The sequence below is a fragment of the Mus caroli genome, unplaced genomic scaffold (genome assembly GCF_978045245.1).
Source record: "Mus caroli unplaced genomic scaffold, Mus_caroli_1 scaffold_4, whole genome shotgun sequence".
In the NCBI taxonomy this organism is placed as follows: Eukaryota; Metazoa; Chordata; class Mammalia; order Rodentia; family Muridae; genus Mus; species Mus caroli.
In genome coordinates this window covers 90,874,445-90,946,533 of record NW_028227259.1, presented here as the reverse complement: position 1 = coordinate 90,946,533, position 72,089 = coordinate 90,874,445, and the positions used below count along the sequence as shown (strand labels likewise).

The 72,089-nt window shown below is 37.7% G+C and overlaps 1 protein-coding gene and 3 pseudogenes across 1 annotated transcript; 2 read left to right on the top strand and 2 right to left on the bottom strand.

The window, feature by feature from the left end:
• Positions 1-1,995: 1,995 nt before the first annotated feature.
• On the bottom strand, positions 1,996-7,967 carry LOC147005179 (heat shock cognate 71 kDa protein pseudogene; annotated as a pseudogene).
• A 430-nt stretch (positions 7,968-8,397) lies between these two features.
• LOC147005178 (heat shock cognate 71 kDa protein pseudogene) lies at positions 8,398-9,323 on the top strand (annotated as a pseudogene).
• Positions 9,324-27,017: 17,694 nt separating this feature from the next.
• LOC147005177 (protein ABHD13-like) lies at positions 27,018-29,933 on the bottom strand. Its single transcript, XM_085836365.1, has 2 exons — positions 29,790-29,933; positions 27,018-28,090 (listed from the first exon to the last, which is right to left on the bottom strand). The coding sequence occupies exons 1-2, from the start codon at positions 29,931-29,933 to the stop codon at positions 27,137-27,139; spliced, it is 1,098 nt and encodes a 365-aa protein (XP_085692491.1). The 3' UTR covers positions 27,018-27,136.
• A 1,532-nt stretch (positions 29,934-31,465) lies between these two features.
• Positions 31,466-33,384, top strand: LOC147005176 (heat shock cognate 71 kDa protein pseudogene; annotated as a pseudogene).
• Positions 33,385-72,089: the final 38,705 nt, after the last annotated feature.

Genomic DNA, 72,089 nt, shown 5'->3' with positions numbered 1-72,089 from the left:
TCTCTCTGTGTCTCTTTCTCTGTCTCTCTCTCAGGGTACCATGGTAATAAAATTTATAGTTTCTGAAATAATGGACTCTTATTCTTAGATTATGTTGGTTTTAGCTTTAAGTCTTGAACTGTAACAATGAGGAAGTATTGTAGGCTTGAACTTATAAGTTCCTACACATCTGATCTCTTGCATTCTTTTCACATATCACAAAGTTGACTTAGCAAATTCATTTTTGTTTAATTCTGAGAGTAAACCCAGAAAATTGTATTTCCAGTTGACTGAATGTTTTAGTTTGGTAGTGATCTATTTTTTTTTAATTTGGAAGAGTTTGCCTTTAATTGTGCAGGGTCAAACTCAATAATCTAGGTCAGTGATTCTCAGTTTTTCTAATTCTGTTACCCTTTCCTATTCTTCCTCATGTTTTGATGACCCCAAACACAAGTTTTTGTGTTTTTGTTTTTGTTTTTTTGTATTTTTGTTTTTATTACTTCCAAACTGTTTGAACTCATGATGTAATTATCTAATATATGGGATATCTGATATGTCACCCCAAGTGATCATGACCCACAGGTTGCCAACCACTACTCTAGGTGGTCTTGAAATTAACAATGTCTTCTGAGTAGCCATTACTTCAGCTTTGAGTTATCAAATCAATCCTCACATATTATTTTAAAGAATCCAAAGACACAGAAATACACATACACAAAAATACACATACAAACTTCTTGCGCGCATCTGACTCGACCAGCAAGAATGATGCTGCAACAGGATCCTTCTGCACACGTTTATTGGGAGAGCTTGATTGTAGAGGCGAAAAGACCCTCAGCCCAGCCCTGGTGCTGCTTTATATAGGCCTAGGAGAGGTGTGTCTCACACCTGGATTGTGTTGTGTTTGGTTGATGCTTACTACCTCATTTGCATTCCTACATCTGATTGGTTACTTTCTCTCTCTTCTGATTGGTCAATTTCTCTCTCTTCTGATTGTTCAATTTCTCTCTCTTCTGATTGGTCAATTTTTCTCTCTTCTGATTGGTCAATTTTGGTCAATTCTCAAAACCTCATCTTGGCAAAAAACTTTCCTTCCTATGTATGCGTGGTGGCCAACAGAAGCCTGTGCCAATCTGCAACGGCACATGTGGCTTCCCACACAAACTCATACAAACACACAAACAAACAACCATGTATTTGGTTTGAGATTTTCCCTTAAATGTTGCAAAAATGAACATGCAAAGAAATCATCTACAAAATCACAACCAAAACTAAACAACCCAAACCAAATCAAACAAAACTGAGCCAAAAAACTTAAAAATGCCATTGAGTTAGATTTATGTTGTCAAGATCCTGAAGATGGAGCCTACCCTGAAGTGTGTCTCATACACATAGTGAGACTCTTTTGGAGAAAATACCAATCATGTATTAATTGCAAATAGCTTCCTTGTAGTAATGGAATCCAATGTGCTCTCGGTGTCTCAGTGCAAGGAGTCCACTGAGCTTGACCCTTTGTAGGCATTGCACTTGTTGCCTTGAGTTCATGTGTGTCAGTCTTGATGTATACAGAAGATGCTGTTTTCTTGGAATCACCTATATCCTCTGTTTTTTCTATCTTTTTTCATGTGTATGATGAGAGTGCTTTGATGAAGATATCCCTCTTAGGACTAAGTGCTCCAAAGTCTTTCATTCTTTTTACATTTTCCTGTTTTAGGTCTACGTTTGAGTTCAAATCTATGGTAAGAGGAAGCCTTTTTAATGAGGACTGAGTGAGGTACTTGTATATTGGTATAGCAGTATGTCATTTTATGAGGTTTTTTATAGCTATACACACATAGTACTCCTACTTAGTTATATTTTTCTGCAAACTATCTTTAACTTTACCTAGTTTTATTATACATTCCTTATTAAAACCATCATGTTATGTTATCTATGGAATAATGCTACACTCTGTATTTGGTTGACTTAAAACACTTCTTCATTGGTGGTGCACTTATGAGGCACAAGATGAAGTGCTCATTCTAAAGAGAGGCCACCAGGCATCCCTCCAGGTACATCTCCTGCAAAACTTGGTAATGATAGGATTGAGGACTTTCCCTAGTTTTCTGCTGATGCTCAAATTCTTCCTTCTCTGCAGTCTGGTTCTTATCCAGCCACCTGATGATTTCATTACACTTGCCAAGAATCTTCTGTGTGTCCTCATCATTCACATTTCCTTGAAGTTTCTCATCCTCAGCAGTTGTTTTCAAGTTGAAGGCATAAGACTCTAGTGAATTCTTGGAGGAAACCTTAGCTCTCTGCGTCTTATCCTCAGCTATGTATTTCTCAGCTTCTTGGTCCATGCACTCAATATTCTCCTTGCTCAAGAGGCACTTGTCATTGGTGATTGAGAGCTTGTTTTCCTTCCTTTTACTTTTATCTGCAACAGAAACATTGAGGATGCCATTAGCATCAATGTCAAAAGTAACTTCAAACTGAGGAACCACTCACTTCAAACTGAGGAACCACTCACAGTGCTGGAGGTATCTTGTATACTCCACCTATCCAAGCATGTTATTGTCCTTGGTAATGAAGGTCCTTTCATCTTCATACACCTGAATGAGTACATCTGGCTGGTTGTCAGAGTAGGTGGCCAAGTCTGTGTCTGCTTGGTTCAAATGGTGATATTGTGCTTGATTATTACAGTCATGACTCCACTAGAAGTTTCAATATCTTGGGAAAGACTTGTGACATCTAAGAGCAGTAAATCCTTAACATTCTCATACTTGTCTCGAGATAGAATTGCTGCCTGGACTGCTGCACCATAATCAACAGCTTCATTGGTGTGAATGCTCTTGTTAATTTTTTTCCATTGAGGAAGTCTTGCAGGCGTTTCTGAATCTTGAGGATTCTTGTAGAACCACTCACCATGCCAATATCATGGATATGTGCTTGTCAGTTTGACATCTCAAAGAGCCTTTTCTACAGGGTACAGTTCACCACAGATCAGGACAACATTCAATTGCCCAGTTCGAGCCTGGGTAATGGAGGTATAGAAGTCAATTCCTCATAGAGAGAATCAATCCTAATACTGGCCTGGTGCTAGAAGAAAGGGTGCACTTGGCTTGCTCACAGCCAGTGCAGTGTAGCCAGAAAGCTCACTTGCTCTCACTTATGTCCATCTTGTTCTTTTACTTAAACTTAGCAAGGAATGGTTGGCTCTTAGGTGGTCAAAGTCTTTTCCAAACAGTGGGTGTCTCTAGCTGATGATTTTACTTCAAAATTCTATCCTCAATTGTGATAATTGACAGGTCATAAGGGATACCTCCCAAGTCACAAATCAGCAAATTCCTATGAGGTCTGACCTTTTTATCCAAATCATAAGCAATAGCAGCAGAAGTTGGTTCATTGATAATTCAAAGTCTGTTGAGGCCAGCAGTAGTTCCATCATCTTTTGTTGCCTTCCTTTGAGAGTCACTCAAGTAAGCAGGCAGTGGGACCATAGAATTGATAACAGTTTTTCCAAGGTAAGCATCTGTAATTTCCTTCATATTTTTCAGAATCATTGAGTCTACTTCTGTGGGTAGAATCTTTTTCTTCCCTTTGCATTTGAATTCAATCTTGGACCTGCCTGTATCATTAATCACCATTAACTTCATGGCCAGTTCTTCATATCAGACAGAACAATTGCATCATCAAACCTAAGTCTGATCAGACATTTGACTTCAAAAATTGTGTCGGTGGAGTTCATTGCCACATGATTCTTAGCAGCATCCCCAGTTGATTCTGTGACATCTAAAGCAACATAGCTGAGTGTGGTGTGTTTACCCTTGTCATTGGCAATTATTTATTCATTTTCATAGTGGAAAACACAGGAGTAGGTGGTGCCAAGATCAGTGCCAACAGGTCCCTTGGACACAGTTGCTTTTATATAGGCCCAGTTCTGCTGACAACAAGACCACACAAATCCCCTAATTCTGTCTCTGTGTTCAATGAACACACCTACTGAGTTTATTTAGCTTTTTTCATATATAGTTCTGTCCAGATCTGAACACATGGGATTAGATAGCCTGTGTGAGAGCTTGTCCCTGAACTAGAATGTTTCTCCTCCTCTCAGCAGTCATTAATCACATGTAGCTCCTCATCTGGTGGTGGAAGTATGAAGTAGTTCTTCGGACCCCATGGGTTGTAACCAGCAGCTGTCACTATACTGGCCAGCTCTACATCTTTTTATGTTAATGTAGCTCTGTATTATAAGATAAAAAGATTTTCCTTTCCTTTAAAACCAATGTGGTCTATTATAGATACACAACTGTCCAAAATATGGGGAATAAGTACATGGAGTGACCAACATGAACCGATGCAATTGTCATGGAAAGGCTCATGGAGATGAGAAAGAAAATGCAGTACTTGAGAGCAGAATTCAATAAAGGGATAGAGACATTGAACATGAAGCTGAAAAATCACAATAATCCGATGGAAGAACTCAAAGGACAGCCTTACAAATAGAATTTGAGAAACAGAATAAAAACTGTATCAGGAAGCAAATATAGAATAGATGAAATCCTCCAAATAAAAAATATTTACACAAACACACACATACACACACACACGGAACATAGAGGATATGTTGTATATCATGAAAATACACAAGGCTATGCACAGGCTTAGGAGGTAGTTTACCATTGCTTATATACACCATCCTATCAAATGCACACCGATTATTATAATACCTTTAAATATAATGATCCGCAGAACAAAGAGTACAAAGTTTTACTTAAGTGATGTGTGAAAATATGAAATTAGATGAAGAAATACTGTTTGAAATAGTCATAAGTATTTATGTATATCTGTAAGAAGTTATCATTTTTTTCTATGATTTTAAGAACATATATCTTTTTACATTATGATATCTTTGAGGGCAAATAAAACTTTTTACTTCTTCATTGTAGCAATTAACATCATATTTTTATACACAACTCACCCACTGCATGTGAAGAGTCTGCTTTCATGAGTTCTTAGGTGGTCAGTATTACAAGTTTTCTGGGTATGTTAGGGATTTACATGTAGACTTTCTTCTTGTCATTGTCATCTGCATAACATCATAGCTATTCTCATAGTACTTATTTTGTTTTAGATTTTTAAAATGATGTGACCCAAGAGCTTCCTCCCTGGTGACTAGCTAACATAATTCCACAGAGTAGCATGCAAGATACCAAGGGAGGAGGGCAGCCAACATGCTAACTCAGCTATGATGCCTATGAACCACAACAGTGATTAATTACCATGACATTGTAACTCTATAGGTGCAATAGTGCTACATGTACCTTGGTATCCAAGAGCTTAATTGGGTTTTATTCCCACTCAACAAGAGAGCAATCATGTCTGGGACTGGATCTGTGTCAATAATCAAGGAGGTATATTTAGAGGTCTACAACATAGAAGAACTATGATATAAAGATAATGAAAATCAAAGAGAGAAAGAGGAGGTTGTTGATGTAATCCTGGACCAAAGTGTAGAGATGGTAGTTGAAACAAATACTAGACCAGAGGGAGGAAGACAAAGAGGAGGAGGAGGAACATGAAGAAGAGGAAGTTTTGAAGGAACTAGTGTTCATCTAGGATCATGTTGTCCGATTGGACCACTTTGACACTCACCAGATAGTGGGAGAAAGAAAATAAACAACTCTAAATTAGATATTTTCACAGACATTTGTTAGCATATACACTCAGCAAGGTATAATTTTAGATGTCTTCTTAAAGATCTACTTTCCCAAGAAAAGTAGTTTTTCTCCTTATTTTTTTTTAATATTCTGTCACACTGGAAGCAGAAGAATTTAGAAATTTCATGTTGCAGAAAAAGTCTTTTGATTTATACTAAAGGTTGTTTTTACTGAAGAGAAGCATGTAACAATTAGGCTCAATGAGATCAGATTGACCTCTTGCTTATTAGCTGCAAGGACCTGGGTTGATTCCCCTGGCCTCCTTCTAATGTCTTGGTCTTTAACCATATTTACCCTGACTTTAATACACTCATTGCTATTACAGTGTCGGAAGTGAGGGGAAATACATGGTATTTGTCTTCTGATATGGGTTACAGTGCTTACTACATTTTCTAGTTCCACCTGTCTTTCTGAAATTATCATGCTATTTTTCTTTTAAAATTAAAGTAAACTTGAAGGGAATGTGGTGCAGATTCCCTAGAAATAAAAAAAGAAATACTCTGAGTAAACATAGTCCAGTGTGGGCAATGGGATCAGAGATCTCGGCTAGTGATGACTTTTGTTAGATCAAGGAAATCCATCCATTTGGAATATGAAAATTCCACATAGAAGCTTGTTACTTCATGTTCATTACATAATTATAAACAAAATTGAGGCCATTCCGCATTTTAAAACAGGATGGAATGTTATGAAGTGTGAAAGTTTGGCCTTGGGTTGAGGATGGAAATGCCTTCCAGGTTCCTCTTCTGCCTTTTGAGTCACTTGAGAAATGGATATGTCTATGCCAAGTATAGACTATGCTCTGAAAAACAGGCTCCCTAGATTCCTATTTTGTGGTTATTTATTTTGGAGCATCAGATACCTGTTACATGTTTTTAAGTAAAATTACTCAAAGCCACTCAGAGAAAAAATTTCCCCTTTTGCTCTGAGCATACAGGTTCCCATTGAAAGCTTGGATGACATTGAATGGAATGAAATTATTATGAACAAATTCTTAAGCTGGCTCTTAGTTTATGTGCTCACTAAAATGCATCCCAGATAATTCATGCCATATATACTGGGAAATATCTTTGTCAATCAAGTCCATAAAATTGCGGTCATTTTTAATGCCAATAATTTTCAGAATATTGTCCAGAGTCTGTACTTTAAGAAATAAGTTTAGCCTCGCATCAGGGAGGCCAGATGTGTTTTATGTTCCTATATAGACTGAGTAGTTTAAACTATAAGATCTTTCAATATAGACCAAAGAGAGTCAGAATGGTTGTCCCTGTGTTAATGCTGTGGTGGAATCATGTAAAACCTGCAGGACTAAAGAAAACTCTGGTTTTATTTTTTGTCCTTAGGGAAATAACAGTGGTACAGGTTTCTACTTCCTGGAATCATAAGATTAGTTGTGAGATATTCAGACTCACACCTGATTCCTTCTTATAAACTCAATTCCTGTGAGTTATTTAATATTGTGTAGATTACTAGACAGTGCTTGTGTAGGTACAGCACTTGGTGAGTGCTCAGTGCCTCACTTGCCAAGCTATCCCCCAGTTAGATATTTTTCCTAAGGATCAACATTAAAAATATACACAGCAGAAAAGTATTGAGCAATGCACTCAGAAGTTGGACTGCTTTGGTTAGATTAAAGGTGAAGAATTTCTTTAGTTGCAGGGAAGTCTTTGAAATGAAGTGTAAAACTATAGAACACAAAGGGCTATGTCAACCAGAGGAACAGTGTGTGCTCTTGTTCCTGTGCTGCGGATCCTAAGTCAAGTTGGTCTGGAGCTGATGTTTTTGAGACAATACCCATTCATCCACTCATCTGTTGAGTTATTTTCCTAATTTGTCATCTGCCACATTGCCTTTAGCAGTTCTGGCTAGTGGGGAAGATACCATCTCTCTAGTCTGTCTTTGGATCAACAGGTAGGACTCTCAGTTCCTTCTCTTGCACGTTGTGTTCCTGGATGCTGCCATGTTTCCTATTATGACGATAATGGACTGAAGCTCTGAAATGGAAAATCTGCCCCAATCAAATGTTACTCCTTATAAGATTTGCCTTGATCATGGTGTCTGTTAACAGCAATAAACCCTAATTAAGATATTTATCTTAAAAATCTTGCCCTCCATGATATTTATACTGCTGGCTTTTAGTCTCACTTCTTTCTTTCCTTGCAACTCCATATGAAATGTCAGTCCTATTTGCCAAATTCTCTCCTCTCCTCCCCTCACAGTTCTGTTCTTCTCTTGCCCCACCTCACAGCATACCTCTTTTATTGATGTGTTAATGAAATATAACATTTCTAGACACATCTATGGGATTAGTTTTCTCTTCATTCTTATAACTTCATTGAATCATTGCATACAGTAGCTAACAGGAGTTCCATTTCAGAGGCTGATCACCCTGGGTGCACATTCAGGATTTCAATTTTAGTTGCCATGGAATAAATTCTCAGTGTGGGGAAGGTTCTTCACAATATTTTTATTGTTGCTGCAAATAAGGATTTAGATGAACATTTCAATTTCCTAAGGAGATTCTGATATTAATCTTAATCATATGTATTGATAATCTTTTTTGATATGTGTATCATTTTCTTGTTTAGTGTTTGAATACTTTTATTTCCTCATAGTAAAACTTGAGATTGTAGTTTCTTTAGTAAGTCAAAACCACTCTCTACTTAGAAAAATCTACAATCAATATTCTGTTTTTCAAATTTTTTTAGATACCTGAATCCTCAAGATTCAGAAGCTTCTGCAAGACTTCCTCAATGGAAAAAAATTAACAATAGCATTCACACCTATGAAGCTGTTGATTATGGTGCAGCTGTCCAGGCAGCAATTCTATCTCGAGACAAGTATGAGAATGTTAAGGATTTACTGCTCTTAGATGTCACAAATCTTTCCCAAGAAATTGAAACTTCTAGTGGAGTCATGACTGTAATAATCAAGCACAATATCACCATTTGAACCAAGCAGACACAGACTTGGCCACCTACTCTGACAACCATCCAGATGTACTCATTCAGGTGTATGAAGATGAAAGGACCTTCATTACCAAGGACAATAACATGCTTGGATAGGTGGAGTATACAAGCATACCTCCAGCACTGTGAGTGGTTCCTCAGTTTGAAGTTACTTTTGACATTGATGCTAATGGCATCCTCAATGTTTCTGTTGCAGATAAAAGCAAAAGGAAGGAGAACAAGCTCTCAATCACCAATGACAAGCACCTCTTGAGCAAGGAGAATATTGAGTGCATGGACCAAGAAGCTGAGAAATACATAGCTGAGGATAAGACGCAGAGAGCTAAGGTTTCCTCCAAGAATTCACTAGAGTCTTATGCCTTCAACTTGAAAACAACTGCTGAGGATGAGAAACTTCAAGGAAATGTGAATGATGAGGACACACAGAAGATTCTTGGCAAGTGTAATGAAATCATCAGGTGGCTGGATAAGATCCAGACTGCATAGAAGGAAGAATTTGAGCATCAGCAGAAAACTAGGGAAAGTCTACAATCCTATCATTACCAAGTTTTGTCAGATTGCTGGAGGTGTACCCAGAGGGATGCCTGGTGGCCTCTCTGTAGAAGGAGCACTTCATCTTGTGCCTCATAAGTGCCCCACTGCCGCAGACCCTCTGGGTCCTGTGCCTGTGTAAGAAAGAGTCTCTGGAGCAGATAGGCAAAGAGTCAGATGTGACATACAGAAACTAACAAGCAAGAGAGGTGTTGACTCTGGATGTAATTTTCTGGTAAAGCATGAGGCTATTATACAAGGAATTACCAGGAGGTACAAATCACAAGTAAGACAAGGTACACTGAAAATTACCAGATACAACAGAAAAGAATTTGCAGGAACTAGTTAAATGTTTACATTAAGGATAACAAGCCCTGCCTGGGAAAAGCCTAATTCCAGGCAGGAATTTCACACTTTAGAGTTTATAGCACCATGGGGTTTAACTCTTGACAGGCTTTAAGAGTAATGTAGTGTCAATGACCCCTTATTAAATTTTATCTAGTCTGGAGACTTTCTTACTTATCAGTATATTAACTCACTCCTGACATGTAATCTAACCTGTGTAACCTGTAGTAAAGATTTCTATCTCAGTGAGACTTTTAGTCTCCTTTTATGCAGACAGCTGGATTAATTGTTTTATAGCAGTGCTTAATTAGTTACTGAATAGGTTAAGCTCCTTGCTGCCATCTGGGAATCTCAGAACACTGGGAAATGGCTTTAGGAATACAATCTTAAAAGGCATTTACTATAAGGTAATGCTTAGTAGAGTGCACGTGAATCTATACATTAGACTAACACAGTGGAAATTTGATTTGTTGGGTAAGACACCAAAGCTCCGGGAGGGAATTTTGTGGAACTCTTCTCCTCATGAACAGCTTCCAGGCTTTCACCTGCCAAACTGATCCATACTGGAGAGTTGACCTCCAGTTGCTCGAAATTCATTTCTCACGAGCAACTTTTGGGCATTTCTGCCTCAAAAGCCTACTCCACCAGAATCCTCTGGAACCCCAACAATGAAGAAGTTTTTTAAGTCAACCAAATACAGAGTGTAGCATTATTCCATAGGGTAACATAACATGATGGTTTTAATAAGGAATGTATAATAAAATTAGTTAAAGTTAAAGATAGTTTGCAGAAAAATATCACTAAGTAGGAGTATGTGTGTGTATAACTATAAACAAACTCATAAAATGACATACTGTTATACCAATACATAAGTACCTCTCTCAGTCCTCATTACAAAGGCTTGCTCTTACCATAGATTTGAACTAAAACGTAGACCTAAAACAGGAAAATGTAAAAAGAATGAAATACTTTGGAGCACTTAGTCCTAAGGGGGATATCTTCATCAAAGCACTCCCATCATACACATGAAAAAAGATTGAAAAAAAAAACAGAGGCTATTGGTGATTTCAAGAAAACAGCATCTTCTGTATACATCAAGACTGACACACATGAACTAAAGGCAACAAGTTCAATGCCTACAAAGGGTCAAGCTCAGTGGACTCCTTGCACTGAGACACGGAGAGCACATGGGCTTCCATTACTACAAGGAAGCTATTTGCAATTAATACATGATAGGTATTTTCTCCAAAAGAGTCTCACTATGTGAATGAGCCACACTTCAGGGTAGGCTCCATCTTCAGGATCTTGACAACATAAATCTAACTCAATGGCATTTTGAAAGTTCTTTGGCTCAGTTTGGTTTGGTTTGGGTTGGGTTGTTTAGTTTTGGTTGTGATTTTGTAGGTGATTTCTTTTGCATGTTCATTTTTGCAATATTTAAGGAAAAATCTCAAACCAAACACATGATTGTTTGTTTGTGTGTTTGTATGTGTATTTTTGTGTATGTGTATTTCTGTGTCTTTGGATTCTTTAAAATAATATGTGAGGATTGGTTTGATAACTCAAAGCTGAAGTAATGGCTACTCAGAAGACATTGTTAATTTCAAGACCACCTAGAGTAGTGGTTGTCAACCTGTGGGTCATGATCACTTGGGGTGACATATCAGATATCCCATATATTAGATAATTACATTATGAATTCAAACATTTTGGAAGTAATAAAAAACAAAATAAAAAATACAAAAAATAAAACAACATCAACAAAAAAAACTTGTGTTTTTGGTTACCAAATCCTGAGGAAGAATAGGAAAGAGTAACAGCATTAGGAAAATTGAGAATCACTGACCTAGATTATTGAGTTTTACCCTGCACAATTAAAGGCAAACTGCTCCAAATTAAAAGAAAAAATAGATCACTACCACACTAAAATATTCAGTCAACTGGAAATACAATACTCTGGGTTTACTCTCAGAACTAAACAAAAATGACTTTGGTAAGTCAACTTTGTGATATGTGAAAAGAATGCATGAGATCAGACATGTAAAAAATTATAAGTTCAAACTTAAAATACTGCCTCATTGTTACAGTTCAAAACTTAAAGCTGAAATGAACATAATCTAAGAATAAGAGTCCATTATTTCAGAAACTATAAATTTTATTACCACGGTACCCTGAGATAGAGACAGAGACAGAGACACAGAGAGAGACAGATACACAGAGAGAGACTGAGAGAGACAGAGAAAGAAAGGGAGACAGAGATACATAGAGACAAAGACAGAGAATATGTGACTAGCTATAGAGCAACAAGTTTTCAATTGTGAGGTTAATGGTCTTTCTTTTTTTCTTTCTTTTTTTTTTCTTTTCTTATTTTTAGATTCTATATCTCTATATTCTTTTTTTTAACTTTTTTAAAAATTGGGTATTTATTTCATTTACATTTACAATGCTATCCCAAAAGTCCCCCACCTACTCCCCGACCCGCTCCCCCACCCGCCCACTCCCACTTCTTGGCCCTGGCATTCCCCCGTATTGAGGAAGATAGAGTTTGCAGGACCAATGGGCCTCTCTTTCCACTGATGGCCGACTAGACCATCTTCTGATACATATGCAGCTAGAGACACAAGCTCTGGGGGGTACTGGGTAGATCATATTGTTGTTCCACCTATAGGGTTGCAGACCCCTTTAGCTCCTTGGTTACTTTCTCTAGCTCCTCCATTGGGGGACCTGTGATCCATCCAATAGCACTGTGAGCATCCACTTCTGTGTTTCCTAGGCCTCTTGTGAATAGTCTCACAAGAGACAGCTATATCTGGGTCCTTTCAGCAAAATCTTGCTAGTGTGTGCAATGGTGTAAGCGTTTGGAGGCTGATTAAGAGATGGATACCCGGATATGGCAGTATCCAGATGGTCCATCCTTTTGTCTCAGCTCCAAACTGTGTCTCTGTAACTCGTCCCATGGGTGTTTTGTTCCCAATTCTAAGAAGGGGCAAAGTGTCCACACTTTGGTCTTTGTTCTTCTTGAGTTTCATGCATTTAGCAAATTGTATCTTATATCTTGGGTATTCTAAGTTTCTGGGCTAATATGCACTTATCAGTGAGTACATATTGTGTGAGTTCCTTTGTGATTGGGTTACCTCACTCAGGATGATGCCCTCCAGGTCCATCCATTTGCCTAAGAATTTCATAAATTCATTCTTTTTAATAGCTGTGTAGTACTCCATTGTGTAAATGTACCACATTTTCTGTATCCATTCCTCTGTTGAGGGGCATCTGGGTTCTTTCCAGCTTCTGGCTATTATAAATAAGGCTGCTATGAACATAGTGGAGCATATGTCCTTATTACAAGTTGAAACATCTTCTGGGTTTATGCCTAGGAGAGGTATTGGTACATCTCCCATTAGTACTATGTCCAATTTTCTGAGGAACCGCCAGTTCTCACCTGAGGAATACCGAATGGCTGAGAAGCATCTGAAAAAATGTTCAACATCCTTAATCATCAGGGAAATGCAAATCAAAACAACCCTGAGATTCCACCTCACACCAGTCAGAATGGCTAAGATCAAAAATTCAGGTGACAGAAGATGCTGGCAAGGATGTGGAGAAAGACGTACACTCCTCCATTGTTGGTGGGATTACAAGTGTGTACAACCACTCTGGAAATCAGTCTGAACTAACCAATACCCCCAGGAGCTTGTGTCTCTAGCTGCCTATGAATCAGAAGATGGCTTAGTCGACCATCAGTGGAAAGTGCGGCCCATTAGTCATGCAAACTTTATATGCCTCAGTACAGGGGAATGCCAGGGCCAAGAAGTGGGAGTGGGTGGGTAGGGAAGTGGGTGGGGGAGTGGGTGGGGGACTTTTGGGATAGCATTGGAAATGTAAATGAGGAAAATACCTAAAAAAAAATCCTGAATGAATTTATGAAATTCCTAGCCAAATGGATGGACCTGGAGGGCATCATCTTGAGTGAGGTAACACAATCACAAAGGAACTCACACAATATGTATTCACTGATAAGTGGATATTAGCCCAAAACTTAGGATATCCAAGATATAAGATACAATTTGCTAAACGCATGAAACTCAAGAAGAATGAAGACCAAAATGTGGACACTGTGCCCCTTCTTAGAATTGGAAACAAAACACCCATGGAAGGAGTTACAGAGACAAAGCTTGGAGCTGTGATGAAAGGATGGACCATCTAGAGACTGCCGTATCCAGGGATCCATCCCATAATCAGCTTCTAAACGCTGACACCATTGCATACACTAGCAAGATTTTGCTGAAAGGACCCAAAGATAGCTGTCTCTTGTGAGACTATGCAGGGGCCTAGGAAACACAGGAGTGGATGCTCACAGTCAGCTATTGGATGTATCACAGGGCTCCCAATCGAGAAGCTAGAGAAAGTACCCAAGGAGCTAAAGGGATCTGCAACCCTATAGTTGGAACAACATTATGAACTAACCAGTATCCCGGAGCTCTTGTCTCTAGCTGCATATGTATTGCAAGATGGCCTATTCGGCCATCACTGGAAAGAGAGGCCCATTGGACTTGCAAACTTTATATGCCCCAATATAGGGGAATGCCAGGGCCAAAAGAATGGGAATGGGTGGGTAGGGAAGTGGGGGGAGCTATGGGGGACTTTTGGGATAGCATTGGAAATGTAATTGAGGAAAATATGTAATAAAAAATATTAAAAATTAAAAAAAAGAAGAACCGAGAAAAAAAATCCTTAATCCTTAATTCAAAAGCACTCTTTACTTAGAAATTTCCACAATCAATATTCTTTATTACAAATTTTTTTAGATATTTCCTTTGTTTACATTTCAAATGCTATCCTGAAAGTCCACTATACTCCTCCCTCACCCTACTCCCCTACCCACCCACCCCCAGTTCTTTGCCCTGTCATTGTCCTGTACTGGAGCTTATAATTTTTGCAAGAACATGGACCTCTCTTCCCAATGATGGCCGACCATGCCATCTTCTGCTACATATGCAGCTAGAGACACAAGTTCGGTGGGTTACTGTTAGTTCATATTGCTATTCCTCTTAGAGGGTTATACACCCCTTCAGCTCCTTGGGTACCTTTTCTAGGTCCTTCATTGGTGGCTTTGTGTTCCATCTAATAGATGGCTCTGAGCATCCACTTCTGTATTTGCCAGGGACTGGCATAGCCTCACCAGAGACAGCTATATCAGGGTCCTTTCAGCAAAATCTTGCTGGCATATGCAAAGTGTCTGCCTGTGGTGGCTGATTATGGGATGGATCACCAAGTGGGGCAGTCTCTGGATGGTCCCTCCTTCCATCTCAGATCCAAATGTTTTCCTGTAACTCATTCCATGGGTATTTTGTTCCCTATTCTAAGGAGGAATGAAGTATCCAAACTTTGGTCTTCCTTCTTGATTTTCTTGTGTTTTGCAAATTGTATCTTGGATATTCTAAGTTTCTGGGCTAATATCCACTTACCAGTGAGGGCATATCAATTGAGTTCTTTTGTGATTGGGTTACCTCACTCAGGATGATATCCTCCAGATCCATCCATTTTTTGAAGAATTTAATGAATTCATTGTTTTTAATAGCTGAGTAGTACTTCACTGTGTAAATGTACAATATTTTCTGTATTCATTCCTCTGTTGAGGGACATCTGGGTTCTTTCCAGCTTCTGGCTATTATAAATAAGGCTTCTATGAACACAGTGGAGCATGTGTCCTTATTACATGGTGGAGCATCTTCTGGGTCTATGCCAAGAGGTGGTATTGCTAGATCATCCAGTAGAACTATGTCCAATTTTTGAGGAAACATCAAACTGATTTCCAGAGTGGTTGTACTAGCTTGCAGTCCCACCAGCAATGGAGGAGTATTCCTCTTTCTCCACATCCTCACCAGCACCTGCTCTTACCTTAGTTTTTGATCTTGGCCATTCTGACTTGTGTGAGATACAATCTTAGGGTTGTTTTGATTTGCAGTTCACTGATGATTAATGATGTTGAACATATTTTTAGGTGCTTCTCAGCCATTCTTTATTCCTCAGTTGAGAATTCTTTGTTTAGCTCTGTACTCCATTTTTTAAAAATAGGGTTATTTAGTTTTCTGGAGTCCAACTTCTTGAGTTTTATATATATATATTGGATACTAGCTCTCTATTTGATTTGGGATTGGTAAAGACTTTTTCCCAATATGTTGGTTGCTGTTTTGTTTTATTGACTGTGTTCTTTGAGTTACAGAAGGTTTGAAATTTTGTGAGGTCCCATTAGTTGATTCCTGATCTCACAGTATAAGCCTTGGTGTCCTGTTCAGGAATCTTTCTCCTGTTCCCATATCTTTGAGGCTCTTCCCCACATCCTCTTGTATAAATTTCAGTGTATCTGGTTTTATGTGGAATTCTTTGATCCACTTATAATTGAGCTTTGTAAAAGGAGATAAGAATTAATCAATTTGCACCCTTCTATATGATAACTGCCAGTTCATCCAGCACAGTTTTGTGGTTTCCCTTCCCCCACCCTGGAACCTACTTGCTCAAGGGTGGAGTTTCCTGCTCATTCGTTCTGCCACGCCCACTGCTGGACCCTGAGGCTTTGCTGCTTGGAGGCACACACATGTTCATCCTGCTACTGGACCCTGAGTTACTTGGAGGGAAATTGGGTTCCCTCCCCCTTCCTTTATAACTGAATGTTGGAATTAGTAAAGGCGGGCCTTGAACATGAAATCATCTTGGCCTTGTTCTTTCTCCCACCTCGTCTAGCTTCCTCTATTTTCAGGTCGAACTGCCATCCTCAGTTGAACCATTTGCATTTCGGACTGCTGGACGGGCCGCAACACAGTTTGTTGAAGATTCTGTCTTCTTTCTACTGGACGGTTTTAGCTCCTTTCTCAAATATCTAGTGATGATAGGTGTGTGGGTTCATTTCTGGGTCTTCAGTTCTGTTTCATTGATCTACCTGTCTGTCACTGTACCAGTACCATGCTGGTTTTAATCACAATTGCTCTGGAGTACAGCTTGAAATCAGGCCTGATGATTCCATGAGAGGTTTTTTTCTTGTTGAGAATAGTTTTTACTATCCTAAGTTTTTTGTTATTCCATATGAATTTGCCAATTGCTCTTTCCAACTCAGTGAAGAATTGAGTTGGAATTTGAATGGGGATTGTATTCAATCTGTAGATTGCTTTCAGCATGATAGCCATTTTGACTATATTAATTCTGACAATCCATGAACATTTGAGATCTTTCCATCTTTTGAGATCTTCATTGATTTCTTTCTTCAGAGACTTGAAATTCTTGTCATACAAATCTTTCACTTACTTAGTTAGAGTCACACCAAGGTATTTTATATCATTTGTGACTATTTTGCAGGGTGTTATTTTGCTAATTTCTTTCTCAAACTGTTTATCCTTTGTGTAGAGAAAGGCCACTGATTTTTTTGAGTTAATTTTATATCCAGCTACTGCACTGATGCTGTTTACCAGGTTTAGGATTTCCATGGTGGGATTTTTAGTGTCACTTACATATACTACCATATCATCTGCAAATAGTGATATTTCGACTTCTTCCTTTGCAATTTGTATTTCTTTGATCTCCTTTTGTTGTCTAATTGCTCTGCCCAAGATTTCAAGTACTATATTGAATAGGTAGGAAGAGAGTGGGCAGCCTTGTCTATTCCCTGAATTTAGTGGAGTTGCTTCCAGTTTCTCACAATGTAGGTTGATGTTGACTATGGGTTTGCTGTATATTGCTTTTATTATGCTTAGGTATGGACCTTGAATTCCTGACTTTTCCAAGTCTTTTATCATGAAGGTGTGTTGGATTTTTTTCAAATGCTTTCTCAGCATCTAATGAGATGATCATGTGGTTTTTGTCTTTGAGTTTGTTTACATAGTAGATTACGTTGATGGATTTCCATATATTGAACCACCCTTGCATCCCTGGGATGAAGCCTACTTGATCATGATGGATAATTATTTTGATGTGTTCTTAGATTGTGTATGCAAGAATTTTATTGACTATTTTCGCATAGATATTCATAAGAGAAATCAGTCTGTGGTTCCCTTTCTTTGTTGGGTCTTAGTGTGGTTTAGGTATCAGAGTAATGGTGGCATCATAGAATGGATTCGGTAGATTGCCTTCTGTTTCTATTTTGTGGAATAATTTGAGGAGTATTGTAATTAGGTCTTCTTTGAAGGTCTGATAGAAGTCTGCACTAAATCTATCTAGTCCTGGGTTTATTTTTTGGTAGGGAGACTATTAATGAATGCTTCTATTTGTTTAGGGGATGTGGGAATCTTGACTTAAACTTACTCCCTGTATCTGTCTAGAAAATTGTACATATCATCCATATTTTTAAGTTTCGTTGAGTATAGGCTTTTGTAGTAGGATCTGATGATTTCTTTTTTTTTTTTTTTTTTTTGGATTTCCTCAGATCCTGTTGCTATATTTCCCTTTTCATTTCTGATTTTGTTAATTAGTATACTGTCCCTGTGCCCTCTAGTTAGTCTGGCTAGGGCTTTATCTATCTTGTTGATTTTCTCAAAGAACCAGCTCCTGGTTTGGTTGATTCTTTGAATAGTTCTTTTTGTTTCCACTTGGTTCTACTCCCCTTTGGAGAATTTGCTTCCTTTTATTCTAGAGCCTTTAGGTGTGCTATCAAGCTGCTATTGTATGTTTGCTACAGTTTCATATTGGAGGTGCTCACAGCTATTAGTTTCCCTATTAGGACTGCTTTTATTGTGTCCTATAAGTTTGGGTATGTTGTAGTTTCATTTTCATTAAACTCTGAAAAAGTTTTTAATTTCTTTCTTTATTTCTTCCTTGGGCAAGTTATCATTTGAGTAAAGTGTTGTTCAGCTTCCACGTGTATGTTTTCTATTATTTATGTTTTTATTGAAGATTAGCCTTAGTCCATGGTGATCTGATAGGATGCATGGGACTATTTCAATATTTTTGTATCTGCTGAAGCCTGTTTGGTGACTGATTTATATGGTCAATTTTGGAGAAGGTATTATTAAGCACTGATAAGACGCCTATCCTTTTGTTGAAGATATTAGCTGGCCCCCTAAGTTGAAAATCTTCATTCTCATCTTCTCCTATTATCCTTCTTTGGTCTTCTCATTGTGTCCGGGATTTTCTGGATGTTTTGTGTTGGGATCTTTTTGCATTACACATTTTCTTTGATTGTTGTGTCAATGTTCTCCATGGTATCTTCCTCACCGGAGATTCTCTCTTTCATCTCTTGTATTCTGCTGCTGATGCTTGAATCTATGTTTCCTGATTTTTTTGCTAGGATTTTTATCTCCAGAGTTGTCTCCCTTTGTGATTTCTTTATTGTTTCTTCTGTTATTTTTAGGTCCTTGATGGTTTTGAACAATTCTTTCACCTGTTTGGTAGGTTTTCCTGTGACTCTTTAAGGGATTTTTGTGTTTCCTCTTTAAGGGCTTCTAGCTGTTTAACTTTGGTCTGTATTTCTTTAAGGGAGCTATTAATTTCCTTCTTAAAGTCCTCCATCATCATGATGAGAAGTGACTTTATATCTATATCTTGCCTTTCTGGGGTGATGATCTATCCAGGACTTGCTAAGGTGGGAGAGTTTGGTTCTGATGATGCCAAGTAACCTTGGTTTCTATTACTTCTTTTCTTATGCTTGACACCTGCCAGCTGATTATCTCAAGTGCTTGCTGCCCTAGATATATCTGATTGGAGCCTCTCCTTCCTGTAATCTTGGTTGTTTCAGTACTCCTCAGAGTCTAGCTTTCTCTGTGATCTTGTGATTCTGGGATCCAGTGAACCTGAGATTCTGGGTGTGGCAGAGTTCTTGGCAGTTAAGCTTCCTCTGAGACCCTAAGAACCTACTTTGACCAAGCTCCTGTTATCCTGGGATCCTGGAATCCTAAGATCCTGTTCGAGTTAGAGCACCTGGAAGTGGTGTCTATTCTGGGGACCATGGATCTGTCTGCTGTGTTCAAAACTAAGGTATAGCAGTGCCAGCCAGAAGGAACCTGAGGTGCTGGTCAGACAGGGCCCCTGTGCCCTTGCTCCAGCTGTCACAAGACCCTCATGGTTGTTTTGGAACAGATTCTGCATTCCACTCACCAATGATCTTAAGATGCTTGTCATGCTAGGGGGCCTGTGGCATGGAGAGTCCTCTGGGGACTGTGGGAAAGTCTGCTGAGTTCTTGCACAAGGTTGCCCATATTCTGAAGATTTTAATTATTTATACAGTGTTTTCTTCTTGACAGTTTCAAATGAGTACCAACACAGCTATTTTCACAGTACTTATTCTGTGTTAGGTTTTGAAAATGATGTGACCCAAGAGCTAGCTCCCTGGGGACTATCTTTCCTAATTCCATTACGTAGCATGCAAGTTCCAAGGGAGGAAAACAACCAATACACTTACCCATCTAGGATGTCTATGAATTACATCAATGATTACCATGGCATTGTAACTCTCCTGGTTTAATAGTGCTATACAAGCCTTGTTAACCAACAGCTTTGATAGATTTGAGGCCCATTCAACAACAGAGTAATCATACCTGGGATTGTATCTGTGTCACTAACTAAGGCTACAGAAGTCAGATTTTTTGAGGAGAACATAAAACCATCATTTTAGCAAGTCAAATCCCCAATCCTTTTCCTAATATTTCTTTGTCAATGAAGTGTTCACCCCTCATCAAAATATTTCCTTTTGAACTGATGAAGAACATTAGCGAAAACTGAAGTAGATCACAGTGCAGAGAATAAGAGCCCGTGTTTTGCCCAATCACATACGTAACCTAAGCAGCATAGCCCCTATACTAAGACTCAGGGATGATTGCAGATGATGGAGATGAAAGAATGTAAGTGCCAGAGGAAGAGGATGATTTCTGTGGGAATGAGTCTCTTCTTCTTCCTTTCATTGTCAGCTTTCGTTTTTGGTTTAATAACTGGTCATTGCAATCTCTCACCTGGGAAACTTGCCCTTATCATTACTCTTAGCTCTGTACCTGACATTTTGCTTGATCTTTGGGATATTGTTACTTGTACCAGTTGGAGTACTGTCTATAGAAGTTGCAGTGATGTTATCTGAAGCATATGAGGTATTACCTCTTGCCTCAGTTGGAATAGTATCATCTTTGGTAGTTGAGATAGTATCAGCTGCCACACCATTTGTGTAAGTATCAGGCTGGAGGATGGGAGGAGGTCAGATGGAGTTGACATCTATACATTTGCTGAAAAAAGCATCAGAAGTGGTTGTGATGGCAACCATAGTTGAAGGAGAAGAAGTGGCTTCCACTTTGTCAGAGGGAGGCTTGCAATACTGGTTCCTTCGGAGGTTAGAGGAATCAGAAGATAAATGGAGGGCAGGAGGGTATCTAAGACAAGAGCCTAAGACTGAAAGACAAAGGTTCATGTTTCTAAGAGAACAGAAAGCAGGTAGTGGCTTAGGCCAAGTACTTAGGCCAAGTACTTCTTTAGAGTTCCCAGATACTTTAGGGTTTACTAGCTTCCCCATAGATGTAGGTTTTTCATGAGGTTTGTATTTAGATAAGTTAACTTACTCTTCAGAAATGTGAATAGTCTTTAGAGTTAGAATACAAACAGAAGAAAACAAAAGATAATTACATTCCAATATATGACCAATCTTACTTTGATTTTCTTGGAATGTACTTGTTCTTTATAGTTGAAACTTGTTATGAATATTTGTTAGAAGCAATATAGCCTCTTGTTAACTTTGGGGGACTGTTCATAGATTGTCTGTGTGTGCTATGAATTGTAAATATTCAAGTACTCCAGTTAAAATGATGTATGATTTTCTTTTAACTTCTATAGATTTTTGCACACATTGAACAAACTTTGAATTGGTGATAATTCACATGTTCATATGAATGTTGTATAATATAACTTCTATGGATTATTGAAGGATTCATGGTAGAATAGAAGATTTGTGCTCAATACACATGCAATATATATTTTGAATCTTTTGTGTGCATGGTTGGTTGAATCCATGGATGTAGAATCCTCTTTGGTTCAAATATAAGGATTGCCACCTTACCCTTTAATTTTCAGGAAATGCTGTGTGTATATATATGACCATGTTCTGTGATTTATAATTATTTGACACTCAGGGGACATCTTATCATCTTTTCATCTGCTTTCATGATTGTACATTACAGACGTATTTCCCTAATAACCAGTTTGTGTCCTGGAACAAGTTTAAATTTCTGGAAGGATTAATTGTATGCAAATAACACAGTAGAAGGTAGAGTAGTCATAATGACTGCAAGTGCATGCTCTATAGTGCTGCACAGCTTTTATTTTCATTTTGTGTAATGTTTGCATAAAGGTTGTTTCATTAAAAGATTAATTCTCCCAAAATTCCACAGTGCTTTTGTTTATTTTATTGTGATTTCAAATTCATTTAGTGTTTTCTACCAGATCCAAAAAAACAATGGAGATATTTGGGAGAGGAGGTTAATTTATTAAGGTATTGGCAGGTGTCATTGGTTTGCTTTACTCTCAGAGGAGGCAGAGGAGTGGATTTGCTTGTAGATCTAGGATGTGGATGAAATGTTATCTGAGGGTAATGATACTCAAAGGGAGGAAGAGGTGGTGCTTGATATAATCCTGGACATAAGGGTGGAGAGGATCATTGATCCTAGGGAAGAAGATGAAGACAAGGAGGCAGAGGAGCAAGAGTAGGGGGAGGATGACAAAAAGGAGGCAGAGAATGAAAGCTAATGTTTAAAGGAGCTAGTTTTCCTTTAGGATCATGTTTTCCTCTGGGACCTCTTTGACACTCACCAAATTGTGGGAGAAAGTCAATAAACAATTTTAATTTAAATATTTTACAGAAAATATTAGCATATACACTTTCTGAAGAAGTAGTAATTTTAAATGGCTTCTAAAAGTATAGTCCAGTATGGGTAAGGGGATTATGGATCTGGGTTGGAGAAGACTAGTGTGCGGTCAAGGAAAATCCACTCATTTGGAATATGAAAATTCCACAGGAAGCTTGTTACTTCTTATTTATTAAATATTAATAAACAAAATTGTGGTCACTCAGCACTATGATGAACAGTAACATTTTATGAAGTGTGAAGTATGCCTTGGGATGAGGATGGAACGCCTTCCATGTTCCTCTTTGGCCTCTTGAGTCACTTGAGAGAAGGGCATGTCTATGCCAAGTGTAGACTCTGCTATGTAGGTTCCCTACAGTCCTACTTTCTGGTAATTTATTTTGCAGCAACTAAAACCTGTTACATGTTTTTAAGTAAAATTCCTCAAAGACACTCAGAGAAAATGTTTCCCCTTTTTTTCTGAGCATACAGGTTCTCATTGAAAGCTTAGATGATATTGAATGTAAAGAAAACATTATGTCCAAACTCTTAAGCTAGCTCTTAGTAGATGTGCTCACTGAAATGAATCCCAAATGGCAGAAGTGGGCATACAGCCTGGGAAATATCTCTGTCACTCTGGGGTGTAGAATTTTTCTTGTTTTTTAATTCCAATTGAGTTTCAAAACATACTATAGTGTCTGTACTTTAAGAAGTATGTTTGGCCTAGCATTAGGCTATCCAGATGTGTTTCATGTGCCTATGTAGACTGAGTAGTTACAATATAACATCTTACAAATATAGGAATTAAAAGAGGCAAAATAGTTGACACTGCAGTGGAAATGCAGTGGTTGTATCATGTACTAACTGCATGATTAAATAAAACATTTTTTTATGCTTTAGAAAAAAGCAAGCATATGTGTTTCCATTGCCTGGAATTATAAGATTAGTTGTCTGATAATTATATTCTTACCTGAGTCCTTTTTGTAAGCCCATTTACTGGGAGTGATTTAATGTTGTCTAGATGTCTAGATGTCTAGGCAGTGCTTACATTGGTACAGGACTTGGTGAGCACTCAGTGTCTCACTTGCTATGCTAACCCCCAGTTAAACGAATTTGCCCAAGCTTAAATATTAAAAATAAACACAGCTGAAAATTGATGAAGGAAACCAGTACATTAGGAAGTTGGGATCCTTTGGATAGATGAAAGGTGAAGAATTGCTTCAGTTGCAGGGAAGTCTTTGAAATGAGGTGGGAAGACTCTAGAACACAAAGGACTATGTCAACCAGAGGGACAGTATGTACTCTTGTTCCTTTGCTGCTGATCTTAAGTCAAGTTCGTCTGGAGCTGATGCTTTTGAGACAATACCCATTCATTCACTAATATTTGAGAGTTATTTCCCTAATATTTCATCTGACACATTGCGTTTGACAATTCTGCCCTATGGAGAAGATACATTCGATTCAGTTTGTCTTTGGATCAAGATGTAGAACACTCAATTCCTTCTCATGCACTCTATGTGCTTGGATACTACCATACTTCCTGTTATAATGATAATGGATTGAAATTCTGAAAGTGAAAACCAACCCAAATCAAAAATTATAAGCTCCAGTACAGGGCAATGGCAGGGCAAAGAACTGGGGGTGGGTGGATAGGGGAGTAGGGTGAGGGAGGAGTATAGGAGACTTTCAGAATAGCATTTGAAATGTAAACGAAGAAAATATCTAAAAAAAAATTGGAAAAAAGAATATTTATTGTGGATTTTTCTAAGTAGAGAGTGCTTTTCAATTACTAAAGAAACTACAATCTTAAGTTTTACTATGAGGAAATAAAAGTATTCAAACACTAAACAAGAAAATGATTCATATATCAAAAAAGATTATCAATACATATGATTAAGATTAATATCAGAATCTCCTTAGGAAAAGGGAATGTTCATCTAAAACCTTACTTGCAGCAACAATAAAAATAATGTGAAGAACCTTCCCCACACTGAGAATTTATTCCATGGCAACTAAAATTGAAATCCTGAATGTGCAACCAGGGTGATCAGCCTCTGAAATGGAACTCCTGGTAGCTACTGTCTGCAATGATTCAATGAAGTTATAAGAATGAAGAGAAAACTAGTCACATAGATGTGTCTAGAAATGTTATATTTCATTAACACATCAATAAAAGAGGTATGCTGTGAGGTGGGGCAAGAGAAAAACAGAACTGTGAGGGGAGGAGAGGAGAGAATTTGGCAAATAGAACTGACATTTCCTATGGAGTTGCAAGGAAAGAAAGAAGTGAGACTAAAAGCCAGCAGTGTAAATATCATGGAGGGCAAGATTTTTAAGATAAATATCTTAATTAGGGTTTATTGCTGTTAACAGACACCATGATCAAGGCAAATCTTATAAGGAGTAACTTTTAATTGAGGCAGATTTTCCGTTTCAGAGCTTCAGTCCATTATTGTCATAACAGGAAACATGACAGCATCCAGGAACACAACCTGCAAGAGAAGGAACTGAGAGTCCTACCTGTTGATCCAAAGACAGACTAGAGAGATGGTATCTTCCCCACTAGCCAGAACTGCTAAAGGCAATGTGGCAGATGACAAATTAGGAAAATAACTCAACAGATGAGTGGATGAATGGGTATTGTCTCAAAAACATCAGCTCCAGACCAACTTGACTTAGGATCCGCAGCACAGGAACAAGAGCACACACTGTCCCTCTGGTTGACATGGCCCTTTGTGTTCTATAGTTTTACACTTCATTTCAAAGACTTCCCTGCAACTAAAGAAATTCTTCACCTTTAATCTAACCAAAGCAGTCCAACTTCTGAGTGCATTGCTCAATACTTTTCTGCTGTGTATATTTTTAATGTTGAACCTTAGGAAAAACGTCTAACTGGGGGATAGCTTGGCAAGTGAGGCACTGAGCACTCACCAAGTGCTGTACCTACACAAGCACTGTCTAGTAATCTACACAATATTAAATAACTCACAGGAATTGAGTTTATAAGAAGGAATCAGGTGTGAGTCTGAATATCTCACAATTAATCTTATGATTCCAGGAAGTAGAAACCTGTACCACTGTTATTTCCCTAAGGACAAAAAATAAAACCAGAGTTTTCTTTAGTCCTGCAGGTTTTACATGATACCACCACAGCATTTACACACAGGGACAACCATTCTGACTCTCTTTGGTCTATATTGAAAGATCTTTTTTTTTTTTTTTTTTTTTTTGACAAGATGAAAAGTAGCCTTTAATTGTGGTGAATTTACACATACAAAATACACCCTCCACAACGAGTTACCAACTCTTTAAAAAACAAGACTCTTTACAATTAATAATTTATAGAAAAGCATTATTCTTTAGAAATTATACTTGCTATACATTATTGTTTTCTAAACATTGGCATAAAATGAAGGCTAATAATGCTACTTGGCAAAAAGTACTTCTAGCCCTATGTTCCTGGAAAGTTGTAAATTAAGGTCGAGACGACTGACTCATTATCACTGTGCTCTAGCTGCTGTGGAAGGTCAATAATACAGCCAAGCTATCTGCAGTCATGGGTGGGAGCTGACTTAGTGTGCAAGGGCTCAAGCACAGCTACCTGGTGAGGACTGTGGGAAAGGAGCTGGCACGTTCCACCTCCTGCCTGGAAGGTTACTAAATGCTTCCAGGCTTAAAGGGCTCACAACTTCCCACCTACAGCTCCTTAATTGCTTCATGTGTAATAGGCTGGGACAAAAAACCTGACAAATTCCCCTAAGACGTTATATAGCCCATTACACAGAACTGCAATATTAAGCCATACTTGGTTATTTGCTTTTTTGTTTTTCTTTCATTCTGAAATTTACTTCCAAAAAGTTCAATAAATGATGCTTGCCTCTGTCAGGTCAGGCACATTCTAGGTACTGGGACTTCATTCCGATGAAAGCATTGCATAAGGCTGTTGCACACGTATTGAGTTATCCTCACTCAACCATCAGCTAGTTCTATCCCTTGCTGTGGCTGTTACTGTTTAGCTGAAGATTCACAAACTGACAGTGGCTAAAATTTCGTCTGCAACCAAAATCACTAATGTTAAAAAGTTCAATATACAAAGAAAGCTGTAGTAAGATGCTAGCCTCCTATCTCACTAGCCACGATCCAGAAAGCTCCTAACAAAAACACAGTACATCTATATTGGAAAAAGGTCCTGTTTATTATTAGGAAAAAGCCAGATCTCAGTAGCAGCAGAACATGGAATCTGCCCACAGGCCTCACACTCATTCCTCACTGAAACAAAATAGAGTTTACATAAAAATAGATATAACCCAGGAAACCATATACATTGGCATGTGACCAGTGTTATTTACATTAAAAACACCGCATTGCATAAATCAAGAATAAAACACCACCATGCACTTCATCTTAATGTTTAATGTGAAAACGCAGCAGCACTTGCTTGCTAACCGTGATTGTCCCAATAATCACTAAAGGAAAGACAGACACCTGAAGGTTTCTTGTTTGTATCTCCATCTGAGTACAACTTAGATTATACCACTTAACCAGCAAGAACCTTTTGGATGACATCTATCAAACCAGCGTGTTAAACTAAAGTTAAGGGTATTTCACTAGGCTGGAGTTCTGATGAGAATATCAAGCACTCTTAAGAAGCCCAGTTTGAAAATTTGGAAAGTTACAGGATCATCAGAATGGAGTGCTGAGGCCTTTCAAAGCTCAGAGTCACTGTGCAGACCAGTATGAACACACACCCAGAAAAGACATCATTCTCCACACACTGAAACCCAAGGCATCCATCAAGAGGATGGCATCAGATGATGGTGACATTGGATGATGTTTTTGTCATGTCTTCGGGAGAATGACTCTTGATCACTTCCTTGATAAATTGTTCTAGTGCAGTGAAGTAGCCTTGGCACTGCCATGTGTCGTTGTGCGTCCCATCTGGGAAAATGGCTAATCTCTTAGTCCGGGATGGAGAGAGCTGGTAGAGCTCTTTCATCATCACGGGTGGAATCAACTGGTCAGAGAGGCCAGAGATGAAGAGAGAAGGCATCCTGCACTGGGAGATCTTTCTGTAGGACAGAAACTTATTTTTATAGCACCATAAAGGAAGGTAACGCAATGGGAAGAATGAAAATAGAGTGCTGGCCATGTGTGGTATGCTTAGGAATGTGTTCTCCACCATGATGGCTGAAATCCTGTGAGAATTCTCAGAAGCCAAGTGAATGGCCACTGCTCCTCCCAGGGAGCGGCCAAAAAGGAAAACCTTTGTCTTATGGAGGTCAGGTCTCGTCATTACATAGTCTAGTATAGCTTCAGAATCCAAATACAGTCCTTCTTCACTGGCTTCTCCTTCACTTTTCCCATACCCCCGGTAATCAACAAGCACAAGATTCACTTTGAGGTTCACCAGCATAAGCAGTGCGTTTGGTAACCTGTGGCCTATGTTGCCGGCATTTCCATGAAAATAAATTATGGTCGGGCAATAGGGGGAATTGTCTCCAGTGTATCTCACCAAGATCAGATTCAGGCGCACTCCATCTTTGGTTCTGATGAAAATGTTTTCATGGGGAATACCCGTGGGCATGGGAACATAAAGGCGGGAAGAAGATGGCTGTTCTGGAAAGTAGAGCAAGACATCTTGGAATTTATATAAGATACCTGCAATTGACACGAATATTAACAAAAGTAAGAAAACGCCTCCATACAGATGAAAAGTCACTATCAAATGACGAGATGGAGGCTTGGCTCTCTGGTTGCCATCCTATTTCTACAAGAAGTCAGGAGGTAGCATGCTAATTCTTGGAGTCCCTCCTACCCTTCCTTCTTTCAAACCGCTTTTCAGGCTCACGGGCGGGCTGCTCAGTCGGCCGCGGGCTCGGAACCCGGTTCCCCTCTGCAGCGAGGCCCCTCGCCGCCCCCGCCACTCCTCATCGTCCTCCTCCCGCAGAGGGGCCGCCTTCTCCACCTTCTAGCCCAGAGCTCCTGCTGCACGGTGGGCGCAGCTGGCGCAGCCTCCTTGAAAGATCTTATAGTGTAAACTACTCAGTCTATATAGGAACATAAAACACATCTGGCCTCCCTGATGAGAGGCTAAACTTATTTCTTAAAGTACAGACTCTGGACAATATTCTGAAACTTATTGGCATTAAAAATGACCGCAATTTTATGCACTTGAGTGACAAAGATATTTCCCAGTATATATGGCATGAATTATCTGGGATGCATTTTAGTGAGCACGTTTACTAAGAGCCGGCTTAAGAACTTGTTCATAATACTTCCTTTCCATTTAATGTCATCTAGGCTTTCAATGGGAACCTATATGCTCAGAGCAAAAGGGGAAATTTTTTCTCTGAGTGTCTTTGAGGACATTTGCTTAAAAACATATAACAGGTTCCTGATGCTCCAAAATAAATAACCACAAAATAGGAATCTATGGAGCCTGTTTTTCAGAGCATAGTCTATACTTGGCATAGACATGTCCATTTCTCAAGTGACTCAAAAGGCAGAAAAGGAACCTGGAAGGCAGTTCCATCTTCATCCCAAGGCCAACCTTTCACACTTCATAACATTCCATCCTGTTTTAAAATGCTGAGTGGCCTCAATTTTGTTTATAAATGTGTAATGAATATGAAGTAACAAGCTTCTATGTGGGATTTTCATATTCCAAATGGATGGATTTCCTTGACCTAACACAAGTCACCACTAGCCCAGATCTCTGATCGCATTACCCACACTGGACTCTGTTTATTCAGAGTATTTCTTTTTTATTTCTAGGGAATCTGCACCACTTTCCCTTCAAGTTTACTTTAATTTTAAAAGAAAAACAATATGATAATTTCAGAACCACAGGTGGAACTAGAAAATGTAGTAAGCACTGTAACCCATGTCAGAAGACAAATACCATGTATTCCCTCTCACTTCCTACACTGTAATAACAATGAGTGTATTAAAGTCAGGGTAAATATGGGCAAAGACCAAGACATTAGAAGGAGGCCAGGGGAAGCAACCCAGCTCCTTGCAGCTAATAAGCAAGAGGTCAATCTGATCTCATTGAGCCTAATTGTTACATGCTTCTCTCCAGTAAAAACAACCTTTAGTATAAGTCAAAAGACTTTTTCTGCAACATGAAATCTCTAAATTCTTCTGCTTCCAGTGTGACAGAATATTAAAAAAAAAAATAAGGAGAAAAACTCAGGCCAACACAAGTCTTGGGAAAGTAGATCTTTAAGAAGACATCTAAAATTATACCTTGCTGAGTGTATATGCTAACAATTGTCTGTGAAAATATCTAATTTAGAGTTGTTTATTTTCTTTCTCCCACTGTATGGTGAGTGTCAAAGTGGTCCAATTGGACAACATGATCCTAGATGAACACTAGTTCCTTCAAATCTTCCTCTTCTTCATGTTCCTCCTCCTCCTCTTTGTCTTCCTCCCTCTGGTCTAGTATTTGTTTCAACTACCATCTCCACACTTTGGTCCAGGATTACATCAACAACCTCCTCTTTCTCTCTTTGATTTTCATTATCTTTATATAATAGTTCTTCTATGTTGTAGACCTCTAAATATACCTCCTTGATTATTGACACAGATCCAGTCCCAGACATGATTGCTCTCTTGTTGAGTGGGAATACAACCCAATTAAGCTCTTGGTTACAGATTCAGTCCCAGACATGATTGCTCTCTTGTTGAGTGGGAATGAAATCCAATTAAGCTCTTGGATACCAAGGTACATGTAGCACTATTGCACCTATAGAGTTACAATGTCATGGTAATTAATCACTGTTGTGGTTCATAGGCATCATAGCTGGGTTAGCATGTTGGCTGCCCTCCTCCCTTGGTATCTTGCATGCTACTCTGTGGAATTATGTCAGCTAGTCACCAGGGAGGAAGCTCTTGGGTCACATCATTTTAAAAACCTAAAACAAAATAAGTACTATGAGAATAGCTGTGATGTTATGCAGTTGACAATGACAAGAAGAAAGTCTACATGTAAATCCTTAACATACCCAGAATACTTGTAATACTGACCACCTAAGAACTCATGAAAGCAGACTCTTCACATGCAGTGGGTGAGTTGTGTATAAAAATATGATGTTAATTGCTACAATGAAGAAGTAAAAAGTTTTATTTGCCCTCAAAGATATCATAATATAAAAAGGTATATGTTCTTAAAATTATAGGAAAAAATGATAACTTCTTACAGATATACATAAATACTTATGACTATTTCAAACAGTATTTCTTCATCTAATTTCATATTTTCACACATCACTTAAGTAAAACATTGTACTCTTTGTTCTGCGGATCATTATATTTAAAGGTATTATAATAATCGGTGTGCATTTGATAGGATGGTGTATATAAGCAATGGTAAACTACCTCCTAAGCCTGTGCATAGCTTTGTGTATTTTCATGATATACAACATATCTTCTATGTTCCGTGTGTGTGTGTGTATGTGTGTGTTTGTGTAAATATTTTTTATTTGGAGGATTTCATCTATTCTATATTTGCTTCCTGATAGAGTTTTTATTCTGCTTCTCAAATTCTATTTGTAAGGCTGTCCTTTGAGTTCTTCCATCGGATTATTGTGATTTTTCAGCTTCATGTTCAATGTCTCTATCCCTTTAATGAATTCTGCTCTCAAGTACTGCATTTTCTTTCTCATCTCCATGAGCCTTCCCATGAAAATTGCATCGGTTCATGTTGGGCACTCCATGTACTTATTCCCCATATTTTGGACAGTTGTGTATCTATAATAATCCACATTGGTTTTAAAGGAAAGGGAAATCTTTTTATCTTATAATAGAGAGCTACATTAACATAAAAAGATGTAGAGCTGGCCAGTATAGTGACAGCTGCAGGTTACAACCCATGGGGTCCGAAGAACTACCTCATACTTCTACCACCAGATGAGGAGCTACATGTGATTAATGACTGCTGAGAGGAGGAGAAACATTCTAGTTCAGGGACAAGCTCTCACACAGGCTATCTAATCCCATGTGTTCAGATCTGGAAAGAACTATATATGAAAAAAGCTAAATAAACTCAGTAGGTGTGTTCACTGAACACAAAGACAGAATTAGGGGATTTGTGTGGTCTTGTTGTCAGCAGAACTGGGCCTATATAAAAGCAACCATGTCCAAGGGATCTGTTGGCACTGATCTTGGCACCACCTACTCCTGTGTTTTCCAGTATGAAAATGAATAAATAATTGCCAATGACAAGAGTAAACACAGCACACTCAGCTATGTTGCTTTATATGTCACAGAATCAACTGGGGATGCTGCTAAGAATCATGTGGCAATGAACTCCACCGACACAATTTTTGAAGTCAAATGTCTGATCAGACTTAGGTTTGATGATGCAATTGTTCTGTCTGATATGAAGCACTGGCCATGAAGTTAATGGTGATCAATGATACAGGCAGGTCCAAGATCAAATTCAAATGCAAAGGGAAGAAAAAGATTCTACCCACAGAATTAGACTCAATGATTCTGAAAAATATGAAGGAAATTACAGATGCTTACCTTGGAAAAACTGTTATCAATTCTATGGTCCCACTGCCAGCTTACTTGAGTGACTCTCAAAGGAAGGCAACAAAAGATGATGGAACTACTGCTGGCCTCAACAGACTTTGAATTATCAATGAACCAACTTCTGCTGCTATTGACTATGGTTTGGATAAAAAGGTCAGACCTCATAGGAGTTTGCTGATTTGTGACTTGGGAGGTACCCCTTATGACCTGTCAATTATCACAATTGAGGATAGAATTTTGAAGTCAAATCAACAGCTAGAGACACCCACTGTGTGGAAAAGACTTTGACCACCTAAGAGCCAACCATTCCTTGCTAAGTTTAAGTAAAAGAACAAGATGGACATAAGTGAGAGCAAGTGAGCTGTCTGGCTACACTGCACTGGCTGTGAGCAAGCCAAGTGCACACTTTCTTCTAGCATCAGGCCAGTATTAAGATTGATTCTCTCTCTGAGGAATTGACTTCTATACCTCCATTACCCAGGCTCGAACTGGGCAATTGAATGTTGTCCTGATCTGTGGTGAACTGTACCCTGTAGAAAAGGCTCTTTGAGATGTCAAACTGACAAGCACATATCCATGATATTGGCATGGTGAGTGGTTCTACAAGAATCCTCAAGATTCAGAAACGCCTGCAAGACTTCCTCAATGGAAAAAAATTAACAAGAGCATTCACACCAATGAAGCTGTTGATTATGGTGCAGCAGTCCAGGCAGCAATTCTATCTCGAGACAAGTATGAGAATGTTAAGGATTTACTGCTCTTAGATGTCACAAGTCTTTCCCAAGATATTGAAACTTCTAGTGGAGTCATGACTGTAATAATCAAGCACAATTTCACCATTTGAACCAAGCAGATACAGACTTGGCCTCTACTCTGACATCCAGCCAGATGTACTCATTCAGGTGTATGAAGATGAGAGGACCTTCATTACCAAGGACAACAACCTGCTTGGATAGGTGGAGTACACAAGCATACCTCCAGCACTCTGAGGGGTTCCTCAGTTTGAAGTTACTTTTGACATTGATGCTAATGGCATCCTCAATGTTTCTGTTGTAGATAAAAGCAAAAGAAAGTAGAACAAGCTCTCAATCACCAATGACAAGAGCCTCCTGAGCAAGGAGAATATTGAGTGCATGGCTCAAGAAGCTGAGAAATACATAGCCGAGGATAAGAAGCAGAGAGATGAGGTTTCCTCCAAGAATTCACTAGAGTCTTATGCCTTCAACTTGAAAACAACTGCTGAGGATGAGAAACTTCAAGGAAATGTGAATGATGAGGACACACAGAAGATTCTTGGCAAGTGTAATGAAATCATCAGGTGGCTGGATAAGAACCAGACTGCAGAGAAGGAAGAATTTGAGCATCAGCAGAAAACTAGGGAAAGTCTACAATCCTATCATTACCAAGTTTTGCCAGATTACTGGAGGTGTACCAGGAGGGATGCCTGGTGGCCTCTCTGTAGAAGGAGCACCTCATCGTGTGCCTCATAAGTGCCCCACCAATGAAGAAGTGTTTTAAGTCAACCAAATACAGAGTGTAGCATTATTCCATAGATAACATAACATGATGGTTTTAATAAGGAATGTATACTAAAACTAGTTAAAGTTAAAGATAGCTTGCAGAAAAATATAACTAAGTAGGAGTACTGTGTTTGTATAGGTATAAAAAAATCTCATAAAATGACATACTGCTATACCAATATACAAGTACCTCACTCAGTCCTCATTAAGAAGGCTTCCTCTTACCATAGATTTGAACTCAAATGTAGACATACAACAGTAAAATGTAAAAAGAATGAAAGACTTTTGAGCACTTAGTCCTAAGAGGGTTATCTTCATCAAAGCACTCCCATCATACACTTGAAAAAAGATAGAAAAAACAGAGGATATTGGTGATTCCAAGAAAAGAGCATCTTCTGTATAAATCAAGACTGACACACATGAACTCAAGGCAACAAGTGCAATGCCTACAACGAGTCAAGCCCAGTGGACTTCCTGCAATGAGACAGGGAGAGCACATGGGTTTCCATTACTACAAGGAAGCTATTTGCAATTAATACATGATTGGTATTTTCTCCAAAAGAGTCTCACTATGTGTATGAACCACACTTCAGGGTAGTCTCTATCTTCAGGAGCTTCACAACATAAATCTAACTCAATGGCATTTTTAAGTTTTTTTTGGCTCAGTTTTCTTTGATTTGGTTTGGGTTGTTTAGTTTTGGTTGTGATTTTGTAGGTGATTTCTTTGCATGTTTATTTTTGGAAAATTTAAAGGAAAATCTCAAACCAAACACGTGGTTCTTTGTTTGTGTGTTTGTGTGTTTGTGTGTAAGTGTATGTGTATTTTTGTGTATGTGTATTTCTGTGTCTTTGGATTCTTTAAAATAATATGTGAGTATTGGTTTGATAACTCAAAGCTGAAGTAATGGCCATTCAGAAGACATTGTTAATTTCAAGACCACCTAGAGTAGTGGTTGTCAACCTGTGGGTCATGATCACTTGGGGTGACATATCAGATATCGCATATATTAGATAATTACATTATGAGTTCAAACAGTTTGGAAGTAATAAAAACAAAAATATAAAAACAAAATGAAACAAAAACAAAAACAAAAACACAAAACCTTGTGTTTGGGGTCATCAAAACATGATGAAGAATAGGAAAGGGTAACAGCATTCGGAAAACAGGGAATCACTGACCTAGATTATTGAGTTTGACCCTGCACAATTAAAGGCAAACTCTTCCAAATTAAAAAAAAAAAAATAGATCAATACCAAACTAAAACATTCAGTCAACTGGAAATACAATGCTCTGGGTTTACTCTCAGAATTAAACAAAAACGAATTTGCTAAGTCAACTTTGTGATATGTGAAAAGAATGCATGAGATCAGATGTGTAGAAACTTATAAGTTCAAACTTAAAGTACTGCCTCATTGTTACACTTCAAAACTTAAAGCTGAAACCAATATAATCTAAGAATAAGAGTCCATTATTTCAGAAATTATAAATTTTATTACCATGGTACCCTGAGAGAGAGAGACAGAGAAAGAGACACAGAGAGAGACAGAGAAAGACAGGGAGTCAGAGATACATAGAGACAAAGACAGAGAATATGTGATTAGCAATAGAGCAACAAGTTTTCAATTGTGAGGTTAACGGTCTTTCTTTTTTTTTTTTTTTAGATTCTATATCTCTATATTTTTTTAACTTTTTTTTAATTAGGTATTTATTTCATTTACATTTCCAATGCTATTTCAAAAGTCCTCCACCCGCTCCCCCACCCACTCCCCCACCCACACACTCCCACTTCTTGGCCCTTAAGTTCCACTGTACTGAGGCAGATAAAGTTTGCAGGACCAATGGGCCTCTCTTTCCACTGATGGCCGACTAGACCATCTTCTGATACATATGCAGCTAGAGACACAAGCTCTAGGGGGTACTGGGTAGTTCATATTGTTGTTCCACCTATAGGGTTGCAGACCCCTTTAGCTCCTTGGTTACTTTGTCTACCTCCTCCATTGGAGGCCCTGTGATCCATTCAATAGTTGACTGTGAGCATCCACTTCTGTGTTTGCTAGGCCCCTGCATAGTCTCTCAAGAGACAGCTATATCTGGGTCCTTTCAGCAAAATCTTGCTGGTGTGTGCAATGGTGTAAGCGTTTGCAGGCTGATTATGGGATGTATACCCGGATATGGCAGTCTCTATATAGTCCATCCTTTTGTCACAGCTCCAAACTGTGTCTCTGTAACTCATCCCATGGGTGTTTTGTTCCCAATTCTAAGAAGGGGCGAAGTGTCCACACTTTGGTCTTTGTTCTTCTTGAGTTTCATGTTTTTAGCAAATTGTATCTTATATCTTGGGTATTCTAAGTTTCTGGGCTAATATCCACTTAACAGTGAGTACATATTTTGTGAGTTCCTTTGTGATTGGGTTACCTCACTCAGGATGATGCCCTCCAGGTCCATCCATTTGCCTAGGAATTTCATAAATTCATTCTTTTTAATAGCTGACTAGTACTTTATTGTGTAAATGTACCACATTTTCTGTATCCACTCCTCTGTTGAGGGGCATCTGGGTTCTTTCCAGCTTCTGGCTATTATAAATAAGGCTGCTATGAACATAGTGGAGCATATGTCCTTATTACAAGTTGAAACATCTTCTGGGTTTATGCCCAGGAGAGGTATTGCTACATGTCCCAGTAGTACTATGTCCAATTTTCTGAGGAACCGCCAGTTCTCACCTGAAGGATACCTAATGACTAAGAAGCACCTGAAAAAATATTCAACATCCTTAATCATCAGGGAAATGCAAATCAAAACACCCCTGAGATTCCACTTCACACCAGTCAGAATGGCTAAGATAAAAAATACAGGTGACAGCAGATGCTGGCAAGGATGTGGAGAAAGAGGAACACTCCTCCATTGTTGATGGGATTGCAAGCTTGTACAACCAATCTGGAAATCAGTCTGAACTAACCACTATCCCCCGAAGCTCTTGTCTCTAGCTGCATATGAATCAGAAGATGACCTAGTCGGCCATCAGTGGAAAAAGAGGCCCATTTGTCGTGCAAACTTTATATGCCTCAGTACAGTGGAACGCCAGGGCCAAGAAGTGGGAGTGGGGGGGGTAGGGAAGTGGGTGGGGGAGTGGGTGGGGGGCTTTTGGGATAGCATTGGAAATGTAAATGAAATAAATACCCAATTAAAAAGATAAAAAGTTAAAAAAGAAGAAGAAGAAAAAAAGAATAAAGCAGACAATAAAATCTCAATATATATATAAATATGTACTGAGAGTTCTGGTCCTCCATACTCTATGACTCAAATTTAACTAACCAAAGTGTTGTTTAATATGAACAACATATTAACTGGCTAAGAAGTTTCTCCAAGGTAAGTACCTGGGAATATGAAGCCTTTTAACTTCATGTTAAATATTAACCATCCATCAGAAATATCATTTTTATGGGCTGCTTATAAGATATTCTTTTTATTACTGTGAGAATAAGTACCTACAAAAAATAACAGTGAGTCACAAACTGTATTACATTTTGAAAACTTATTCAAGCAACAGAAAAGTATTCATGTTGATCTCCTAGAAGAGTAAGTGATTCTAACAAAGTAAGCCATTCCCTATTCTCCCACCTGTAACTTACGGTCCTTTAAAATTCTGAATGATGGACTACTGTCAGATGTATTCTGAAAGAGAATTGTTCTAAAGTATATATTTAAAACTAATTTTGCTTGATTTTAAGCTTCATATGAAATATAGTATAATAAAAACAACATGTGACATTTGTTCAAGAAACCTAGTGAAAAACTTTTGCTATGATTATTTCAAGGTTTACAGTGTTCACCTCCCACATTGAAGCTATCAACAGGGTTGACTAGAGGAGCTAACAGGCCATTGTGTGAAGTGGTATAAAAGAATAATTCAGGCCATCTGGCTCCAAAAATTTATCACAAACCTTGAGACACCTTAGAAGAAAACAGATCTAAATAACACTGTTCATGTCCTAGATACAATGGAACTCAGTTGCAAAACAGAAAGTAGATTTTAGCACACTCACTGTATACACAATGACTCAGTACACTGTTAAAGCTAGACTATGTATGAAGTTATGCTTTCATCTATTCTTCTATTTAATAGGAAGACTTCTCCCTTATCTATTCTTTGTCAAGAGAAATAAATGTGATCAAGTTAAAGTGATATCATCTCAAATATGAGTTTACAGAATCTTGATGCCATAGAACTGCAACTGTAAAATAAAACCAAATGAACAAATGAAATTGTCCACTACAAAACAATTACACTTAAGCCAAAGCTTTCTCTTTTAAATTCTTGGTTGTTCAGACTCTTGAAGGACGAATATACAGCACTTTTCCTCAATCTGCTAAGCACTCAAAAATGAAAAATTAGACCCATTGCTTGAGAATGAAAAGTTATGAGCTAACAATATTATGTTACTAATACTGAGTCCACAATAAAAAATTAGAACGTTATTTTAAGATACATGAAACAACATATATTCTATGTCTTTGGACATGTTCCAAATAATGACATTTCATTTTTTAAAATAATGCTAACCAGCTATTGTGCTAAATTTCAGGAGCTACAGAAAGATGAAGTCACTGTGTTTGGTCCTTGACCTCTGGGTTCTTATAGGATGCTTCCTGGTGAGTATCAATTTACATAACAAAAGCTTTCATGTTCTCTTACTAATTTTTATGTCAGACATTTTAACTTTATATATCTGCATTTCCTAATATATACAAGTTGCAAATTACTGATGAAATGTCCACCAAGTGCTATAATTTCCTAATTGAAAATCTGTTTTTACTAAATAGTCACAAAGATAATAAAAAATCACAAGGAAAGTAATAGATATACCCAAGAAAGTTAACTACTTACTGATATCCAATTCTATATCAGGATATCCAGAAGGAAACACAAAATAGTTAGCGAATTCTTTGTTGCATCAAAAACAAAAGGGATGTGAACTATATTTTACTACATTATTCTTTACATAATTAACAAGAAAATTCTGAAAAACAAGAAAATTGTATGTAGATCAACATTTAAAATGGATCATCTTGTATCTAATGTTGGTCATGAGCCATTGAACTAAGATAGAGAGGGCACTAGTAACATAGATGTGTCTTGAAATAATATCGTTCGTCAATAATATGATTAAAAGTTATATGACATGTAGGAAGAAATAGAGACACAGAACTCTGAGGAGCTATGAGGAGTGAGCAGGGCATACACGCCTGACCTTTATTACAGAGATGCAAATATAGAACCAGGTCACAAAAAAAGGAGGCAGTATGAAAATCCTGGTGTGCAAGATGTTTAAAATAGGTGTGATGTAACATGATATTCATTTTAATAAGAATGTCTTCAATCTATATGCACTGTAGTTAAGAGGACAAGAAAAATAGAAGGCTCAGTTCAGGCTTTATAAAATGTCATTATAGCGATACAAATAAAAATCAGAAAAGATGAGAGATGTTAAGAGCAGTCAAAACAGAATAGAAGAGCAGGTGCAAAGATCTTGTTTGTGTTGGGTGATTGGACATTGGTATGATTGATTTCTAAATGAAGTGTGCTAGGTACATATAGTGACACACAATTACAAAGTAAAAAAAAACAAGTCAAGAAACAAGGAAACAAGAAAGAAGACATTCTCTTAACTCATAAGTTACTTTACATGCTACAAAGTCTAGGACAGGGGAGTTCATTCCTACCTACTGCAACCTTCTTGTGAAAAAAAAGAAGGGAGCCATCTGAAGATAAATATGGGGATTCAACATAAGGTACAAAACTAGGAGAAAGAAAGATAGTGTCAACTTGGATCATTATAAACATCCACTAATCTAGAGAGGGCAGTTCAAAGAAACTTGAAAGTATTACAAGAGAGTACTTAAGGACATAAAAGTCTGGCCATAAACTGCTCCTGAAAACTTCTACCACTGCTCCCAAAATTGACCATGAAGGTATAAGTCTAATTTAGGGTTAATCGAATGTTTGCAATTACTGAAGGCAATGTGTCAGATGGCAAATTACGGAAAGAATTTTTAAAAATGAGTGAATGAATAGGGTTTAACTCCAAAATATCAGCTCCAGACCAGCTTGACTTTTGATCAGAAGCAAAGGAACAAGATCACATACTGTCCCTCTGGTTGACATGGCCCTTTGTGTTCTATAGTTTTCCTACCAAATTTCAAAGAATTCCCTGGATCTGAAGCAATTTTTCACCTTTCATCTATCCAAAGCACACCAACTTCCTCATGCATTGGTTTTCCTCAACACTTTTCAGATGTGTTTATTATTAATGTTGAAGCTTAGGAAAAAAATCACTAAACAGAGGGTTAGCCCAGCAAGTGAGTCACTAATGGCTCACCAAGTGCTGTACCAAGGCAAGCACTACCTAGCTATCTAGACAATATTTAATAACTCACAATGAATGAGCTTAGGAAAAGGGCTCAGGCATGAATATAAGTGTCAAACAACAAACCTTATGACTCCAGGATGTGGAAATATGTATGACTGTCATCATTCAAAGGACCAAAAAACCCAGAATTTGTTTAGCCATGCAGGTGGTACAGGATACCACCACAGCATTTACAGAACAGAGACTACTAATCTGCCTACTTTGGCCTATATTATAAACATCAGGCATTATAAATACTCAGTCTATATAGGAACCTGAAACTCATCTAGACCTCCCTGATGATAGGCTAAACTTATTCCTTCAAGTACAAACTCTGGAACATATTTTGATACTTATTTAATTAAAACCCAGAACAATTTAAAGATCTCCAGTGACAGAGACTTTTCCCAATATTTATGGCAACTACTTCCATTTGTGATTCATTTCAGTGACCAGGTTTACAAATCTGCAGCTTACGAGTTTCTTCATAATATTTTCTTTACATTCAATGCAATCTAAGCTTTCACTGAGAATCTGTATGCTCAAAAGATAGGGGAAACCTTTTTCTCTGAGTGTTTGGAGGATTTTTACTTAAAAACATGTAACAGGTTTCTGTAGATACAAAATAAATTACCACAAAATAGGACTGTAGGGAGTCTGTTTGTCAGAGCATAATCTACACTTGGCATATGCATGTCCTTTTCTCAAGTGACTCAAGAAGCAGAAGAGGATCCTGGAAGGCAGTTCCATTCTCATCCCAAGGTCATCCTTTCCCACTTCATAAAATTCCATCCTGTATCATAGTGCTACATGACCCAAATTTTGCTTATTAATATTTAATGAACATGAAGTAACAAGCTTCTGTGTGGGGTTTTCATATGCTACTTGAGAGATGTTTTATATACTCACACTAGTCTCCCCGAACCCAGATCTGTGATCACTTTACCCACATTGTACAAATTTTGTTCAATGTTATTGCTTTTTATGTCTACTGAATTCCCTCAGTTTCCCTTCAGATTTCTTTTTTGATAAAATGTGGAAATTTTAGAAAAACAGATGAAACTAGAAAATGTAGTTAACACAGTAACCCAGGCACAGAAGACAAATACCATGTATTCTCTCTTACTTTCTAGATTCTTATGAAAATGAGTATATAAAGGTCAGGATCAATATGGGTAATGGCCAAAACCAATATGAGTACAGAACAAATATGAGTAAATATGTGTAAAAATTACCACGTATAAATATGGAGCATAGGGGGACATGAGAATCATTCCTGATTTTTGTGTATCATGGACCAGTGGCCACTCTGATCTCATATGCTGAAATGGCACATGCTTGTCTCCACAACATGACACTTTATTACAAATGAAAAGAATTCTTTTCTGCAACATAAAATCTCTAACTTCATATGCTTCCAGTTTTATAGAATTTTATAAAAGAACAAGAACATAGCTGATAAACTCAAGCCAGCATATTACTTGGGAAAGTAGAACTTTTAGAAGCCATCTAAAATTACCCCTTGTACAGAAAGTGCATATGCTAATAATTATCTAAGAAATATTCAATTTAAAGCTGTTTATTTTCTTTCTCACACAGTCTGGTGAGGGCCAAAGAGGCCGTATGGACAACATGATCCTACAAGACCACAAACTACTTCAACTCCTCTTTCTCATCTTTATATTCAGCCTGACCCCAGACATGTACAGATTGCTCAACCAGGCATTATCCCCATTTTACTGTCTGAACAACTGCATTCTGTTACTCTTCCTGTTCCTCCTTCTTTATACCCTGGAAAAGATTTTGAAAAACTACCTCCTATTCTTATATTGGATTATCCTTATATACCAGTTCTTTAACATCCTAGATCTCCAAGCATTCCTATTCTCCCTGTTCCCAGAAAAAAGCAAATGAAATGTCAGCTGCGAATAAATCTATAACACTTCCTATTGCACCAAATTCTACTGATACCTTTTTTAAGTGCTGGTAAATATAAATTTCCTCTTGGCAGTCAGATTAATATAAACCAAACCTCTGTACAATTTTGAGAGAAATAATCTTTAAAGGCTTAAGAAACAACCTTTACCAGAGCATTATAGAACGTAAAAATTAAAAACTGATCAGGAAGCAGAAAACCAAGCCAGAACAGGGTCACAAATCTCTTCCAGTTAGGAACCAGCACCGGGTGACCTTGGGTGCTGAGTGTGTAGAAACTCCCAAGTTCCCTAGAAGACTCTCCACACTATCTTAGGACCTCTGGTGAGTAGAACACAACTTCTCTTACAAACCAATAGCATGGGACCTGAGACAGCATTATGGAAGCAGAAAATCAGCCTGACCAGGGTCACAAGTCCCTTCTGTTTGGCGCCAGTACCTGGCAACCTCATGCACTATGTTGACAGACACCCCTATGGTCCCTAGAGGACTCTCCATGAGATCTTAGGACTACTGACCAGACAGCTCCATGCTCCTCAATGGAGACACCACTTCCAGGCCCTGTAACATGTCTAGGATCTTTGACAACAGGATCCCAGGATAAAAGCTTGGTCATACCAGTATTTCAGTGTCTCAGAGGAACTTGACTACCAAAAACTCTGACACACCCATAATGTCAGGTTCACAGGAGCCCACAAGCTAAGGAACACATAGAGAGCTAGACTCTGAGGAGACCTGACTCAACAGGGATTATAGGAAGGACAGGTTCTAATCAGATATATTGAGGACAGTAAATACTTGAGATAATCAGATGGCAGGAGGCAAGCATAAGAACGGAAGCAACAGAAAACAAGGTTACTTGGCATCATCAGAAACAAACTCTCCCACCATAAAAATTCCTGGACACACCATCACACCAGAAAAGCAAGACATGGATCTAAAGTTACTTCTTATGATGATGATGGAGGACCTTGAGGAGGAAATACAAGAAAACACAGGTAAACAGCTAGAAGCCTTTAAAGAGGAAACACCAAAATGTCTTAGAGAGTTACAGGAAAATAATACCAAACAGTAGATGGAATTGAACAAAACAAAGCAGGATCTAAAAACGGAAATAGAAATAAAAAATAAAGAAAACACAATGGAAGAGAACTCTGGAGATAGAAACACTAGGAAAGAAATCAGGAACCATAATATGAGCATCAGCAACAGAATACAAGAGATGGAAGAGAGAATCTCAGAGGCAGAAGATTCCATAGGGAACATGGACACAACAATAAAAGAAAATGCAAAATGCAAAAAGATCCTAATTCAAAACATCCAGGAAATCCAGGACACAATGAGAAGACCAAACCTACAATAATAGGAGTAGATAAGAATGAAGATTTTCAAGTTAAAGGGCCAGCAAATATCTTCAACAAAATTATAAAAGAAACTTTCCAAGCCTAAAGGTAGAGATGCCCATGAACATACAAGAAGCCTACAGAACTCCAAATAGACAGATATTCTTCCTGAAACATCATAATCAGAACAACATATGCACTAAATAAAGACAAAATATTAAAACCAGCAAGGGAAAAAGGTCAAGTAACATATAAAGGCAGTCCTATTAGAATTACCGAAGACTTCTCACCAGAGACTATGAAAACCAGAAGATCCTGGAGTGATGTTATACAGACACCAAGAGAACAAAAATGCTAGCCCAGGCTACTATACCCAGTCAAACTCTCAATTACCATAGTTGGAGAAACCACAGTATTCCATTGCAAAACCAAATTCATACAATATCTTTCCAGGAATCCAGCATTTCAAAGGATCAAAAGAGAAAAAAACAAAACAAAACAAAACAAAAAACAACAACCAAAAAACAAACAAACAAAACAAAACAAAACTATACAAGGATGGAAACTACACCCTAGAAAAAACAAGAAAATAATCCATCAACAAACCTAAAGGAAAACAGCCACAAGAACAGAATGCCAGCTCTAACAACAAAAATTATAGGAAGGAACAATTACTTTTTCTTAATGTCTCTTAATATCAATGGACTCAATTCCCCAATAAAAAGACATACATTAACATACTGGCTGCACAAACAGGACCCAACATTTTGCTGCTTACAAGAAACCCATCTCAGGGGAAAAGACAGACACTACCTCAGAGTGAAAGGCTGGAAAACAATTTTCCAAGCAAATGGTCTGAAGAAAAAAGCAGGAGTAGCTGTTCTAATACCGAATACAATGGACTTCCAACCCAAAGTTATCAAAAAAGACAAGGAGGTACACTTCATACTCATCAAAGGTAACACTTTCCAAGAGGAACTCTCAATTCTGAATATCTATGCTACAAATGCAACGGTATGCACATTCATTAAAGAAAGTTTAGTAAAGCTCAAAGAACACATTGTATGTCACACAATGATAGTGGAAGACTTCAACACCCCACTTTCTTCAATGGAAAGAAAAAATGGAAATAGAAACTAAACAGGGACAAAGTGAAACTAACAGAAGTTATGAAACAAAATGATTTAACAGATATCTACAGAACATTTTATCCTAAAACAAAAGTATATACCTTCTTCTCAGTACCTCATGGTTCCTTCTCCAAAATTGACCATATAGTTGTTCACAAAACAAGTCTCAACAGATATAAAAATATTGAAATTGTCCCATGCATCTTATCAGATCACCATGGACTAAGGCTATTCTTCAATAAAAACAGAAATAGTAGAAAGCCAATATTCATGTGGAAACTGAATAACACTCTCCTCAATGATATCTTGGGCAAGGAAGGAATAAAGAAAGAAATTAAAGACTTTTTAGAGTTTAATAAAAATGAACCCACAGCATACCCAAAATTACATTACACAATGAAAGCATTCCTAAGAGGAAAACTCATAGCTCTGAGTGCCTCCAAAAAGAAAATGGAGACAGCACACACTAGCTGCTTGACATCTCCCTTAAAAACTCTAGAACAAAAGGAAGCAAATACACCCAAGAGGACTAAACTGCAGGAAATAATCAAACTCAGGGTCGAAGTCAACCAAGTGGAAACAAGAACTGTTCAAAGAATCAACCAAAGGAGGAACTGGTTCTTTGAGAAAATCAACAAGATAGATAAACCCTTAGCCAGACCCACTAGAGGGCACAGGGAAAGCATCCTAATTAACAAAATCAGTAATGAAAAGGGAGACATAACAACAGATCCTGAAGAAATCCAAACATCATCAGATCCTTCTACAAAAGGCTATACGCAACAAAACCAGAAAACCTGGATGAAATGGATAAATTTGAGACAGAGACCAGGAACCAAAGTTAAATTAGGATCAGATTAAGACCTAAACAGTCCCATATAACCTAAAGAAATAGAAGCAGTCATTAATAGTCTCTTAATATACTCCGAACCAAAAAAACAAAAACAAAAACAAAAACAAAACCGAAAAGCCAAGAACCAGATGGGTTTAGTGCAGAGTTCTATCAGACCTTCAAAGAAGATCTAATTCTAATTCTTTTAAACTAATCCACAAAATAGAAACAGAAGGTACTCTACCCAATTCATGATATAAATCCAAAATTACTCTGATACCTAAACCACAGAAGGCCCAACAATGATAATGTACTTCAGACCAATTTCCCTTATGAATATAGATGGTTCATCCTTTTGTCACAGCTTCAAATTTTGTCTCTGTAACTTCTTCCATGGGTGTTCTGTTCCCAATTCTAAGAAGGGGCAAAGTGTCCACACTTTGGTTTTCGTTCTCCTTGAGTTTCATGCATTTAGCAAATTGTATCTTATATCCTGCATATCCTAAGTTTCTGGGCTAATATCCACTTATCAGTGAGTATATATTGTGTGAATTCCTTTGTGATTGGGTTACCTCACTCAGGATGATGCCCTCCAGGTCCATCCATTTGCCAAGGAATTTCATAAATTCATTCTTTTTAATAGCTGAGTAGTACTCCATTGTGTACATGTACCACATTTTCTGTATCCATTCCTCTGTTGAGGGGCATCTGGGTTCTTTCCAGCTTCTGGCTATTATAAATAAGGCTGCTGTGAACATAGTGGAGCATATGTCCTTCTTACCGGTTGGGACATCTTCTGGACATATGCCCAGGAGAGGTGTTGCTGGATAATCCGGTAGTACTATGTCCAATTTTCTGAGGAACCAACATACTGATTTCCAGAGTGGTTGTACAAGCTTGCAATCCCACCAACAATGGAGGAGTGTTCCTATTTCTCCACATCCTCGCCAGCATCTGCTGTCACCTGAATTTTTGATCTTAGCCATTCTGACTGGTGTGAGGTGGAATCTCAGGGTTGTTTTGATTTGCATTTCCCTGATGATTAAGGATGTTGAACATTTTTTCAGGTGCTTCTCTACCATTAGGTATTCCTCAGGTGAGAATTCTTTGTTCAGTTCTGAGCCCCATTTTTTAAAGGGGTTATTTGATTTTATGGAGTCTACCTTCTTGAGTTCTTTATATATATTGGATATTAGTCCCCTATCTGATTTGGATAGGTAAAGAGAGGTTTGCTAAAGGATTACTTTCTTGCCTTTTCTAGGGTGTAATTTCCCTCCTTGTGATGGAGTTTTCCCTTTATTATCCTTTGAAGGGCTGGATTTGTGGAAAGATGTTGTGTGAATTTGGTTTTGTCATGGAATACTTTGGTTTTTCCACCTATGGGTATAGTAGCCTAGGCTGGTATTTGTGTTATCCTAGGGTCTGTATCACCCACCTCTGTCTAGGATCTTCCCACTTTCATAGTCTCTTGTGAGAAGTCGGTGTAATTCTCATAGGTCTGCCTTTATATGTCTTGACTTTTTAGCTTACTGCTTTTAATATTCTATCTTTATTTAGTGCATTTGTTGTTCTGATTATTATGCGTCAGGAAGAATTTCTTTTCTGGTCCAGTCTATTTGGAATTTTGTAGGCTTCTTTTTGTTCCTAAACTCTAAAGTGACAGAGACCTTTCCCCGTATTTATGGCCTCTACTTCCTCCTGGGATTGATTTTAATGAAGACATCTACAAAGAGCCAGTTTAAGAGTTCATTCATAATATTTACTTTCCATTAAATGTCATCTGAGCTTTCACTGAGAACTTTTATGCTCAGGACAAAAGGTGAAATATTTTCTCTGAATGTCTTTGAGGACTTTTACTTAAAAAAATATAATAGGTTTCTGTTTCTGGAAAATAAATTAGCACAAAGTAGGACTTTAGGGAGTCTGTTAGTTTATACTTGGTCTATACTTGGCTTAGATATTTCCTTTTCTCAAGTGACTCAAGAGGCTGAAGAGGAACTTGGAAGGTAGTTATATCCTCATCCCAAGGCAATCCTTTCATACCTCATAAAATGTTATTGTGCATCATGGTGCTGACAAACTGCAATTTGGTTTATTAATATTTAATTAACAATAAGTAACAAGCTTTCTGTTGGATTTTCATATTCAAAATGGTTGGATCTTCCTTAACTGCACACTAGTCTTCCCCAACAGAGATCCATAATCCCCTCACCTAAACTGGACTATGTGTACTCTGAGTAATTCAGCTTTGTTTCTATTAAATAGAAACCAGTTACTCTGGAACTTTGTTTTTTTGATTTTTTTAAAAGAATTATAGTATGAAAATTTCAGAAATACAGGTGGAAGTAGAAAACATCGTAAGCACAGTAACCCATACTCAGAAGACTAATTCAATATTTTCTCTCTTACTTCCTAGACTGAAATGTCAATTAGTATATAAAGGTCAGGGTAAATATGGGTAAAGACCAAGATTGTAGAAAGTAAAAGAGTCACTGAGTTTTGAGTGTGAGGCTAGCCTTTAGCAGATGAGCCAGCTCTACAACCCATGCACGTAACCCTCAAGAGACTGGAGGACCCAGGGTCTTTAGAGGTCAGCTGGTGTGGGGGTTGTGGAAATCCATTCAGAGATGGGTTGGGCTGGAGAGGAGATATGGGATGTGAAGCAATCAGAGGGAGAATGGGCTTGGTGAATAGAATATGGAGTGTAAAAGATAAATTATAAATGAAATTAAAAGAAATAAAATTTTAAAAAATCCCTAATTTTTGTAGGTCATGATCAAGAGGCCATTCTGATCCCATATAGCCTAATTGTTACATGCTTCTCTCTAGTACAAAGAACCTTTACTACAAGTCAAAAGAACATTTTTTTCAACATGAATTCTCTAACTTATTCTGTTTCCAGTATTACAGAATTTTTTTAAAAGAACATAGATGATAAACTCAGGTCAGCAAATGTTTTGGGAGAGTAGGTCTTTAGGAAGCCATCTAATATTACAACTAGCTCAGAAAGTTTATATGCTAATAAATTTCTGTGAAATATCTAAATTAAAATTGTTTATTGTCTTTCTCCCACAATCTGGTGACTATCAAAAAGGCCCCAGGGGAAAACATGATCCTAAAGGAATACTAGTTCCTTCAAACACTAGCTCCCATTCTCTTCCTCCTCCTCCTTGTACTCCTCCTCATTCTCCTCCCCCTCTTCCTCTTCCTCCTCCTCCTCTCACTCCTCCTTCTCCTCTTCATCGTCTTCTCTGTGGTCAATGACCCCTTTCACCCTTTGGTCTAGGATTATATCAAGTACCACCTCTTCCTCTTTTTGATTTTCATTATCCTTAGATAAGTCTTTCTCTACTTCCTAGACGTCCAAACAATCCTACTCCTCTACCTCATCTGATAGTAAAGCAAACCAATACAACCTGCCAATACCTTAATAAATCAACCTCCTCTATCAAATTTCCCCATTAATTTTTGGACCTGGTGGAACACACTAAATGAATTTGATGTCAGAATAAACTAAAGCAAAGCACTGTGGAATTTTAGGAGAAATAATCTTTAAATTAAACAACCTTTATGCAAGCATTACACAAAATGAAAATGAAGAGCCAGGCAGCACTATAAAGCATGCACTTACAGTCATTATGACTACAGTACCGTCTAATGTGTTATTGCCATATAATTAATCCTTCCAGTAATCCAACCTTGTTCCAGGAGACAAAATGGTTATTAGGGAAATATAACTATAATGTACAATCATGAAAGCAGATGAAAAAATGATAAGATATCCCCTTATGAGTGTCACCCATCAAATAACTATAAATCACAGAACCTGGTGGTATGTATATACACAACATTTACTGACAATTAGTGGGTAACATGTCATCATTATATTTAACTCAAAGTGGATCCACATCCATGGATTCAGACAACCATGCACACAAAAGATTCAAAATATGTGTACGGAGCACACATGGTTTATTCTACCAAGCATCCTTGAACAATCCCTAGAAGCTGTATTTTACAGCATTCATGTCAACATGTGAATTATCCCCAATCCAAAGTTTGTTCAATGTCTGTAAAATTTTATAGGAGTTAAAAGAAAATTATACAGTATTTTAACTGGAGTACTTAAATGTGTACAATTCATACCACACACAAAACTCTAGAAACAGGCCACCAAAAATACTAAAAGATTCTATTGCTTTTAACAAACTTTCACAAATAGTTTCAACTATAAAAAGGTGCATATTCCAAGAAGATCAAAATTAGATGGGTTATATACTGGAATGTAAATGACTTTTGTTTTCTTCTGTTTGTATTCTCACTCTGAAGGCTACTCATGTTTCTGAAGAGAAAATTAACCTATCTAAATCCAAACCGCATGAAAAACCTACATCTATTGGAAAACAAATAAACCCCAAAGTATCTGGGAACTCAAAATACTCTAATTGGCCTAAGCCACGACTTGCTTCCTGTTCTCTTAGAAACATGAATCCTTGTCATTCAGTCTTAGACTGTACCCTGTAGCCCTCCATTTCTCTTCTGACTCCTCTTCTCCTAATCATCCAAGGAACCAGCATTGCAAACCACCTTGTGACAAAGTGGAAGCAATTTCGGCTCCTTCAACTGTGGTTGCCATTACAGCCACTTCTGATACCTCTGTCAGCAAATGTATAGATGTCAATGTCATCTGTCCTACCTCCTAGCACCCTCCAGCTTGATACTTCCACAAATGCTGTGGCAGCCAAGACTATCTCAACTACCAAAGATGACACTGCTCCAACTGAGGCAGAAAGCAATACCCCAAATGATTCAGATAATGTCTCTCCTACTTCTATAGACAGTGCTCCAACTAGTACAAGTAGCAATATCCCAAAGACCACACAAATTGAGAGGTACAGAGCTAAGCGTAATGATAAGGGTAAGGTTCCCAGGTGAGAAATAGTAGTGCCCAGCAATTAAACCAAAAAGGCAAGTTGACAATGAAAAAAAAAAAAGAGAGAGAGACTCAATCTCACACAAAGCATCCTATTACTCTGGTACGTATATTCTTTCATCATCATCTTCTGCAATGATCCCTGAGTCTTAGGTATAGAGCTGTGCTGCTTAGGTTTCAGATGTTACTGGGTGACACACAGGCCCTTGCTCTCTGCATTGTAATCTAGATGTGTTTTCTGTAATGTTCTCCATCATTTAAAAACAGAAATGTTTTGTGAGGAGTGAGAACTTCACTGATATTTGTGTAGATGAATAACTATTAAGCATGTAGTTTGGGATTACTATGGCTTACAACTATAAAAAAGGTGCATATTCCAAGAAGATCAAAATGAGATGGGTTATGTACTGGAATGTAAGTGACTTTTGTTTTCTTCTGTTTGTATTCTCACTCTGAAGGCTACTCATGTTTCTGAAGAGAAAATTAACCTATCTAAATCCAAACCGCATGAAAATCCTACATCTATTTGAAAACAAATAAACCCCAAAGTATCTGGGAACTCAAAATACTCTAATTGGCCTAAGCCATGACTTGCTTCCTGTTCTCTTAGAAACATGAATCCTTGTCATTCAGTCTTAGACTATACCCTGTAGCCCTCCATTTCTCTTCTGACTCCTCTTCTCCTAATCATCCAAGGAACCAGCATTGCAAACCACCTTGTGACAAAGTGGAAGCAACTTCAGCTCCTTCAACTATGGTTGACATTACAGCCACTTCTGATACCTCTGTCAGCAAATATATAGATGTCAATGTCATCTGTCCTCCCTCCTAGCACCCTCCAGCTTGATACTTCCACAAATGCTGTGGCAGCCAAGACTATCTCAGTGAGAACTTCACTGACATTTGTGTAGATGAATAACTATTAAGCATGTAGTTTGGGATTACTATGGCTTACAAAAGTGTCAGTTATATTCTCCTAAAAATATCCTGACTTCTCTAGGCTTGGGCAGATACAAAGTCCTAGTCACTGGTGTGATTGCCCCCTTGTTGAATGGGCCATGAAGGAGCTGGTCTCCCAAGAGTTTTGACACACCTGAGAGCACAAGTAAGACCACAATAGCTGATCAAATTCCTGACCCAAGAGGGACACAACCAGAACCATCAGGAAAAAGGAACCAAGAAACAGGCAGGGATAGGATACTTCTGGTTTCCTTCTGTGACACAGAGTTGATTCTGTGCCACAGTTCTCCATACCGAAATACTGCCTGGAGATAGCTGGACTTCTAAGAGTGCTGAAACACAGACTGACAATAGGGACAAGACACAATCAGAGACAGCAAGACAAGCTAAAACTACAGATAAACTGATGGCAAGAGGCAAATACAAGAACATAAAAAAATATACGAAACAGAAACAAAGGATACATGGCATCATCAGAACCCAGCTCAAAATGATCATTCACCCTGTGTACTGGTTAGTTTTGTGTCAACTTGACACAGCTGGAGTTATCAAAGAGAAAGGACCTTCAGTTGAGGAAATGCCTCCATGAGATCCAACTGTAAGGCATTTTCTCAATTAGTGATCAAGGGGGAAAGGCCCCTTGTGGGTGGGACCATCTCTGGGCTGGTAGTCTTAGGTTCTATAAGAGAGCAGGCTGAGCAAGCCAGGAGAAGCAAGCCAGTTTAAAAACATCCCTCTGTGTCCTCGCTTAGCTCCTGCTTCCTGACCTGCTTGAGTTCCAGTCCTGACTTCCTTTAGTGATGAACCACAGCATGGATGTGTAAGCCGAATAAACCCTATCCTCCCCAAATTGCTTCTTGGTCATTATGTTTGTGCAGGAATAGAAACCCTGACTAAGACACCCTGATCAAGTAGGTTTCATCCCAGGCATTCAAGGATGGTTCAATATATGGAACTCCATCAACACATTCCACTATATAAACAAACTCAAAAGGGGGGGCATGATCATCTATTTGGATGCTGAGAAAGAAAATTTAACACCCCTTCATGGTAAAACTTTTGGAAAGATCAGGAATTCAGGGGCCATACCAAAAAACAGTAAAAGGAATATACATCAAATCAGTAGCCAGCATCACACTATATCAGGGACTAGACAAGTCTGCTAACTCTATCTCTATCTCTTAAATATAGTATTCAAAGTTCTAGTTAAGAGTTAAACAACAAAAGCAGGCCAAAGTGATATAAATTGAATAGGAGAAAGTAAGTCAAAATATCAGTATATTTGCAGATGATATGATAGTATACTTAAGTGACCCCAAGAATTCCACCAGAAAACTCCTAAACTGATATACAACTCAGTAAAGTGGCTGGATATAAAACTAAATCAAACAAATCAGTAGCTATCTTCTACTCAAAGGATAAAAGGGCTGAGAAAGAAATTAGGGAAATGATACCCTTCACAGCAGTCAAAACCAATATAAATTATCTTAGGGTAACTCTAACCAAACAAGTCACAATTTCTGTTACTTGAAATCCAAGTATCTAAAGAAAGTAAAATGAAAAGCACAAATGAAAATAGTGATTTCACAATAACACCTGTAAGCCAAAAGCTTTCTTTAATGTCTTCTGTTGCTCAGACTCATCAAGGACAAATATATGGCATTTTTCCCTCCTCAGTTCAAACCTCAAAAAGGTAAAATAGCCCTAACATTTAAGACTCAAAGGATATGAGCTGAACAATATTATGTCACTAATACTGACACCAAGATATGAATCAGAAAAATATTTTAAGACACACTGTACTACATATACACCAGGTGTTAGAACATGTTACAAATAATAACATTAAAAAAAAAAAACAATGCTAAGCAGCAACTGTGCTCTATCAGAGGCTACCTAATGTGGAGTCACTGTATTTGGACTTGACCTCTGTGTTCTTAGAGAATCCTTCCTGGTGAATATCAATTGTCCCTAAACCAAACCTACATCTTCTCATATTAACTGTTTCATCAAAGGATTTAACTTTAGTTGTCTGCATTTCCTAATATATACAAGCTTCAAATCACTGAGGAAATGTCAATCAAGTGCTTTAATTCACATTTTGAAAAATTATATTAATTTAATAATCACAAAGATAGTAATAAAGCATGATAATAATAACAGATATGCCCAAGAAAGTTGGCAACTGAATAATGTTCAGATCAAAATCAGGATGTCCAAAGGGAAATAAAGATATGTATAAGTACAGCTTGTAATTACGTTTTTTCAAAAGTAAAATAATGTGAATTATTTTTCCCACACTTTATTCCTAAAATAAGTATCAATAAAATTCTGATTGAACTTGCATGCAACAATCAACATTTAAAATGGAACACCTTGTATCTCACGTATGCCATGGATCAAAGAACTAATAAGATAGAGAGAGTATTAGGAACAGATGTGTTGTGAAATAATAGTTCACAAGTAATATGATTGAAAATAATATGGCATGTTGGGAGAAAAGAAAAAAAGAACAGTGAGAGGCCATGAGTAGTGAACAAGGCATATGTACCTGATCTTTACTACAGAGTTGCAAAGAGAGAACAAGGTCAAAGTAAAAGCAGGCCGTATGAAGATCCTAGGGAGCAGCAGCTTTAAGGTGGGCAATGATGTTAATTGATTTTCATCTTCTGAGGAAGGTCTTTAATCTCTGTGCACTTTAGCTGTGAGAGAAACAAATGTAGAATATGAGTCCAGGTTTTTTGAAAACTCAATGTATTGATTCAAATAGAAATCAGGAAAAATGAGAGATGCTGAAAGCATGCAAAACAGAATTATGGAGTATGTGCAAACCTCTAGGATAGTGTTGGGTGATTGGGCATAGGTGTGGTCATTTTCTAAATGAAATGTGCTAGGAAAAAGAATTTACATATGTTAAAGAGTAATAGAAAACAAAAAAAAGTCAGGTACCTCAGGAAACAGTGGAGAAGTTCTCTGAACACATCAGTGACTGTTCAGGCTGCATGGCCTAGATGGGAGAGTTCATTCCTACCTGCTGAGACCTCTTGGTAAAGTAAGATAGGAGCTAACTGCAGGTAAATATGGGGGAAGAGGATGAGGTAGAAAACCAAGATAAAAGAACTATATATCAACATAGAACATTTTAAACCTCTCCCAAACCAGAGTGGGCTAACTAAAGATAGTTGAGAAGATTACAAGTCAGTGACTTAGAACAAGTCTGGCCATAAATTGCCCATGGCATTTTCTACCACTGTTCATGAAATTGATCTTGATAGGACAATTTTATAGGTACATCTTAAACTTTCGATTGATGAAGGAAATGTGTCAGATGACAATAGATAAGTCAATGATTTGGCCCAGAACAGTTTGATTTACAATCAGCAGCACAGAAACTAGAGCGCATAATGTTCCTCCAGTTGACATGGTCCTTTCTGTTCTATAGTCTTCCCAAAACCTGCCAACAATACTTAATGCAATAAACACTCAAATCCCTTAAAGTGCCATGCAAAGTGATTATAGCATATACATATCTTTTCTTCTTTTTCATTTTTTCTTTGATATTTTCTTCATTTAAATTTTAAATGTTATCCCCTTTAGCAGTTTACATCCCCACTGGAGACCCCATATCACATCTTTCCTCCTCCTGCTTCTATGAGGGTTTCCTCCACCTACCAACTCAACCACTCCCACCTCCCCACCCACAATTTCCCTTCCTGGGGCATCTAACCAGCCTTCATACAACCAAGGACCTCTCCTCCCACCAACTCATGAAAAGGCCATTATCTGCTATTTACACAGCTGGAGCCATGTGTACTCCTTTGTAGATGGCTTAGTCCCGGGGAGCTCTAGAGGAATTGGATGGTTGATATACTTTTTCCTGTGTGGTTGTAATCTCCTTCAACTTCTTTGGTCCTTTCACTAACTCCTCTATTTGGGACCCTGCACTCAGTCCAGTGGTTGGCTGCAAGCATCCATCTCTGTATTTCTAAGGGTATGGCAAGGCCTCTCAGGAGACAGCTATATCAGGATCATTTCAATATGCCCATCTTGGCATCCACATTCCTGTCTGCGTTTAGAAACTCTATATGGAATGAAGCCCCAGGTGTGAGAGTCTCTGGAGAGCCTTTCCTTCAGTCTCTGCTCTATACTTTATCTCCATATATACTCCTACCTGTATTTTGGAGTCCTTTTTAAGAAGAACCAAAGCACCCACACTTTGTTCTTCATTCTTTCTGTCAGGTGGTCTGTGAATTGTATCTTGATATTTGATGCTTTTTGGCTAATATCCACTTACCATTGAGTACATATCATGTGTGTTCTTTGTCAATTGGGTTACCTCACTCAGGATGATATTTTCTACTTCTGTCCATTTCATGAATTCATATTCTTTTAATAGGTGAGTAGTACTCCATTGTGTAAATGTATGACATTTTTTGTATCCATTCTTCTGTTGAGGGACATCTGGGTTATTTCCAGCTCCTGGCTATTTTAAATGAGGCTGCTATGAACATAGTAGAGCTTCTGTCCTTATTACATGTTGGAGCATCTTCTGGGTATAGACCCAGGAGTGGTATACCTAGGTCCTCAGGCAGTACTATGTCCAATTTCCTGAGGAGCCACCAAAATGATTTCCATATCTTCTAAGAAACATTTCAAATTCTTAGTAGACCACACTAAATGGTAAATTTTATTTTTTACAATTATAATCACCTCATTTTCACACTTTCATGAACTCTTCCAGGGCTTCCCAAATTCCCTTCTTTGATCTCTGTAAAATTCATGGCCTCATTTCTGATTATCTATGATAACATATATTCCAATGTATATAAATACAACCTCCTCAGTCTATAAACATGAACTCAGGGATGACTGTTTTTGATTGCTTATCCAAATGAGAGGCTCTTCCCTGAACAAAACAATTTGCCCATTCTCAGCACTCCTTAGTTGTCTGTAGTTCTTTGTCTAGGATTGAGGATTCATGACTGTAGCTTCTCTGATGTTTCTAGAAAAGCCAATACCACAGAAAACATCCTCTTCCTCTGGCACATGCATTCTTTTATCTCCATCTTCTGCAATGATCCCTGAGTCTTAGTATAGGAGCCATGCTGCTTGGGTTTCAGATGAGACTGGGGACCACAGGCTTTTGCTCCCTGCACTCTGATCTATTTCAGTTTTCTCTAAAGTTTTTGATCACTTTGAATGGAACATTTTGATGAGGAGTGATAATCTCACTGATATGTGAGTAGACAAAGAATTATTAAGCATAGAGTTGGGGATTACTGTGGCCTGCTAAAGTGGTGGTTATAGTTTCTCCTCCAAAATTCTGACTGTTGTAGCCTTGGTTATTGACACAGATACAGTCCCAGGCATGATTGTACTTTTGCTGAATGGGCCTCAAATCCATCAAAGCTCTTGGTTACCAAAGCACCTGTAGCAATATTGCACCCACAGAGTTACAATGGCATGGTAATCATTGATGTGATTTGTAGGTATCCTAGATGGGTAAGCATGTTGGTTGCTCTCCTCCCTTGTAATCTTGCAAGCTACAGAGTGGAATTATGACAGATAGTACCCAGGAAGTTAGTTCTTGTGTCACATGATTTTCAAAACCTAACATAGAAAAAGTACTGTGAGGGTAGCTGTGCTGTTATTCAGATGAAACTGTCAGGAAGAAAGACTTTGTGTAAATACTTCAAATCTTCAGAATATGTGTTAAACTGACAACGTTGGAACCCATCAAAAGAGACTCAGCACATATGGAGGGTGGGGTTGTATATAAATTATGAAAATAATAGCTTAATAACAGAGTAAAAATTGACACTTGCCTTCAAAAATATCATAGTCTAAAAAACACGTTTTCAAAATCATTAATAGAAAATGGCAACTTCTTGCAGGTCTGTATAGATTTTCTTTTTGACTATGGCAAAAACAACTTCCTTCTCTCTTGCAATATTTTCAAGAATTACTTAAATAAAATTTGGTACAAGTTCTTCCGTGGATCATTTTGTATAATGTATTCTGTATGTATTTCATAGGATTCTGTATATACATTACAGTAAACCTCCTTCTAAACCTGTGCATGACCTGAAGACTCTTCATAATGTCCTACACGTTCCTAATGTCTGTGTGTGCTTATACATATTTCTCTATCTATCTATCTATCTATCTATCTATCTATCTATCTATCTATCTATCTATCGATTGATCGATCGATCGATCGATCGATCGATCAATCTACCTACCTATCTATCTATCAATCAATCTACCTATCTATCCATATCTACATACATATGAATGGATGTTCATAAGCACATATGTATACTTTTAACTGTAATAAACAGAAGAAATCATGAATGGAGAAGCAGGTAAACAGACATTAGAAAGGAAAGGGAAAGGGATTGTTTGCTATATATAGCTCTAATGGTGACTATGGATTTTCAAAAACAAATTAACAAAATTTAAGAGAAATCCAGAAATACTGAAAAAGAAACATTGAGAGAAGTGAAATTGTTTGGTTTATACACCAGAGTAAAAGATGAACTGTATGCTTGTTTATTTTCATGATCTTTAAGATTTTCAGATAATATTACATGTCCACTTTCCTGCTTAATTACTTCTAGCAGAAGTAGAAGTAATGTACTTCTGATCTGAACATTAGGGGTTTTTTTATATGACTTTTAATAGGAAGGAAATATGATACTTATAATTAATTACTATGATTGTACTTTGTTGAAAATATATATTTTTACCTAATTTCATTGTCCTGCTAGCTTTGGGTGCTGGGACATTGCAACATCATTTCAAATTTTCAGTGTGGGGATTTTGTACCAACTCTGGAGATGACATCAGAGGTGTTGGTTTTCACTGATCTGCCAGCTCTACCCCAACCATATCTTACAAAGCCAGAATGGATAATCCACACAATGGGATCTTTCATTCTTCCACAGAATTATAAGCATCGTATTACCTGTAAAGCATGATAAATGCTTAGAAGAGCATTAATCAAGAAGCTAATTAATGTGAATGAATACTGAAAAATAATAACATTTGTATGGATCTACAAATGAAAATAAGAGTTTTTTTTTCTACATATCAACAGAAATAAATATCTGACCACAGGTCAAAAGTCATCAAATATCAAATGTCACTGCATTGTTGCTTCTAGGTGTGCTAATTTAACTAAGTTAGGAAAATATTATCAACTACTACATGAGGGTCTATCAATGCAATAGCAGGATTCGACTGTTCTAAGGATTTCCTATCATGAGAGACATAAGCTCTATGAAAGAATTAGTCTACAGAATATTAGGTCCAAGCTTTGAAAGCAATGAATTAGTCATAATTTATCTTCTTGTCATCATGTATTTTTCTTTTTTTCCTTTGTTTTACAAGAAGAGAGATTTGTGTGCAAGTAATATTGGAGTCATTGTGCCATAAAACTTAGGGAGTAAAGAATGACTGTTTGACTGGATTTAAGGTCCACTCATTAGATAGAAGCCATAACTGACACTGCTGAAGTAGTCTATTATCTGGGATTAGATGGGTAATGGCCCTAAGAAAAACTTCAATACTAATATTCTCACAAAATAACATTGCTATAAACAAACTCATAAAACGACATACTGCTATACCAATAAGTAAGTTCCTCACTCAGTCCTCATTAAAAGGGCTTCCTCTTATTGTAGATTTGAACTAAAGCGTAGACCTACAACAGGACAATGTCCAAAGAACTTTGGAGCACTCAGGCCTAAGTGGGGTGTCTTCATCAAGGCCCTCCCATCACACCCATGCAGCAAGACTGTAAAATCCAGAGGAGATTGGTGATTCCAAGCAAACATGGTCTTCTGTATTCATCAAGGCTGACACACATGGACTCAAGGCAACACATGAAAGGCCTACACAAGTGCAAGTCTAACTTGCGCTGAGACAGTGAGACATGGGATTCCATCACTACCAGGAAGCTATTTGCAATTAATACATGATTGGTATTTTTTTCCAAAAGAGTCTCACTGTGTGTATGAGCCACACTTCAGGAAAGGCTCCATCCCCAGAAGTCGTTTGACAAAACAAAACTAACACAATGGCATTTTGTAAGTTTTTTCTCATTCAGTTTTGTTTGGATTTGTTTGCTTGGATTTGGTCTTTTTTGATTTTGTCTACCATACCTTCGGCCTGTTTAGTTTCGCAGTGCTTTAGTGAAAATCTCAAACCAAACACCAAATTGTCTGTGTATGCTTGACTGTATGTGTGTTTGTGTGTATTTGGATTCTTTGGAGTCATTTAGCTGCAGTCATGACCACTCAGACGTCATTGTTAGTTCCAAGACCACCTAGACCAGTGCTTGTCAACCTGTGCATTAGGATCAATTGGGGTCACATATCAGATATCCTGCATATGAAATATTATTATGATTCATAACTTTTATGAAGTATGAAAAATAATTTATGTTTGCATGTCAGCAAATCATAAGGATGTATAAGAAAGGGTCTTAGCACTAGGAAAATTGAGAACAACTATCCTAGACAATAGAGGTTCAGCCTGAGCAACATAATGATACACTGCTCCAAATTAAAACAGAAAAGGTGATCTCAAAAACATAAAAGTATTAGGCCCACTGAAAGTACAATACTCTGGGTTCACTCCCAGCACTAAACAGAAAAGGCTATACTAAGTCAGCTTTGTCAAACGTTAGAATAATGCATGAGACCAGATTTGTAAAACCTGAAAGTTCAAACATAAAGTATCACTTCATTATTACAGGTTAAACCTTAAAACTGAAGCTCAGATAATCTAAGCAGATGAGGCATTTATTTTAGAAACTATGGATGTTATTACCATGGAACCTTGAAAGAGAGAGACAGAAGGAGAGAAGCAGAGAAAGACATAGAAAAATGTCTGGGTGTTATTGAGCAATAAAGCAACATGTACTCAATTTTGATTTTAATGTTCTTTCATATTTTTCTTGCTAAATACTCTCCTACAATCATAAGAAAATTCAACTTTGTAAATGTTTGTACTTCCCACATAACATTTTTATTTGATATTTTCTTTATTTACATTTCAAAAGATATCCCCTTTTCCAGTTTCCATCCCTCATGGAAACACCCTATTACATCCTCCTACCCGGTGCCTCTATGAGGGTGTTCCTCCACTGACCCACCCACTCACACATCCCCACCCTTGATTCCCCTATACTGGGGAATCTATCTAGCCTTCATAGGACCAAGGACCTCTACTTCTATTGATACATGACAAGGTCATCCTCTGCTAACTATCAAGCTGGAGTATGTGTACTCCTTTATTTATGGCTTATTCCTTGAGAATTCTGGGGGATCTGATTGGTTGATATTGTTGTTCTTTCTGTCGGGTTGCAAACCCTTTCAACTCTGTCAATCCTTTTTTCTAACTCCTTTATTGGGGACCCTGTGCTCAGTTCAATGGTAACATTTATTCTTAAAATTACATAGCAAATATGATGAGATTAACACAGAAGGAAAGATGTCACATAAATATGAACAAACAACTCATTACTTTCTTTTTTAAAATAAAAAAAAGGGCATCTTAGGTCCCCCTGTATTTATCTGAAACCAAATCACTTTTTGACTCACTGTACATAGTCCTAAGGCAGCCTCAACCCCTTAGTGACTGAGTATATTCAGAAATGAAACACATGCAGGAACACTGTGCCAAATTGGCAAGGATGCTTCCTGTCCATAAAGGATCAGATGAAGTTGCTTTGTCTTCGGACTTCTGTTTCTTTATTGCCAATAAAATAATATAAACTATATAAGAGCTTAGAGTTCTGGTCCTCTGTATTCTACCACTCAAAAATAGTTGAACAGACTGCTTCTGACCTGCACATTCACCAGCAAAGAAGCTTCTCCAAGGTAGGTACCTGGGAATATGAAGCCCTATACTTTTATATAAAATGTTGCCCAAACGTCAGTGGTAGAATTTCAGTGAGCTGCTTTTAAGATATTTAAGTTTCATTTCTGTGAAAATAAGTAACTACACAAAACAGTGAGTCATAAAATGTATGATGTTTTTAAAACATATATAAACAACAAAAATATTCATGTTGACCATGTAGGATAGTGAAGCCACCAAGGTCTGCAATTCCCTTTTCTTCTTCCTCTACCTTAGAGTTCTTAAACATTCTTAATGATGAGCTGCTCTCAGTTGTATTCTAAAGTGTATATTTACAACTAATTTTGCATGCTTTTAAGGTTCAAATGAAATATACTTCAGGAAAAAACTAATATGTGACACTAGCTCATAATACATAATGAGAAGCTGTTCCTAAGATTCTTCAAGGTTTGCATTGTTCAGCTCACACATTTTTTTGTTTGTTTTTTGTTTTTTTTTTAACCTCTAAAGATCCGTTTCTTTAATCACAAAAACTATACATATAGAAGAGGAATTGTAAGATATTAGAAAATATAAGGAAGTATTGACTTGATGCACAATATTGTTGATTCAGTTTTTCATTAGAGTTTTTTTTTATAGAGGGGGGCTCTATAAGTTCTCTCTCCCTATTGTTGGGCTTTTCATCTAAGGTCCCTCTACTAGATTCCTAAGATCCTCTTACCTCCCTTTTCTCTGGTGCATTCTAGAGCATACCCTCAACCTCCTATTTTTAAGTTTCAAGTCTGAAGTTTATGTCTCTTACTTGGGGGAACTGAGTCCACTCTTATTAATATAACAATGTTAAAGAAAAGTGATTGTTGCTTCCTGTTATTTTTGTTGTTAGAGGTGGAATTATGTTTATGTGGCTACCTTCTTTTGGTTTTGTTGAAAGAAAATTATTTTCTTGCTTTTTCTATGGTATAGTTTCTATGGTATAGTATGGGATGATATCCTTCTTATGTTGGAGATGTGCATTTATTATCCTTTGAAGAGCTGTATTTGTAGAAAGATATTGTGTACATTTGTTTTGTAGTGGAACATCTTGGTTTCTCCATCTATGATAATGGAGAGTTTTGTTGGGCACAGCAACTTCGGCTGGCATTTTTGCTTTTAGTGTCTGTATGATATCTCCCCAGGGTCTTCTGTCTTTGTTTATCTTGAGAAGTCTGGTGTAATTCTTTTACCTCTGCTTGTATATGTCTCCTGACCTTTTTCCCTCACTGCTTTTAATATTCTTTGTTTGTTTTGTGTATTTGGTGATTTGATTCCTATGTGATGGGGGAATTTCTATTCTAGTTCAATAAATTTGGATCTTTGTCGGCCTTATCAAAACTCAAAATAAAAAGTAGCCCTATCATTTGAAAGTCAAATATTATGAGCTGAACAATGTTATGCCACTTGTAGTGAGTCCAACATAAGAATCAGAAAATTATTTTAAGATACATTGCAAAATATACACACCAAGTTTGAGGATATTTTCCAAATAATGCTATTTCATTTAAAAATAATCCTAAAAAGTCATTGTGCTAGCTTTTAGACTCTAAAAAATGATGAAGGTACTGTATATGGTATTTGTCCTCTGGGTGTTTAAAGGATGTTTCCTGGTGAGTATCAATTTTGTCTACCAAAAACCTTCATCTTTTTTATTAACTATTATATAACATATTGTAACTTTATTTATCAGCATTTCCTACTATATACAAGATGCAATTTACTGAAGAAATGCCAATCAAGTGCTATGACTCCCAATTTGAAAATCTGTTTAAATTTGTCACAGAGCTTGTAATAAATCATTAGGAAAATAACAGATAATATTAATATCAATATAGGATGTCGAAAGGGATACACAAAAATAAGAATCAGAAAATTATTTTAAGATACATTGTAAAATATATACACCGTGTGTTAGAACATTTTTCAAATAATGCTATTTCATTTAAAAAATAATGTTAACAAGTCATTGTGCTAACTTTCAGACTCTAAAAAAAGATGAAGCCACTCTATATGGTATTTGGCCTCTGGGTTCTTATCGGATGCTTCCTGGTGAGTTCAACTTTTTTCTTCAACAAACCTTCAACTTCTCTTATTAACTATTATATAACATATTGTAACTTTACTTATCACCATTTCCTAATATGTACAAGATGCAAACTACTGAAGAAATGCCAATCAAGTGCTATGACTCCCAATTGGAAAATATGTTTTAATTTGTCACAGAGATTGTAATAAATCATTAGGAACATATCAGATAATATCAATATCAATATAGGGTTTCCAAAGAGAAACACTAAGATATTCAGCAAAGTCTTTGAGACACCAAAAATAAAAATGGTGTAAAATATTTTCCTACAGTTTATGCCTAGGTAATTAAAAGTAAAATTCTGAATGACCTTACATGCAATGACCAACATTTAAAATGGAATACTATGTATCTACTGTCTGTCATGGGTCAATGAAATAATGGGATAGAGAGAGCACTAGTAACATAGATGTGAAGTGACATAATATAGTCCATCAATATTATGATAAAAAGTTATATGACATCAAGGAGGAAAGAGACAAACAGAACTGTGAGGAGTTATGAGGAGTGAATAGGGCATACATACCTGACCTTTACTACAGAGATGCAAAGAAAGGATGGGGTCAGAAGAAAAGCAAACACAGGAAGATCCTGGGTATCAAGATCTTTAATGTGGGTATTATGTTAATTGATGTTCATTTTCTGAGAAATGTCTTTGTTCTATATGCACTATAGTTAAAACAGATGCAAAATGGAAGGCTCCCTTTAAGGTTTTTTTAAAATTTATTTATTTATCTTTGTACACTCCATATTTTATTCCCACCCCGGGCATTCTCTCACAATTCACATTCCATGCCTCCTCAGCAAGCCAACTAACCACTAAACCCCTGGGGCCTCCAGTCTCTTGAGGGTTAGGCCCATCATCTCTGAATGAACACAGACCTGGCATTCCTCTACTGTATGTGTGTTACTTCAGCTGATGTATGCTGCCTGGTTGGTGGTCCAGAGTTTGAGAGACCTTGGGGGTCCAGAAAATTGAGACTTCTGGTCCACCTACAGGATTGCCCTTCTCTTCACCTTCTTTCAACATTCTCTAATTCAACAACAGGGGTCAGCAGCCTCTGTCCATTGGTTGGGTGCAAATATCTGCACCTGACACTTTCAGCTGCTTGTTGGGTCTTCTGTAGTGCTAGTATTGCTAGGTGCCTTGTTGTGAGCACTCCATGGCCTCAGGAATAGTGTCAGGCCCTGGGACCTCTCCTCAAGCTGGATGCTACTTTGTGCTTGTTTCTGTCCCTGCTGTTCTTTTTTTCAATTATTTATTAGATAAATTCTTTTATTTATTTTTATTAGATATATTCTTCATTTACATTTCGAATGCTATCCCATTTCCTAGTTTCTTCTCTGAAAGTCCCCTATATTCTCCCCCTGCCTTGCTCTCCAACCCACCCACTCCTGCTTCCTGACCATGCCATTCCCCTGTAGTGGGGCATATAATCTTTGCAAGACCAAGGGACTTTCCTCACATTAGTGGCTGACAAGACCATCCTCTGCTACTCATGCTACTAGAGACACAAGCTCTGAAGGGGGTGGGGAACTGGTTAGTTCATATTGTTGTTCCACCTATAGGGTTGCAGATCCCTTTAGCTCCTCGGGTATTTTGTCTAGCTCCTTCATTGGGGGCTCAATGTTCCAGACAAAAACAATTATGAGTCAGAGTGGTGACTGTGGGATGGCCCTCCTCTACCTCATTTGATGCCCTGTCATCCTACTGGAGTTGAGCTCTATAAGTTCCCTCTCCATACTGTCTGTCATTCATCTGTGGTACCTCCCTTTGAGTCCTGAGGGTCTCTGACCTCCCTGGTCTCTGGTGCATTCTGGAGGGTCCCTCCAACCTCATATCTCTCGAGGTTGCCTGTTTCTATTGTTTCTGATAGCCCTCAGGGCTTCAGTCTTTTACCTCACCCAATACCAGATCATGGTCCCTTCTACCTTGCATAAAGCACAAGGCCAATTGGGTCAAGGACCTCAACATAAAACCAGATATAATATACTGAATCTCACAGAACAGGAAGTGGCAAAGGGCCTGGAACTCATCAGCACAGGGGGAAATTTCCTAAACAAAACTCCAATGGCTCATGCTCTAAGATCAAGAACTGATAAATGGGACCTCATGAAACTAGAAAGTTTGTGTAAGGCAGAGGATATTGTCAATAAGACAAATCAGCAAGCAACAGATAGGGAAAATATCTTACTAACCCCACATTTGACAGAGGGCTAATATCCAAAATAAATAAAGAACTCAGAAGCTAATCACCAAAACAAACAAACAAACAAATGAACAAATCAAAAAATAGGGTATAGACATTAACTGAGATTTCACAAATGAGGAATCTCTAGTAGGTGAGAAGCACATAAAGAAATATTCAAAATCCTTAGTGATTAGAGAAATGGAAATCAAAATGACCCTGAGATTTCACCTTACACCAATCAGTTCAGGTTTTGTAAAAACTCATTATAATGATACAAATATAACACAGAAAAGATGAGGGAAGGTGAGAGCAGAAAAAACAGAATTGAGGAACAAAAGCAAACCTTGAGATGGTGTTGGGTGATTGTACAGTGTTTTGGTTATATACTAAATGTGTGTGCTAGTAACATACAGTTGCAGAGTTAAAACAAAAATAAAAACAAAAAAAAAACCAAAACCGAACAAAATCCAGTCAAGTCCCCTAGTCAACATGTAGAAGTCATTCTCTTACATTACACTCTGCATGGCATAGCCTCTTGGTGAACTAAAGGAGGATCTGCAAGTAAATATGAGAGCTCATACTGAGGTAGAAAACTGAGAGAAATTAAGTTGGTGTCAACATGGATTGTTAAAAGCCTCTCCAAAACTGAAGAGGGCAGACCAAAGAAACTTGAAAGGATTACAAGGCAATGTCTAAGGATACAAGTTTGGCCATGAACGGCCCATGGCATCTTCTACCAAAGCTCACAAAATTAACCATGAAAAGGCAAGTTTTAGGGTTAGACTATATACTGTGAATGTTTTGTTCTACCTTGATTCCGTCAATAATACATAACACATATATTACACAGCATTCATGTAACCATGGGAAAGTTTACTTAATGTGTGCATGGACCTACAGATGTTAAAAGAAAATTGTACATCATTATAAATGTGACCGCAAAGGGACAAGTTTTTAGGGTTAACCTAAAATTTGGAATTGCTGAAGGCAATGAGTCAAATGACAAAGTATGTAAAGAACTAAACAAATAAGTGAATAAATAAATGAGTAAATTCTTCAAAATATCAGCTCCACACCAGCCTGACATAGGATCAGCAGCACAGGAACAAGAGCACATACTGCTCCTCTTCTTGACATGGCCCTTTGTGTTCTAGTCTTCCTAGCTCACTTCAAAGTCTTCCCTTCAACTGAAGCAATTCTTTACCTTTTATCTTTCCAAAGCACTGCAACTTCCTAAAGCATTTGTTTCCCTCAACACTTTTCAGCTCTGTTTATTTTTAATGCTGAACCAAAGGAAAAATGTGCTCTGAATAGGACTCAAGCATGATTATTATTATCACACACATAATCTTATGACTCTAGAAGTTGGAAACACATATGACTATCATTTTCCAAAGGGATAAAAACCCAGAGATTTCTTTAATCATTCTGGAGATACATAATACAACCACAACATTTCTAATACAAAGACAACTTTTCAGCGTCTCTTGGGCCTATATTTGAAACACCTTTCATTGTAACTACTCAGTTTGTATAGTCACATGCAATACATCAGGGCCTCCCTGATGCTAGGCTAAACATGTTTTCTTTATTCTTATTTATTTACTTATTTATTTTACCTCATATTTTATTCCCCATGACAAACCATCCAACAATACCACATGTCATACCTTCTCTATTTTTATTCGATATTTTCTTCATTTGCATTTCAAATGCTATCCCAAAAGTCCCCTATTTACTCCTCTCACCCCACTCCCCAACCCAGACATTCCAATTCCTGTACCTGGCATTCCCATGTACTGGAGGCTATAATCTTAAGGGCCTCTCCTCCCAATGATGGCCGACTAGGCCATCTTCTGCCACATATGCAGCTAGAGACATGAGCTCTGGAAGTACTAGTTAGTTTATATTGTTGTTCTACCTTTATGGTTGCAGACACCTTCAGCTCCTTGAGTACTTTCTCTACCTCCTACATTAGGGGCCCTGTGTTCCATCCAATAGATGACTCTGACCATCTACTTCTATATTTGGCAGGCACTGACATAGCCTCACAACAGACAGCTATATCAGGGTCCTGTCAGCAAAACTTTGCTGGCATATACAATAGTGTCTGGGTTGGTGGCTGTTTATGCTATGTATTCCCAGGTGGGGCAATCTCTGGATGGTCCTTCCTCCTGTCTCAGCTCCAAATGTTGTCTCTGTAACTTCTGTCCATGGGTATTTTTTCTCCATTCTAAGGAGGAACAAAGTATCCAAACTTTGGTCTTCCTTCTTTCTGAGTTTCTTGTGTTTTGCAAATAGTATCTTGGGTATTCTAAGTCTCTGGGCTAATATCCAATGATCAGTGAGTACATATCATGTGTGTTCTTTGTGACTGAGTTATCTCACTCAGGAAGATATCCTCCAGATCCATCCATTTGCCTAGGAATTTCATAAATTCAATGTTTTGAATTGCTGATTAGTACTCCATTGTGTAAATGTACCACATTTTCTGTATCCATTCCTCTGTTGAGGGACATTTGGGTTCTTTTGAGCTTCTGGATGCTATGAACATTGTGGAGCATGTGTCTTTATTAAAAGTTGGATCATCTTCTGGGTATATGCCCAGGAGGGTTATTGCTGGATCTTCCGTTAAGATGATGTCCAATATTCCGAGGAACAGTGAGGCTGATTTCCAGAGTGGTTGTACCAACTTGCAATCCCACTAACAATGGAGGAGTGGTCCTCTTTCTCCACATCCTTGCCAGAATCTGCTGGCACCTGAAATTTTGAGCTTAACCATTCTGATTGGTGTGAGGTTGAATCTCAGGGTTGTTTTGCTTTGCATTTCCCTGATGATTAAGGATGCTGAACATTTTTTAATGTGCTTCTCAGCCATTTGGTATTTCTCAGTTGAGAGTTCTTCATTTAGCTCTGTCCCCAATTTTTAATGGTGTTATTTGATTTTCAAGAGTCTAGCTTCTTTAGTTCTTTCTATATATTGGATATTTGTCCCTTATTTGATTTAGGATTGGTAAAGATCCTTTCACAATCTGTTGGTGGCCTTTTTGTCTTATTGACTGTGTCTTTTGCCTTACAGTAATTTTGCAATTTTATAAGGTCCCACTTGTTATTCTCCATCTTACAGCACTAGCCATCATTGTTCTGTTCAGGAATTTTTCCAATGTGCCCATATCTTTGAGGCTTTTCCCTACTTTCTCCTCTATAACTTTTAGTATCTCTGGTTTTACGTGACATTCCTTGATCTACTTAACCTTGAGTTTGTACCAGGAGAATCGAATGTATCAACTCCCATTCTTCTACATGATAACTGCCAGTTGAGCCAGCACCATTTGTTGAACAAGCTCTCTTTTTTCCATTGGATGGTTTTAGCTCCCTTGTCAAAGATCAAGTGATCATAGTAGTGTGGGTTCATTTCTGGATTTTCAACTCTATTCCAATGGTCTACCTGTCTGTTTCTGTACCAGTACCCTGCAGTTTTTATCACAATTTCTCTGTAGTACAAATTGAAGTCAAGCATGGTGATTACACCAAAGAGATTTTTTTGGGTTTTTTGTTTGTTTGGTTGGTTGGTTGGTTGGTTGGTTGGTTTTTAATTGTTGAGAATAGTTTTTGCTATCCTAGGTTTTTTGTTATTCCAGTTGAATTTGCAAATTGCCCTTTCTAATTCCTTGAAGAATTGAGTAGGGATTTTGATGGGGATTGTATAGAATCTGTATCTTGCTTTCTGCAAGATAGCCTTTTTTACTATATTAATCCTACCAATCCATGAACATGGGAGATCTCTCCACATTCTGAATGAAGTTCTTATCCTACAGATATTTTGCTTTCTTAGTTAAAGTCACACCAAGGTATTTTACATTATTTGTGACTATTGTGAAGGATGTTGTTTCTCTAATTTCTTTTTCATCCCGTTTATCCCTTGTGTAGAAAAAAGCCACTGATTTGTTTGAGTTAACTTATATCCCTCTACTACACTGAAGGTGTTTATCAGGATTAGGTGTTCTCTGGCAGAATTTTGAGGGTCACTTATATATGCTATCATATAATATAGTGATATTTTGACTTCTTCCTTTCCAATTTGTATCCCCTTTATCTCCTTTTGTTGTCAAATTGATCTGGCTACCACTTCAAGTAATATATTGAATAGGTAGGTAGAAATTGGGCAGCATTGTCTGGTCCCTGATTTTAGTGGGATTGCTTCAAGATTCACACCATTTAGTTAGATGTTGGCTCCTGTTTTACTTTTTATATTGCTTTCATAATGTTTAGGTATGGGTCTTGAATTCCTGATCTTTTCAAGACTTTTAACATGAATGAGTGTCAGATTTTGTCAAATGCTTTCTCATCATCTAACTAGATAATCATGTGGTTTTTGTCTTTGAGTTTTTTTATATACCTGATGACATTGATGAATTTCCATATATTAAACCATCCCTGCATCCCTGGGATAAAGCCGACTTGGTCATGAGGGATGATCATTTGGATGTGTTCCTGGAATCAGTTTGCGAGGATTTTATTGAGTATTTTTGCATCAATATTCATAAGGGAAATTGGTTTGAAAATCTCTTTCTTTGTTGGGTCTTTGTGTAGTTGAGGTATCTGAGTAATTGTGGCTTCCTAGAATGGATTGGTTAGAGTACTTTTGTTTCTATTTTGTGGAATAGTTTGAGGAAAATTTGAATCAGGTCTCCTTTGAAGGTATGATTGAAGTCTGCACTAAACCCATCTGGTCCTGGGTTTTATTTGGTAGGGAAACCATTAATGACTGCTTCTATTTCTTTAGGAGAAATGGGATTAGTGTGATCATTAATCTGATCCTTATTTAACTTTGGTACCTGGTATCTGTCTAGGAAATTTTCCATTTCATTCAGATTTTCCAGTTTTGTTATGTATAGCCATTTGTAGTAGGATCTGATGATGTTTTGGATTTCTTCAGCTTCTCCTTTTTATTTTCTGATTTTGTTAATTAGTAAAATATCCCTGTTCCGTTTAGTTAGTCTATTTAAGGGTTTATCTATCTTCTCGATTTTCTCAAAGAACCAGCTCCTGGTTTGGTTGATTTTTTATATAATTCTTTTTTTCCCCTTGGTTGATTTCAGCCCTAAGTTTGATTATTGCTTGCCATCTACTCCTCTTGGGTGAATTTGCTTCATTTTGTTCTAGAGCTTTAAGTGTTCTGCCCAGCTGCTCTGTGTGCTCTCTCTAGTTTCTTTTTGACTGTACTCAGAGCTATGAGTTTTCCTCTTAGGACTGCTCTCATTGTGTCCCATAAGTTTGGGTATATTGTGGCTTCATTTTCATTAAACACTAAAAGTCTTTGATCTTGTTCTTTATTTCTTTCCTGACAAAGTTATCATTGAGTAGTGTGTTGTTCAAGGTTAATATTGGGTTTCTATTATTTATGTTGTCATTAAAGATCAGCCTTAGTCTATGGGAATCTGATAAGATGTATGGGATAATTTCAACATTTTTGGTATCTGTTGAGGCCTGTTTTGTGACCAATTATATGGTCAGTTTTGGAGAAGATACCATGAGGTGTTTAGAAGAAGCTAGAGCCTTTTGTTTTAGGAAAAAAAGTGTTCTGTAGATATCTGTTAAATCCACTTGTTCCATAACTTCTATTAGTTTCAATGTGTCTCTGCTTAATGTCTGTTTCCAGGATATGTCCATTGATGAGAGTGGGATGTTGAAGTCTCCCACAATTATTGTGTGAGGTGCAATGTATACTTTGAGCTTTACTAAAGTTTCTTTAATAAATATGGATACACTTTTATTTGGAGCAAAGCTATTCAGAATAGAGAATTCATCTTGGAAGATTTTACCTTTGAAGTGTACGAAGTGCCCCTCTTTGTTTTTGTTTGTTTGTTTGTTAACTTTATGTTGGAGGTCGACTACAGTTTGTTTCTTCAGACTGTTTGCTTAGAAAATTGTTTTGCAGCCTTTTACTCTGAAGTAGTGTCTGTCTTTGTGCCTGAGGTAGGTTTGCTATATGCCACAATATGTTGGGTCCTGTTTATGTAGCTATTCTGTTAGTATATGTCTTTTTATTCGGGAATTGAGTCCATTGATGTTAAGAGAAATTAGAGAAAAGTAATTGTTGCTTCCTGTTATTTTTGTTGTTAGAGGTGGGACTCTGTTCTTGAGGCTGTCTTCTTTTAGGTTTGTTCAAGAATTACTTTCTTGCTTTTTCTAGTGTGTCATTTCCCTCCTTGGGTTGGAGTTTTCCCTTTATAATCTTTGAACAGCTAGATTCATAGAAAGATATTGTATGAATTTGGTTTTGTCATGGAATACTTTGGTTTCTCCATCTATGGTAATTGAGAGTTTTGCTGGGAATAATAGCCTCTGCTGGAATTTGTGTTCTCTTAGTGTCCTTATAGCATCTGTCCAGGATCACAGCCACCACTCAACAGTACCACATCCCATACATCCTCTTAACTCCCCTGTCCTGATGTTGATGTCCTCACCTCTTACCCTTCCTAACTCTAAATTCCCTGGGCCTCCAGTCTCTAGAGCGTTAGGTGTTATCACACCTGAATGAACACACATGAAAATGTTCTATTGTATGTGTGTTGGGGACCTCATATCAACTGGTATATGCTGCCTGTTTGGTGATCCAGTGTTTAATAGATCTCAGGGGTCCAGATTAATTGATAATGCTGGTCCTCCTATAGGGCTTTTACTTCAAGGACTTTCAACAAGTTTATTTTGCTGGAAAATAAATTACCACAAAATAGGACTGTTGACACTTTTTGTCATAGCATAGTCTACACTTGGCATAAACATGTCCTTTTCTCAAGTAACTCAAGAGGCAGAACAGGAACCTGAAAGGCAGCTCCATCCTCATCCCAAGGACATCCTTTTCACAATTCATAAAATTCCATTCTGTATCATAGTGATGTGTCACCCAAATTTGGTTTATTAATGTATAATGAAAGAGATGTAACAGGCTTCTGAGTGGGACTGCAAATTCTAATTCGA

Excerpts from the sequence above, each read along its gene's own strand:
- LOC147005177 (XM_085836365.1), bottom strand. The coding sequence starts at position 29,933 with ATGTCTGGGACTGGATCTGTGTCAATAATCAAGGAGGTATATTTAGAG. Across the intron at positions 28,091-29,789 it reads TGGACCAAAGTGTGGAGATG|GATGGCAACCAGAGAGCCAA; the intron begins GTAGTTGAAACA and ends TTGTAGAAATAG.